This window comes from Motacilla alba, chromosome 21 (assembly GCF_015832195.1).
Source record: "Motacilla alba alba isolate MOTALB_02 chromosome 21, Motacilla_alba_V1.0_pri, whole genome shotgun sequence".
In the NCBI taxonomy this organism is placed as follows: Eukaryota; Metazoa; Chordata; class Aves; order Passeriformes; family Motacillidae; genus Motacilla; species Motacilla alba.
The window spans coordinates 845,532-913,866 of NC_052036.1; the positions used below are offsets into that span (position 1 = coordinate 845,532).

Below are 68,335 nucleotides of genomic sequence, written 5' to 3' on the forward strand. Positions count from 1 at the left end.
GGCAGGCCCTCACTCCTGAGCACATTTGAAGGCTCAATCACTTCCTCTCAGGTGCCCCCTCAGGTGTACCCCTTTCTCCTGCCTCCTGCTGAGAGCTGCTCACCTGTGCAGCACGAGGAGCCCTCAGCTGCTGCTGGCACTTTGGGGCTGGTTTTCTGCCCAGAGGATGGGAAGCCAATCTTTGCTATTACAAACGCTGCCATGGCGTTTCTCTTTTATTTTCATTCCCTCTCTGTCTTTGTGTTCTCCTGCACACCGGGATGAAACTCGCAGTGCTGCAGGTGCTCCAACTGGTGGTGTCTCCTCCTAGCAAAGACACTCCCAACTTACCCCAGGAACTTTACCCCAGAGAGCTCCCTTTGGGTGGGGATGCACAACCCCTGCTGCTCCAAATTCCCTGGGCAGGTTCATCTGTACATCCCCCGCTGACCCTGCAGCTCCTCAGGCTGTGAATGTCCCAGCAGTTCTGGGGCTGGCTGAGGAGCCCAAGGGGTGCCAGCCCGTGCTGCCATGCAGCCTGGTGTGTGGCTGTCCCCTGTGCCACCCCGCTGGCAGGAGCTCCTGGGAGGAGCGGGGTGCTTCACCTGGCCTCTGTCCAGCATTGCAGCCAGCTCTGCAGAAGGGCCCTTTGTGGTGCAAGAGCACCCAGCACAAAGCCTGAAGCCCAGAGGATGCTCAGCCTCCGTCTCTGCAGCCCCTGCAGCCCCTTTGCACAGGGAGCAGCCCAGTTTGGCTGCTGCTGCCACGGTCCTGCCCCAAGGTGGCCAAGCTGGTCCCAGGGAGAGAGGCTCTGCTGGTGAGATCAGAGTCTGAAGAGACAAATTCCAAAGTGCAAAGAGAAAAGGATGTTTTCCTTTCCGCTGGACAAAACACAACTTTTCTGGCAGGCCCAGGCAGGACAGTCTGTCCACTTTGGCAACCCCTGCACGCCTGGACGTACACAAGTGTGTTTGTACATGCAGCCTGCCTTGATTACTCAATCTCCCTCCAAGAGAATTTGGCAGGGAGGATATCTGAGAGAATTCAGGAACAGTCTGCAGCGTGCTGCCTCCCTCACACAACCTCCAGCACCTTTTGGAGCCACTGCCACTGGGAAAGAAGCCACAGGAGATGCCCTGGGTGCTGCCTGCCCTGGCTCAGCCCAGCCTGCACCCACAGACCTTCACTCAGAGTGCTCCACCACACCAAACCCTCCCCTTCCCAGTTGTGACTCTGGACCTTTGCCAGAGGCATCTGGTAAAGGATTCACAGGTCAAAGGCTTTTCCTGACCAACAATCCTTTTGTATCCTGGCTTCTTCCAGGGTTAGATCTCTTCCAGTGCCCATCCCCTCCTGGAAACACTGTCTGGCACCCATCTGGGGAGATAGTGTTCAGTGCTGGTGCTCAGCTCTTCTAAACTGCAAGCTAAACTTGCTGGGAAATGAATCACAGCTTGTCTTGGGATTCTCATGCTTGTTTAGGTTGCAAACACCCCACCCGTTTGACCACAATATTATTTTATTTGCCTTTGCTGTTTGCAGAGAAAGATACACCCCTTGTGCTCACCGAAGAGTTCTTGTGATTAGTGCCAGTGCCAGGCAACCTGAGAGAGGAAAACAAGTTTATCCTAGTGAAGGCCATGCTCAGCCTTGACTGTGAAGTTCCAAACACAGTTAGCAAACACAAGCTCAAGAGAGGACAGACCTGCAGCCTGTGTGCCACAAGAGCCTGCTGTAAACGTCAGGAATCCTCTGAGATCCCATCCCAGGTCCATGACCCCATTCCAGGAGTGTTGAGCTGCAGGATGCAGCTGCTCAGGGGGGGCTCCTGTCCTGTCCCTTGCCTTTTTCAACTCCATCTGCATTTCCCTGGTTGTTTAAAGGCAAATAAACCGGTCAGATTGAATATGAAGAATCCTTTTCTAACAAAAAGGAGTTATCACACAGCACTTCACTTTGGAGCAGGCAGCTGGCAGCTGTGAGACATTCACTGAAAACATTGGTATTTATCCACCTAGGATGCATCATGAGTGGCCCTTCTTCCAGGCTTCCCTCACAATTGGGTGCAAATTTCATTTCTGCATTCTGTAAATCTAACTGTGACTGGTGTGACTTCCTATTGTGCAGCAGAGCTTCAGCCAGTTTTCCTTTAGCACCATTTCACAAAGAGCTGATGTGAAACACCCCGCAGCTCACTGTCGGGAGGGTTTACCCTGTCATGGTGTTACCAAACACCACAGCCAAGAACTCTGAAACCCTGAAACCTCTGCACTCTCTGTACCAGGTCAGAATGAAAAATGGCCGAGTGTCAGCCTCAGTGATCAAATTTCCTCACTTGCCTGTTGAATCCCTGTGTTCCCCTGGGCTTCCATACAGCTCATTAAACAAAACAAGCCTGGAGAGAAAGAGAACCTTTGACATGATTAACTACCTTTGCTGCTAACGTGTGCAACCCACCCAGGTGTCTAGACAGTTTGAAAAATACAGATCATATGTGGGAGGAACAGCTGGTACTCCTCAAGTCTCTCTGCTGGACCCCAGATTAAGTAGAAACAGACCTTATCAATATTAGGTGGTTCTCTCCCAAGCAAAACATCCAGCCTGTGGCAGGAAATTAAGTTACTGCTTTGGTGGATGGCACTTTACCTGCAGCCTTCCAGAAAGTTCTGCACTCTCAAAGGTCCTGTTTTGAGAAAAGTGAGAGAACAAAAAGTTCAGACCTGTTTCCATTGTGGGAAACCTTCAGTATTTTATCATAAAAGGAAAAAAAAAACCCAAAAATCAACACCTGTGTCCTACCAGATTCCAGTTTAGGCAGGTGAGTTTTGCCTGCCCATGCACCTTTGAGAATCATACGTTGGAGATCCTGTTTGCTTGTGCAGGCTTGAGACTGAAATTTTGTTAGGTGTCCCTGAATAATGGCTTAATAAGAGATTCTGAGAGGGAACCAGGACAGGCTCTGCTGAGAGCAGGCATTGCAGGACTCCTCAGACAAACCAGGTGCTCTCCAGGGTGACCCAAAAGTGGCTGCTCTGTCCTGGCCCACGTGCCAGCCACCCCTGGCACAGCCAGCTCCCCTGGGCCACGTGAGCAAAGTGGAAAGCTGCAGGGTAACCCCGTTCAAGAGGCCTGGGGTGCCCCACAGGTACAGGGTGGGCTTTTCCAGGAGTGTCAGGGGGGCAGAAGCACAGAGAGCCAGGGAGGTGCCTCGAACAGGATGGCAAATGGGGCTGCTCCCAGCTAGCAGATTTCACACCAGCAGCGTCCCGAGGCCAGGCAGACACCAAGGAGATCCCAAGGCCTTCCCTGCTCAGCAGGTATCTCTCTTCTGCTGAGTCAAATTTGTCACAGTTCAGAAAACACCACAAAGCTCTTTGCCCCACTTGATTGTGTTTGAGAATTTATCATCCCTCTGATGGGGGGAGTAAGATTTATAACTGAGCAGAGTGCCAGCCCAAGAGGCTGCCCTGCACTGTGGGCTCAGCCCCGGCCCCGAGTGCTTTTATTCCAGGAGCCTGTGAATCACCTGAGCTGTAAATCCCCGCAGCTTTCCCCTGTGAGCCCAGTGCTGCCCTGTGGGTCCCAGATCACCCAGCACAGGGGACACCTGGCAGGGAAATGCCCAGATTTGTGCCAGGGTGGGACAGCAGCCCCGGGGTGCCGCAGGAACAGAACGCACAGGGCAGCACCCTCTGGGAAGAGCAAACTGTAAAATATGAGGCAGACAAAACATCTGGCAGCTGCTTCAAATAGTTTTGTGTCTGAAGGGCAGACAAGCCTGCAGTAGTTCAAATGGAAACATGTGCAAAGGCAGGATGGGTGCTTCGGTGTGTTGTGTGCAGGCACTGAATGGTTTTGTTCCTTTCAGCACTGTTTTGTAAGCCAAGAAAGGCTGTGCTTTGGGTTCGGTTTTTAATGTTAATAAACTCCACTAAATAAATCACTGCGTTTCCTTCTCCAGTCAAATGCAACTTTGGCATAAGATCAACAGCGTTAGGAAGCGTGTGGGAGAGAAGAGGGCAGTGTGCTAGGAACTGCTTCTCATAATTGTCTTACCTTCTGCAGGAGAAAAGGTGTGACTGCCAAAATAAGTTCTTAAAAGCGTGACGCACGTTCTTTGGAGTTCCCACATCTCAGGCCCAGGGAAAGGGAAAATTGCCTGGCTAGGGCAGAGGACTTGAAGGTACAGGCAGGTGGCTGGGCTCCAGCAGGGAAGGTGTTTGAGCTCAGAATAAACTCAGTCCTGCAGACAAAGGAGAGAATTGGCAGCTGCCTTCCCCCTCCAGGTGCTCCCGTGCTGGCGTTGTCACAGCTGTGAAGATCCACGGGCACAGCTTTGGGCAGGACAGGAGTGTCACCTGCACCAGGACAGGAGTGTCACCTGCACCAGGACAGGAGCGGGACCTGCACCAGGACAGGAGTGTCACCTGCAGCAGGACAGGAGTGTCACCTGCAGCAGGACAGGAGCAGGACCTGCACCAGGACAGGAGTGTCACCTGCAGCAGGACAGGAGGGTCACCTGCACCAGGACAGGAGCAGGACCTGCACCAGGACAGGAGCAGGACCTGCACCAGGACAGGAGCAGGACCTGCACCAGGACAGGAGCGTCACCTGCACCAGGACAGGCGTGTGACCTGCACCAGGACAGGAGTGTCACCTGCACCAGGACAGGCGTGTCACCTGCACCAGGACAGGCGCCCTCCCGAGAGGACCTGACAGGACTGCCAAAGAGGGACGGCACATTTCCTCACCAGCTCCTGCACCGAGCACCTCTCCCCTCGGGACACAAATCACTTTCACGAAGCCCCAGCTCCCAGGAAAAAGCTCCTGCGCTGCTTGTGCAGAGCACCAGGACGCCAAAGAACCCTGAGCGTGGCTCCAGCGCTGCTGCAGCACAGGCAGGCAGCTGCCAGGGCCAGGAGCCTCCCAAAAACGTCGGAGCAGCTCCATGTGCTGACCCTGCTGAGTCAGCACGGGAGGAGGAGGATGCTGGCAGGGCAGCAGGGGTGGCTTTCAGGGCAGTCCTGACACAAGCAGAACCTGCAGCTCTTCCTGCTCCTCACAAAGGCAGAGACGTGCTGCCACGCTGCCAGGGCTGGGACGGGGGCAAGGACAGCAGAGCTCCACTGATTTATTGGGAGCTGCTGATCCGTGATATCATTTGTTGATCCCAGCAGGTCCAATCCCAGCTCATGACTTCCTCCCCTGTTGCCATGGCACTGTACATAAACAGGGCAGGCTCCCAGCCCCGAGCAGGTCATTTGTTTCAAATATTCCATGCAGCTGGAACACGAGCCTGTTTGGGTGTCTGGAGCCCAGCATGAACTAATTCCTCATTTTGTGCACCCTGCAGCCACTCCCAGCCTGGGCTCGAGGGAGCTGGGCAGAGACAGGCACATGGCAGAGCCTCCTGCAGCACACCACAGCCGTGAGCACTGCATTGCTGCATGGTGAAGCTCAGGAGCTACAAGCCCTCGTCTCAATCGTGTGGTTTTCCACATGTAAGAGACACCCAAAATTAAAAAAAAAAAATAAATCTTGTCCTGCCTGGAGAGGAGAGGCAAGAAAGCACTTGCCTTCTTTCTACCACGCCGTTGGGCAGCGCTCAGGCTGTGCCTGAACCTCACACGTTGCACAGTGTGTGTGAACTGATTAAAAGATTTGGCTTCCTCACACCACTCGGTGGCTGCAGGGGGGACAGAGAAGAGCGTGGGCAGGAGGAGGACTGGGAGCCTTCATCACCACGGGCAAAGGCATCGCCACACCTGGAGAGGCTGAGCCTGGGTGCTGACACAATGTGGGAGCCCCTCTGCACTGCCAGGCTGGTGAGAAGGCACAGCCAGCTGTAAATCCAGCTGCAAACCACGTCCCAGCAGAAGCCAAGGCTGCCCCAGCACAGATCACACCCAGCTCCAGCTCTGGGGCACTGAGGGCAGCTGCACACTCAGCTTACACACCCCAGCCCTGCCCCGGCTGCACACACCTTTCAGATGCCAGCTGTAAATCCTAATTCTTCCAAGCAGAGACGAGGCAGGGGCAGCCCCTGCTCTGCCTGTTTGGGCAGGCTCCTTGGGAATAAGCTCACTGCTCGTGGAGAAACAAAGTACAAAGAAATCTGAAGTCAGTGCATGCAAATAAAACCCACCACCAAGCAATATTTAATAAAGTTTATTGGGTTACTGAGTGCTATCTACAGTCATAAAATAGAAAGGATTTTAAACTGTACACAGTCATGTCCTGGTGAAGTGAGGGAGCACAAAGAGCATCAGAAGTAGGAGAACACAGCTACTTCCCTGGAGTTCTGGAAGACACTGGTTCAAGTTGAAGGCAACCAAGCAGGGCTCCACACACACTGAATTTTGTGTCCCACCCTGCAACAGAAACTAGTACAAACCCCTACGTTGAAAAAAAACCTCATATAATATTAGAATAAAAAAGGGGCACATCACACCCCACCCAGTCTTGGCACCAACTCTGTGCTTTAAAAAATATACTATGCAAGTAGTTTATTTTCAAAAAGGTACCCTACAGCAGCTGTTTAAAACATGTTCTTATACACCCCACATGTATATATTAACATTTTCAACAACTAAACTCATTTGTACCTACACAAAACTGAAGGGATAACTCAAAAGCAAAAACAAACAAAACAATCACACAAACACGTTTCAAGAAAAAAAAACCACAAAGAAATGTGCAAAATAACCCCAGAAAGGCAGCATAGTAACCTTGGGAGAGGTCAAGAGAGCAGCTCCTGCTAATAAAGGAGTGTCATCCTCTTTACCTGGCTACTGAGGATCTATTTGGGATGTGCTGATTTTGCCTGAATTGCTTGTCCTGTTTATTGCAGCTGTCTCCTGCTCCCCAGCTCTGGAGGGGTTCAGTTTCCTCCTGCTGTGCCTGAGGATCCCCCCTGGCCTGCCTGAGGCCCTGGGACTGCTCCCCACCTGCTGAAGGCAGCGGTGCAGCCAGCTGTGCCCCCTCCTGTGGGACAGCCAGCAGGGCACACAGCCACCCCTGCTGCAGAGCTCACTGGGGACTGGGGGGTGTGGGACAGAACAGAGCCTGGCGTGGATGAATTCCAGCAGCTTATCAAGAGGAGAATTCCCTGGCAGTGCCAGCAGAGAACGAGAGTTTCTCTGAAGCCTCAGCACGGGGCAGAGCTCAGGGGACAGGACCTGCAGCTGTGTGACAGCTCACACACACGGCCCCACCCCAGTGCTCAGGTCTGTCCCTCCCTGTCCCACACCAGCCAGGGATCCCAGAGCAAAAGCTGCAGTTTTCATGGGGAAGGAGGCGTGTGGAGACACAGCCTGACTGCAAAATCAGCTGTCAAACCCACGGGGAGGAGGCAGAGCAGAGCACGGAGCAGCACGAGCGCTGGTGGTAAACAAGAGAGCAGGAGTCACAACCTGTGAAACAGCAACACAGCAAGGTGAGAAGTCCCAGCACAGATACAGACATCAGCAACATCACCACCTTCTTCAAGTTACGAGGTGCTCTGGTGGAGGAAGGGCTCTTGGTTTTGGTGTTTCAGGGCTTGCGGTTGTACTTTTTATTTTTTGACTTTTAAAAACTCACCAATTAATTCTTTATGGTATTCCAGACTCTTTCCAGCTCTGCTGGCCATCCTGAGCCTTTCCATTCTCAGGACATGGCCTTAACATTTCTATTCCTAATGCCTCCTCTTCCCTCAAATTATGTTTCAATTCTTACTTTTGTTATTATTCTTTTATCACCATCCTTGCCTTTAGCTGGTACAGAAGAACCATTCCCCCGAGGCCCTTGAGCCAGAGAGGCAGCAGAGCCTTTTCTCAGGAGGAGAGGGGAGCACAGAGCCTCTGTAAGTGTTCCTTTTGTCAGTGTGCTGGGGAAGTGACCCCCAAGGAACAAAGCACTCAGCTGTGGAGCCAGGGCTGCCCCAGAGCTGGCCAGGGAGGCACACGGGGGCTGCAGCAGTGGCAGGAATCCTCTGGCCAGGCAGCTCCAGCAGCAGGGAGAGCCCAGGGCAGGAATCCTCTGGCCAGGCAGCTCCAGCAGCAGGGAGAGCCCAGGGCAGGAATCCTCTGGCCAGGCAGCTCCAGCAGCAGGGAGAGCCCAGGGCAGGAATCCTCTGGCCAGGCAGCTCCAGCAGCAGGGAGAGCCCAGGGCAGGAATCCTCTGGCCAGGCAGCTCCAGCAGCAGGGAGAGCCCAGGGCTCCGGGGCAGCTCCATCCATGCCTCGGTTCCACCTCTGTCCTGGAGCACGGGGGTCATTGGTAGAGCAGGTAACTCTTGAGGGAGGCTGGCAGGGGCAGGGTGGGGATCTCAGCCAGTCTGTCCTTGCCCAGGGCAAGCCTCACGGCTCGCCGGCACAAGTCCATCAGAGGCAGTGGTTCAGCTGGGAAGAGAGAGAGCCAAGATGTTACAGCCCAGCCCACCAGGTGCACACTCACCCCCTCACCCTGCTGCTTCTGAGCCCCAGGAACTCTCAGCAAGAGCCCTGAACCCCTGGCAGGCGTGCAGCACCTCAGCCACTCACAGCTTCAGCTGACCAGGCACTGCAGCAGGGCACGAGGTGCCTGCAGGCTGCTCAGCCACACTGTGTGAATGGAACAACCCTACAAGACAGCTGGAAGTTCCTCCTCTGCAATTCCAGTCAGAACACAACTCCTAGCTCACGCCTCTGACTGCAGCACCCAGAAACTTCTCTAAGAGTCACTGAAGGAAAAGGCTTCAGCAGCCAGAGCCTCACGGGGTGTGGGTACCCTAAAGCAGCATGATTTATCTCACCCAGGAGGGGAACAGCTGTCAGCCCCTCATTTACACTGCAGAGCTCCCAAGAAAACAAAGCCATCTGTCAAAGCTTCATGTTGCTGCTTGCACCGTGACACTTCCCAGCAGAGCAGTCCCTCCTGTGCCACAGGCCCGGGAAGGATACAAGCCTTTGGCTATCTTTTTCTGCATCCTGTACTTAAAACCCTGAACAAGATAATACAAGTTTTTCAGGAATGGCACACGGGGCCCTTGGCTGCTGAGGAGTCACTCACAGCACAGAGGGGACTGGGGTCAAAGCCAGAGCTAAAACATCCCAGCTGCACAGGAGGAAAATTCACATTAGCTCCTCACTGCTGAGCCTGTCAGAGCTCACCTTGACCCTGCTCAGGCCCGAGGGGCTTGTCCTGCCCCCAGCGAGGGCTGACACATCCCAGAGCAGATAACTGGCCATCCTTCTACGGCCTGAGGGCTCTGCTGCCCCACCAGAGAGCCTCCTCTGCTCGCTGACACCTGAAAGCACCCCCAGGTGAGCCCGGCCGAGAAGCTGCAGGTTCCAGGAGCTTTGGCAGGTGCCTCCAGCTGCACACTGCCTGAACCCGGCTGGCCGAGCCCAGCACTGCCCACTCCTGCTCTGCCACAGGGACAGGCTCCTGCAGCACGCTGCTCCTCCCTGCCCTGCCCTGGCTGCTCCCCGGAGCCCCAGGACTGGCAGCCCTCCTCTGGCACTGCCCAGGCAGCTGACTCTGAAAGCAGCGGGGCACAGGCTCGCTGCATTCACAGCCTGCCCCAGTTCTGCCTGCCCTGCACAGGGACGGAGGCACTGCCCAGCCAGCACCCCCAGGACAAGGGGCCTGACCCCCCGAGCCTTTAGATACCCACAGAACAATCATATCTCAGTGTCCTCAAAAGGAGAGGCTCCTCCACAGGGATTCAGGTTTGCGCTCACCTAGTCTGCACTGACACCCCAGTGGGACAGCAGAGCAGAAGAGAAAGCACACACAGACCTGACCTCCTTCCATTCACAAGCACCACAATCACTGGACAGTGCTGCTTTGAACGCTCACAAGTGCTCAGAGCCAGACACCTTCTTTCTCTCAGTGCCAGAACAGCCTCCGTCCCTGCTGGCCTGCTGCCCACGATTCACTCCTCAGCTCGGAGCTCTCTACCACCAGCTCCAGCCCCTGCTGGCCTGCTGCCCACGATTCACTCCTCAGCTCGGAGCTCTCCACCACCAGCTCCAGCCCTGGAGGTGGCCGTGCCTTGCTGAGAGCAGCTCTGTGCCAGCAGCTCCACAGACCCGCTGGCTGGGAGTGCAGCTGCAGGTTTTGGCTTGGACCCTCCAGCAAAACCTGGTTGCTGGAGCTGCTGGCATCCTGTAAGCTGTTGTGGCAGAAAGAGCTGGGCTTTCTTTGGGTGAGAAAATGCTCTGCCAAGAGCTCTCTGTTTGGTGGTGCAGAGTTGAAGTGTATTTCTCAAAGCACTCGCAGATTTTGCTCCTGCCCCCTTTGCAAGGCTCTCCTGGTCACTCTGGCAGCTCAGTTTCCTGGTGGCACTCAGGGTTCACCAGTGCTGGACACCTCCAGCACAAACAGAAGAGCCCTCGAGCAGACACTGTTCTGGAATGCAGGGGAAACTACTCTTCATACCAATACTGCCAAATTTATTTCACTAGTGACATAAATCCAGATTTTAATCCACTTCCTTCACCTCTCTCCTCCACCCTACCCAGAAGACTGAGTCACAGTCTGGCCCCATGGGAACTTCTGACTATGAGAGATAACAGACTTTAGCACATTTGGACAGCCAAATTTATTACTGAGCTTAGCTAGAGAGGGATGTGCCTGTTAGTAAAAGGCCTGGCATGCAAGCTGGGCTGACGACAGCATCCAGCCCCTGCTAGAAACGAGCACACCCTGCTCTCAGAGAGGCAGGGGAGTGAGCTGCTCTTCTGAGAGATAGAAAACATTCCCATTCTCTTAGATGGGAAGATCTGTCCCTGCTCTTGCCTGCAAGGGATTTTAAACATGCCCTTTAAGGAAGGGGATTGTCTCAGAGACTCTTTTCTGTAAAGAGACACCAGGGTTCCAGCAATGCAACTGTCAGGAGAATGTTCCTGCTGCTCTTCTGGTAGCAATGCAAGGTTTCCCATCTCTAGCTGGACAACTGGCATCACCCCCTCCCACCAAACCAGCTCCCCAGGCCCTGCCTGCTCCCTGCAGAGTGCCTTGGTGACAGCCAGCCAGACTCTGCATGTGCCACGCAGCCCTCAGAGCTGCCCCCAGCAATCCTGCTGCTGCTGCCACGGATCCTCACCCCTCCAGAGAGAGGAGAAGCCTGCCCAGCGTGGCCCGGCCCGGGGCTGAGCCGCCAGGGCCAGCAGGGACTCATACTCACGGTCGAGCCCGTTCAAGTAGCACATGCGGATCTCACAGTGGCCCCACACGGCGCTCACCACCGGGTAGAGCTTCTTCCCCTTGAGCCCTCGGAAGGCAACCCCCATGTACTGCCCGTCCACGATGAAGCTCAGCGTGCCGTCGTCCATGTCCAGCACCACCAGGAAGGAGTCGGGCACGATGAAGGTCTCGTCGGGCTCCAGGAAGGCGGGGTAGGTTTTGCTGGGCTGGTTCTTGCCGTCGTGGTAGAGTCTGTTGCGGCCCAGGTCCCAGCCCCAGGACTCGTGGTTGTTGCCCACCAGGGTGGTGTAGCCCACGGAGTGCAGCGGCGCCTCGGCGGTGGCCACCCCCACCACGGCGTGGGTGCCCCGCTGGCGCATGGCCCAGGTGATCTGCCACACGTGCAGCCCCCGCGTGTAGCCCACCTTGCCCCTGATGGCGTCGGTGCTCTGCGCCACCGGGTGCCGGTGGAACATCAGCTTGTCGTCCTCCTTGACGAACACGTTCAGCGAGCGGTCGTCGTTGTTCCACGAGTGCAGCAGCTGCACCTCGTAGGACACCGGGGGCATGTCCAGCAGCAGGTCCAGCCGGGTGGGCTTGCTGTAGTCCAGTCCTTGGAGCTCCTGCTTCAGCGGCCGGTACACAGGGTCCCTCATGTCCACGGTCTTTATCCCACCCGTGACCTTCTGACCCATGGTGCCGCCCGGCCTGGCCTCCTCACAGGCTCATGGATTCACCTGGCAGCTCCTGCTGTCATCCAGCCCCGCGGCCAAGGCTGCCAGGAGGCTCTGCCCAGATGTGCACCACTCAGGACTGCCTAATGGATGGAAAGAAAAACGAGAGACAAGTTAAACATTAGCACGCTCGGCCCCGTGTGCCACGCTGACAGAGCGCAGCATCCACCCGTTGATCCCAGCAACGTGTGCTTCACTTCCACCCCCGAGGAAGGGTGCACGCATCGTTCTGCAGGGCTGAGGAGACAATTCTCTGCAACTACAGCTGTGCTGAGTACCTCGGGGGCCTGGCTGCAAGTCCAGAGCAGCAGACAATCTGCTGGGGGACACTCATCCCGGCAGCTCCTGGCCCCTCTGAACCCCCCCAGCCAAGGGCAGATAAACCTTTGCCTGGCTCGTCTCAAGTGAGCAGCTTCTCTTCTCCAAGAGGGGGGAAAAAAAAAATCCCCAGTTTCAGCTGCAGAGCACAGGGGGAGGAGCAAGATCCTTCCCACAGTTGAGCAGTTTTCCTTCCAGATTGCAGAGAAACCTCCGAGAGGTCTAAGCCAGCTTGGCCAGAGATCCTTGCTCTCTCTGTGCACCTCTCCTCCAGCACTGCATCCACTCGAGTGTCTCTGCTCTCACTCAGCAACACAAACAGCCCTCTGTCACACAGCTGCCAAACTGGGGGCAGCTATTAGGAGAATTAGAGGTGGGAGGGGTGCAAACGAGCTTTCTAAGAAAAAAAAGTGTTATTTTAACATTTCCTGAAGTGAGGCAATCATGCAGCGCTCCTGCCAGCTACAGTCACAACACTTACTCACAACCAAGGACCTCATCTGGCATAGAAAACAGAGCATGAATCAGATCTGGTTTAAAAATAAGATTACTGGACATCAGCAAGGCTTCAGCTAGAAGGTGAACAGGGAAGGCTCATTGTGTTCTGGTTAGGGCTGAATTCAGCAGCTTCCCCACAGGTTTTTCCTACCAAGGTATGCCACTGGAACAGTGAGCTAAATCCCAATTCTTAAGTAACAAGAGACAAGACTATTTTTTCTTTCCTTACACACTTTTTTAAAAAATCATGAATGGAGAGGAAAATGCCTGAGGCTCTTTGAAAGTACACCCCAAGCACAGGCTGCAGTACAGCTATTTCAAACTATTCAGGGACCTCAGATGCTGGGCACTGAGACAGAAGATGCCATTTAAATAGGCCCAACCACGTTATCAGCTGCTGAGATGACCACCACATCCTGGAAGTTAAATAAATACCATCCACAACATCCAAACAAATCCCGGAGCGTGTAAGCCAGCTGGTCAGCAGCTGAAAACAAGCACTAACAGCACAGGCAGCTGGGGAGGGCAGCCAGGGGAGGCCAGGGCATCACCCTCCCACAGCTCGGGGCTGAGCTGCTGAGCCCCACGAGCCTCCACGGCTCCCAGCCCCTCGGGTGACAAGGAACAGCAGCACCTCCAACCAGGGGATGCCAAGAGCGAGCCAAGGCAGACGCCAGCTGAGCTGCCCTGGGAGAGGCACGTTAATGCTGACCCAAAGCAGAGATTTCTGAAAAGCTCGGCTCAGGCTGGGATGAAGCCCAGACAGAAGCACCAGGTGAACTCCCTGGCATTCCAAGACCCGAGGCACATGGACAAAAGCTGTCAACAAGGCACCGGCAAGGCGCACGTGGAAGTCCATAGGCAAATTCAGCTGCTGGAATTTTGATTAGGATAAGGGAACAAAACATTGGCAGAGGGAGGAGAGGCAGAGATTTCCTGTGCAGTACATGTGAGAACACAGCATAGGAAACAAGAACCAAAACAAAGCAGCCTGCAGGAGTACTGCTGCAGACCTCTTTGAAGCACAAAACACTCAGCAGAAGTAAGGGAATACAACTGTGCTCTTCATTAGCAAAACAATGCCGTGTTCATTGTGGCTTTTTGCCTTTTGCCAGCATAAGCTTCATCATGTTTCTCTGAGGCTGCTGCAGCAGGAAGGGAATCACCCCAGTGAGAGACACCGGGGGCAGGAGAGCCCTGAGTGCCTGCTCTGCCCTGGAGCAGATTTCAAACACAGGCACCACTCACCACCTACGCTGGGCAGGACTCTTTCCCAGGCACTGCTCACAGGCGAAACACAATGGCCAGAATCAAGAGAAAGGGGTGAAGAAAGGTAAGATATTGAAACAGAGGGGTGGGTCAGAGTGAGAGCAGGGCAGGTACAGTCAGCCCACGCCAGGGTTGAATAGGCAAGGCAGTAATTCCTGCTCCCAGCTGGCTCCTGGCACCAGCCTGGTGTAGAGCTGCAGAGTGGCACCTTGCCCTGCAGTCAGGAACACAATTATGCCCTCATCTCTTAAAAGGAAAAGCCTCTTCAAGCACAAGACAATGCAGGCACTTTCCTGCAGCAGAAAGGCTTATCCTGTGAAATGGATGGATTAATGCCCTGGGCAGCTCCACAGGAGACACAGCCAGCCATCAATGAGAAGACATGCTGGGCAATGAGCTGCTCCAAAACCTTTCAGCTGCTACAGGTTTAAGTACAAATGTAAACACTGAAAGTGCTTTTATCTATCTTATCAACAGCTCAGGCTTGCTGCAACTCTGCTCTGCTTTACCAACAGCAGCTCATCCCCATGATGCACTCCTGCTCCCATGCTATTCTCAGTTCTGCTGTTAACCTTCTGGGCTTAAAACCCAGGGAGTGAAATCCTGAGGGTGCCTCAGAGAAAAGGATTCACTGCTATTTTCAGTGAGAATCAGACCTCCCTTCCATTTAGCTGCTCAGAGCAAGCTGTCAGTTTGCCATGCTAGAAGGAAATGCCAGGCTCCAAAACAACTGCTTGCTGCAAATAGACCAGGGCAGGAGACAGCAGAGACTTTGAGAGGGAAGGCAAAGTCCTGCAGTTAAACAGGGAGAACACAGCTCTGCAAGCAAGGCTCTGCCTGGGGCAGAGCAGAGCTGGTGTCCAGCTTCTCTCTGCTGCTCAGAAGCTCTGGTCCCTCACAGAGTTTGTCCCTCCCTTGCTCTGCACCTACAGGACACAGCAACATCAACAACAGCAACACATGAAGGATCCTCAGCTCCTTGATTCCCGATCCAGTTTTACTTTATTTCTTCAGTTTACTGTGGCTTTATCTCCTTGCCATAAAGTTCATTAGGTGTACTTGCAGAGATAAGAGGCCAAACCTTTAAACACCTCGCAGGCTCTGGGTGCTCTGCAGACAATGAATCAGAGCCCTGCCCTAGAGATTTCCAGCCTGGAACACACCTCAGCAGAAGAAGAGGAAATATATACCACACACGGTCACTGGCTTGCTAAGAGCTTTAGAAGCTGAACCAAAGGATCCCAGACAGCACCAGTGAATGAGACTGAGAAACCCACTCCAGTTTTGCTCAGGCTTCCACGATTTCACCAGAAGAGCATAAGGAAAAGTTGGTTAATTCTTTTGGGCTGAATGTCCACCCTGCAAGCCAATAGCCAAAGGAGGCACACAGCTCCCATGCTGCTGGCTGACCTGCTAGCAGGTAGGAATGTGCACAGGCAACAGTCAGAAACCCAAAAATACCCCTCACAATGCCTTGAAGAACTGCTTCCACACCAGGGATTTCCCCTCCTCCCCTGGTGGGGCTGAGACCAGACCCCTTGCTCAGAGATATTCAAGCCAAGGTGGATCAGCTACAGCACACCTCAGGTGGGGTGGAGAGGGAAGCAGCCTCTAACAGCACCCAACCCTCAGCCCCAAAGAGGCAGGAGACTCCATTCTCCCTGCTGCTAGTTCTGAGCACCTGAAACACAGCAGGTGACCTGCAGCTGTGTTTGTGCCTGCTGCAGAACCTGGCCTGGGTGGGCTCACACCTGGCCTGGGTGGGCTCACACCTGGCCCATGGGGAGAGGCTCTCTCACCTGGCCTATGGGGAGGGGGTCACACCTGGCCCATGGGGAGGGGCTCTCACACCTGGCCCACGGGGAGGGGCTCTCACACCTGGCCTGGGTGGGCTCTCACCCCTGGCCCACGGGGAGGGGCTCTCTCTCACCTGGCCCACGGGGAGGGGCTCTCTCTCACCTGGCCCAGCACTGATGCAGTCACTTCAGCAGATTCTGGCCTCAGCACCTTCCCACCCACCGACCAAACCCTGGGCCGAGGCAGCTCACGTGTGCTGCTGGAGCTCCCCAGAGCAGTGCAGCAGGGACCAGGCAGCTCCAGCAGAGGTGACAGGAACAAGCACACCACCAGCACGGCCAGGGCGAGTTTCAGAGTGTCGCAACCGGGGTCGGGACTGGGCAGGCAGCCCTCGATGCACAGCAGTGGTTTTGGCAGCCTCTCGCGTGGAGAAGGTTGCCACAGGGGCTACCTGCTCAGCCCCACCTCCTGAGGAGCACAGCAGCTTGGCTCAGCAGGTTTAGCTCTGCAGAAAGTGAAACTGCAGCCACAGAGCTTGGGCAAGGGAGAGCCAGGAAAGCAGAACGTGTCCCAGCAAAGAGCCGAGAGCCCCAGCAGAGCGAGAGCCCCTGACCAGGCTCTGTGCTGGAGAGGGGTCAGGCACAACACGTCCCTGGGGGTCTGCAGCTCGGTGCAGGCTGTCGGCTCAGGCTGGGATGAAGCTCAGACAGAAGCACCAGGTGAACTCCCTGGCATTCCAAGGCCTGAGGCACATGGACAAAAGCTGTCAACAAGGCACTGGCAAGGCACACGTGGAAGTCCATAGGCAAATTCAGCAGCGAGCCCACCCCGAGCCCTGCAGGGAAGGCAGGAGCAGGGCACTGCACACCCTGCCAGCCCCTGGAGCAGCCTGTCTGTGTGAGCACAGCTCCTCCCTTGCTCACCCTGGCACCAGCCAGGCAGCTCTGCTGCTGAGGGTTTCTGGCTGTTTTGGCAATGCCCTCTCACCCCATCCCTCCAGAACAGAGCACCGAGGTTCCTCAGAGCAGCACATCTGAGTAAACGAAAACCTGAAGCAATAACCACCACCCATCCTCAACCAAGCCACTTGCTAGACACTTAAATTTCCACTGCCCACCCACCCAGCCAGTTCCTGTGAACTACGATGCTGCAAAATCTGGCAGAAAATAATTCTAAGCAACAGGAGAGAGTTTACTTTGCGAAATATTTGTAATGATGGAAGCGACTCAGAAGGAGTTCCAGAAGTTTGTGCCAGAGATCTTCTCTCCCATTGAAGGCAGATCACAAACAGCAATTTTGGTTGCAGAGAAAAGGCATTTCTTTAAATAAAACAAGCGTGCTCAAGCTGGTTTTCCAGAAGAGGAAGTTTAGTGGATGTTTCAAAGGTCATTAGGCTCCTTCCAGCTCCGCATAAGGTAACTCATGAATGTCAACTGCATGCTAAAGCCCAGGCACAAATCAGGACTCTTTAAAACAGCTTCTCACAGGCAGATTGCAGTCATTTGTCTGCAACAATGATGTTCTGTCCCCTTTGCTGCTCTCCAGCTTCCTGCTGCTCCAAATACCTGCCTGCAGTGAAGCGAGCAGCTCTGAGCTGGACAAGGCTCTACAGGCAGCTGTCACCCACACGGGTGACCTGAGGGGCTGGGGCTCCAGGAGCACTGCAGCACCTCAGTCATGCCCAGCAGAGGCTGCCACCTGCTCAGGTGCCTGCCAGGCCACCCTGCAGAGCTGGCATCCCCTGGGGCTGCCAGGGTAACCGTGCCCACCGAATCGCAGCCGCCCCCGCTGGCAGGGCAGGAGCAGGGACAGCTCCTGCTGGGGGACACTGGCGATGCTGAGCAGGGGTGTTGAGCCCAGCTTTGTGCCACACACCTGCTCTGGAGGAAAGACAGGAAGCTCAGTCTGAGCAGAGGCAGCACCTGAACGTGGTGGGAGAGGCACAGACTCTTCACGCTCCCAATTTCCTTGGGGGCACCCAAGAGATGAGTCTATGGCTGCTTGCAGACTAAGAGCCACCACAAAAAAAGTCACATCAGCAGCAGGAGGAAAGGCCACAGGCAGAGGTTCACACCTGTAGGTTCACCCTCCTACACCTCTGTACCTGTCCAGCCACCTTCAGCTGATTTTCCCTGTGTTATGGAGACTTTGCACACAAGCCCTGCTTCCAGAAGAAGCCTCACAACCCCTAAGGCTGAAATCCGTGCCTGGCACGTTGCAAACACAACCCCCCAGTTTTATAACCCAGCAGCTTGAAAGGCCTGGTCAAACTGCCCTGCTTGCTGAATGGCTTTCCCTCCAGCACTGGAGCCATTTGACAGGCTGCATTTAGAGAGGCATTTCCTCCACCATTAAGCCACCACGAATTTTAAACAGTAAATGTTTATGTTCAGAACTGTTTGCATTAAAGAAGCCCACATAACCCAGAATAAGCCACCCTCTTGCACAACAACTCCCTGCTTTTTGGTATTTCCCCGCTTGATTTGCAGCCTACACTGCCCACTGTCCATCCCTCATCTCTGTTTTACTCTCTGGATTCATTAGTTTTGCCTGATAATGAGGGGAGCAGTGGGTGGAAAGAATGAAGTTTGATGTTTCTACCTCTGCCCAGAGCTTCCACTCCTGTATCAAAAGCACTTTTTTGGCTGTGGCTGTGAGATTGGCCAGCGCCACCACCAACTATCAGGACAGAACTCTGGATAACAAGGCACTGCTCTCCCCTAAAAACAGTTCAAGAATTAATTTTTTAACAGAAAGCCATGCTCTCAGCAGCCACCTAGCAGAACTCCCTGTGTCCCTTCCCAGGTGACAGCAGGGCAGAGCATTTCTCAAAAAGATGGATTGAAAACATCCACAGTGGAGTGTGAGGATTCAACCCCTGCTCCTGAAGGCAACACAACACCCCGAGTCAGGAGAGGCAGAGCCAGCAGGACTCCTCCTCTCAGGTAAAGCAGCTGTGGCTGGAGCTATTCCAGTATTAAGCTGTTCAGTTACTGTCTCTTCCTTTTTTCATTTCAGGATGTCACAAGCACTGCTAACAGTAAAGCAAAAATCCCCAGAAGAGAGCAGCTGCCAAGCACCAGATTACTCAGCCTGTTACTCCCAAATACGTTTATTGTGTCTGAAGCTGCAGCACATGTATTTACATCAAATACATCCCTGCCAGAGGGGAAGTTGTGCAAGTGTCTGGTACTGCTCATCACTACAGAAACAGCCCCGCTGAAATCTGGGCCAGGCACTGGAAACAAATGAATCCTGGCCCATTGCAAGAGTCTCTGCTCCCTCCAAGCAGACTCTCACAGCACCAGGAACTGGATGCTGCTCTGATTCAGAGGCCAGAGCAGCACATTCAGCAAAACCAGGGCCTCGTGGTGCAGAACTGAAGTTATGCTCCATCCCTGCTTCCCTGGCACTCCAACCTTATTCTCTCTCACCAGTTTACTCCTGTAAACCTTCAAAACCAGAGCCTGTCCAACCTCTGGGCAACCTGTTCCAAAGCCTGGCAAGCTGTGTGGTGGTAAAACTTCTCACACTTGGGGTAAAGTACCTTCCTCCCTGTCCAAGTCATTCCAGTTCCTTACCAGCCAGTTTCAGGCTGAATTTTGTGTTCATCCTCAGGTCAAATAAATCCTAAACAAGTGAATTCAGCCCCTTGTCCCAGCTGTTAGTGCCTTCATACCACACAGCAAATCACCCCAAGCAACACAAACACGGATCAGTTCAATGCCTTACCTTCTCACATGGAAAAGCTCAGCATTCCTCCGTAATATTTACCCAGATCTCTCCATCCTGGGCTTCCTAAGTGCTGAAGAAAAGGACTGAGGTTGCACCCGTGCGTGTGAAGACCCCAGTGGATGTTTCACCCTCTGAACTGCAGATTCAGGTTCTTCCTGTCCTGAGGTCTGTGGAGTCTGAGGGTGTCACCACTGGAGACAAAAGCCTCACAAGAGGAGACAGCTGAGTCACTGAGGAAGTGACTTTTTTCATACTGTTTAGGAAACCATTCCGTTCACTTAGCAAAAGGATGTTTTCAGAAGTCACCACCCTGCGATGCACCCAAAGCAGGGGCTCCTCACAGGTTCTTCAAAGCAAGAGCCCCAGAGCCTGTCAGAGTCTCCAGTGCCACCAGCAGCTGCCCCGTGGAGTCCCTCAGTGAGTTCCAGCAGGTATTCCCCTGCCCCTGCTCTGAACTGAGATCCTGGACCCTGCCCTGCCCTGCCGACGTGCCCCTGCTGCGTCAGACAGCTCCTGTAACGTGCTGAGCGATGCCAACAGCATCTTCTCCTCCCTGCCCTGGCCACTGGCCAAGCCACGGCCCAGGTTGAGGAGTTCTGCATTCCTGGGACAAGGAGCAAGGCTGTGGCTCAGCCCTATCCATCAGCTGTCCTCCCTCTGAGGACAGGCAGGCTCCAACCCCTGGAAGCAGCCCTCACATCACCTCTAGGAAGCACTGCAGGAACAGGGCTCCTCTTTCCATGTGGAAAAGATGAAAGCCAGCAGCTGGATGCTCACATGGGCCTCATGCTCAGGACGAGTCTCTGAAGGCAGGAAGGCTGGGGAGGAGCAATCCTGCCTGGACACAGAGGGCTGCAGTGCCACAGCCCTGTCTGAAGGGCTGTGCTCCCCAGCCCCTGCACAGCTCGGGCTGTGGCTGGCACCTCTGACAGCTGTGAGGAGAACAGCCTGCACACACGCACTGTGTGACACCAGTGTCTGGCACCTCCTCTCCCACTGCAGCCTGCCCTGGAGCTGCTCAGCTCCACCTGCAGCCTGCCCTGGAGCTGCTCAGCTCCACCTGCAGCTCCTCTCCCACTGCAGCCTGTCCTTGAGGTGCTCAGCTCCACCTGCAGCCTGTCCTTGAGGTGCTCAGCTCCACCTGCAGCCTGCCCTGGAGCTGCTCAGCTCCACCTGCACCTCCTCTCCCACTGCAGCCTGTCCTTGAGCTGCTCAGCTCCACCTGCACCTCCCAGCCCAGCAGGAGCCACTGGTGCTCCCAGGTAAGGAGGGATGAGCACGTTCACCCACAGCAAGCAGGGGTCAGGAGCTTCCAACTCTCAGATTTGTTTCCAAGGAACACGGAATTACCTCTGAGATAAAACCAGCAGTTTTATTATCAAAGTTAACTAGGTACTTTGCTTTGAAATACAGTTTCTTCCCCTGCATCAAAGGGCTGTTAATTTTAGTCTTGTAGCAAAAAAAATAAAGTAGAAGAAATGAAAGCAGCATCTGCTTGGAAGAGATGAATGCAAGATAAAAGGTGTCTGTGACAGAAAGCTGGCAGCAGCCTTATGTTTTCTATTCAAGTTTAATCTGGGAACAACAACCACCCTTAAACATAACAAAAGCTGTGGAAAAACCCTTTCCAAATCCAACAACATAGCCAGAAGATGCAATTTCTCTTCTCCAATCATTGCAGCAGCCGGTTGAGGTGAGGAGCCCAGACAAATCCAAGCTTGCAACACCAGGGTCACCCAGACCTCGGCTTGCTCCAGTCCACAACATCCCTGCTCCAGCTTCCAGTTCCTTCTCCCTCCCCCGGGTCTCCAGAGTTCCTAGAGCTCTCACACAGCAGAAGGAAGCTCCCACACCACGGCAGAGCAGCTCCAGGATGTCTGGGCACCAAGGCAGAGCACAGCAAACAGCAGTGACATTTCTGCTCTGCCCAGGACAGCCTGTTCCTGCCCAGGCTCCATCAGCATCATCCCTGCTGCAGTGGAAGAAGTGAAGCACGGATCCCCAGCCTGCCTGAGTAGCAGGGAGCGTGGAAAGCTGCTCCATGTGACCTTTACAGCCTTTGGAACTGCCAGGCGGGGAGAATCCCTGTGCCCAGTGCACTCTGCCTGACCCAGCCTGTGCCAGCCCCCAGCACCATGTGCTGCTCACCTCCCACTCCTGAGGCAGCTGCCAGGAGCTGTGCAGCTCAAACATTGGCTACGGGAGCAAAAACCCACGGAAAGAGCTGGATAAACACGGAGCAGAGCAGTGCCCAGACGTTTGTCAACATTCAGCAAAGCTCTCCAGCAGCAGGCTGGGTAAGGGGAGCCCTCCCCGTCCAGGAGCACACTCCAGCAAGCAGGGATGGCCCAGCAGCTCCCCAGGGCTGAACTAAGAGGATATTCCTGGCAGACAGATTGCACAAGAGACAGCTCGCACTGCCAGCTTTACTGGAACACACTCAGCAGCTCCCCAAAGCAGAGCATGCCGGGATGATGCTGGATTTCTGACTTGTCATTAGCCAAAAAAGTTTAATGACATGGCTGGACTCTGTGTTTAGCTATAATTGACCTGGGACATCCCATAATTAGGAAGAGACACTGCACATCTCACTGGAGCTGGCAGTGGGCGCAGACTCAGCGTGATGCAATGCTCTGCTTTCCCCATCACCTGAGAGGGTCCCTGGAAATGGCAGGGTGACCCAAAAGCTTTGGCTGGCTTCCTAAATCATCCACCAAAAGGCTGCACAAAGCAGCAATTTTGAGAAGCCTTTCTAGCTTGCCTGCTTGAAGTTTTATCCCTGTAAAAGCTCAACCAGACAAATCATATTTGCAAGTGCAGAGTGCACCAAAATGAGGAGGATAAAAGCACATTATACAAACTGTGGCTGCAGGAATGCACGTGCTGCTTTCACAGGACATCTGCACTGTAAGGTGGCCAGATATCCCAGAGCAGCTTTTTCCTGGAAATAGCAGTTATGGTAATACAGAACAAATGTTTTTGCCCAAAAAAGTGACCAAGACGTGCACTGCAGCAGTGTCACTGCTTCGAGTGGCAAGGGGTGAAAATTGCCCCTTAGTCTCACTGGGACACCCTCAGAAATTCACTCCTAAGCAACAGCTTCACAAGCCTGAACTCTGTAAATCAAGTGATACTTGAAGTGGCTTCCTCAGCACCTCCAGTGTGCACAATGTCCTGCAGGGAGGAAGGAGCCAGCCACTGCTCAGCACCTGAGCTCCCTGTGGTGGTGACAGGGAATGCTAAGGTGGTTTTTATCCCTTCTGTTTCCACCCTCCAAACGCTCTGACACCACAGAAGCCTGAGTTAGCAGGGCCTGAAGAACACACGTGTCCCTCCTTCCCTCCCCAGGGCTCCTCAGCAGACTAAACTGTGGCTTTCCCCTCTCAAACAACAAAATTCCATACCTGTAATTATGCCAACAGCTTTCTGCTGTGACTATCCAGACTTGGCCATCCTTTCCACGAAGGTGACCCACTGAGAGACCTCTGCAGTGCAGGAGACAAGAACCAGTGCAGGAGTCAGTGATGAAACACACTCCTGAGCCCTTATCTGGGCACGGAACAGCTGCCAGCACTTCCAGGCTTCAAAGGCAAGACAAAAGCTGTACAGCCAACCTATCCTCCCTACATACCACAGCCACCACAGGTCCTCATAAGTCAACATGCCTTCCAAATAAGTGTTTAACATAAACATTTGTAGAGTCACTTAATTCCTGGTGAACCCAGCTATTTGATGTGGGCCACGGAAAGCTCCCATGACATCAATGGAAAGTTTCCAGCTAGAAAACCAGGGTTGAGACAGATTAATAGAAGAAATAGAGATGAAGAAGCCTTGTGGAAACAGCCAAGAGATCTGTTCTTAAGCAAGATGCACTCGACATACCCAGGAACAAGCAGGAAAGAGAAGCTGCCTTGCTTTTTCAAAGTTTGGAGATCAAGAACAGCAGAGATAAGGCAGTTATGTTGTCTCCAGTGTGTAGGCTTCTGTCTTTTCTGGGCTGCTCAGTCTCAAAGTATGTTCAGCTGTTTCTTGGCTGCTGCTGAAGTTCTGATTCCTCCTTTGGAGCAGGCTGGATGGCTTGGCCAAGATTTGCTGTGTGCAAACACCAGTTTGAAAGCAATGAGAAAGCCACTGCCACCCACCAGCCAGTGCAGCACAACCTCCCAAACACGGGACAGATGTGAACTGTCTGGAATATCCAATGTCTGGAACATCAAACAAAGCCACCACATCCAACAGCCTTTTCCTCCATTAAAGCCTCACACCAGACTAAACTCACCTGGAGGTTTTATTCCTGCAGTCAGCTCATCACACTGACACTGCTGACATTCACTGGAAGCATCAACTGAACCTCCCCAGGTAGCACCAACCCCTCGGAGATATCAGCCAGGACTGGACAGAGCTGCCTGTGCAGCTATTCACCCTGGAGAAACCCATCTAAGCACAGGTAATTGGACTGCCAACTCTTCTGTCAGACTCTGCCAGGCAAAACAGGGTTCCGCTGAGGAACCTGCAAAGCCACCTTGTCCCTGCTGCCACCCTGCCACCTGCTGGGCCATCAGCCCTGTCCACCTGGACCCCAGGACTTGCACCTGGCCCCACAAGCCTGGGTCAGACCCCATTTCTGCACAGACTCCTTCTGTGGTCCTCTCAGTGTGCCAAAACAGGATTTGAGAGCACACAGAATGCTCTCCTGTTGAGAAGGGTTATATGCCAATACAATCCCTGTTGTGCTGCTCTGCACCTTGAAAGGGAGGCTCCCACGAGGCCAAGGATTCTTTCAGAGCCAGTCTAGGCTGAGGACTGGGTGGCGTTTTTGCCAAGTTTGAGGACAGCCTAATCCAAATAACATAAGAGCACATGCCTCTGAACAAGTGCTGGTTGTAGCAGCTCCCTCTCCACCTGAGTGACCGTAAGCTTCAACCCCATTTTCCTGCCTTAAATACACAGGGGGGTTTGTCCTCAGCCCTAATACACAGCACACTGCTCTCCAGTGCCCTAAAGCTCCAGGAGCCACTCAGTTCTGATTTCTTACCAAAACTTGCAATTCTTCTCAATTTGAACAGAGAGGCACTGCTATACTGATCCCAGAAAACAGCAGAGGATAAGATATACACCTCATCCTGCTCTTGCCTGTTCCTGGGTGCACCCCAAAAGCCTTACCACACCTCTGGCCTAAAGCCTAACCTGCCCAGCTCAGTCAGGGGCTGCTGCCACGTCCCAGTGGGCAGCCAGTGGAAATTCTGTTTAACCCACGGATTCTGAGCTGCCAGGGGCTGTGCCACAGCAGGAGGCTGAGCTGCTCTGCCTGGAAGGGAACACCAGCATGCCCCAGGAACCACATTCCTCACCAAGAGACACAGATGGAAGGCACCTCCTGAGTCACAGCTGAATTCCCTTCTGCAGAAAATACAGCAGGAGGTGCTTACAGGATACATACACCAAGTGAGGCACCCAGCAGCACAGGCTCCCTGCCGAAGTGCAGAGTCCAGCAGCAGACTCTCTGGCAAACAGCTGCAGGTCTCTGCCATCCTGGAGGGACACAGCAGCTCCCCGGGCAGCAGCGCCCTGCTCTGCAGAGAGCACCTGCACAATCCCCCTGCAGATGTGGGCACTGCTCCTCGCAGGCAATGTCACCAGGCATCCCCTCCCACTGGAAGTGCTGACACCCAGAGCTGTGCCTCCTGCAGATCCAGTTCCTGTCACACCAGGCTCTGTCAGATTCCCCAGATAAAGGCTCGGATAACGTCACTGTTACTCATGCCACAAGTGCAGATCTGGACCTGTGGGCACACAGGACCTGCCCCTTCACCAGTCTCTCCAGAGGCAGCATCTGCAGCCACCCGACACCCTGCTAGCCAGAGGGGCAGGAGCACCAAGTGCCAGTGAAACAGCTGAGTGATCCCTCCAGGAAAGCTCTCCATTCCCTCCAAAGCTGCTCCTTGACACACTTTAAAAAATCCAACTCTTTAGCAGCTTGTTGGTCCTTGAGTGGATCACCTGAAGATCAGTTAACCAAGGCAGCTATCAAGAAGTGACAGTATCCGAGTCCCAGGATGGAGCTCAGTCACTGATGCATTAAAAACCACGAAATACACACCTTGCCCTCCTCCTCATCTCAACCTCCAGCAAGTCAAACGCTCAGCCTGGAAGCCCAGAAGCACAGTCTGGCGTTGGTCTGTCTCCACTCCCCAAACCTTCCCCACCACCCAAGCTCACAACAGCAGATGAGCTGCCCCTTTTTAACTCCTGCCCAGCAGCTGTGCCCTGGCAGGCCAGCGTGCCCCACTGCTGCAATGTCCTGCTGCAGTCAGGGCCACGTGTGCAGCCCCCCTGCCCTGCAGACTGAGCCGTGCTGGAGGGGCTGGGAGATGCATGTGCCTGCATCAGCCCCAGAGCCAGGTCTGGGGCTGGAACCACTCCCAGCTGAGCCCTGCCAGAGGGGAGCACAGCACCCCAGGAGCGCTGCGAGGTCAGGAACAGAGGAATAACAGAGGGAAGCAGCACACCAGATTAACATTCAATGGTTTGATTCGCTCCCAGCCCCAGCCTGTTGCAGCTGGAGGCGCACGGTGTGCCCCATGCACAGCCCCAGAACACGAGCGGTGGCACCGTGGGGACACCAGGCAGGGCAGCCAGCGCTCAGAACCCCGACGGAGGGGACAGCACAGCCTGCAGCAGCTCACGCCTGTCACACAAGCCCGGAACAGAAAGTCCAAGCATCTCCATTTCCTGCCCACAGGCATCAAGCCAGGTACTTTCTGGATGCACACAGGCCCGCAGACAGCCCTTCTCAGCACAAGGGTCAGCAGGTTTACTCTGCAGCTGCTGGAGTTTACAGGAACTGGGACACAGACACGAGTCCTCCCCGTTCAGCTTCCCCCTCACCAGCTGGGCACGCAGCTCTGAGCATTTCTTTACATGGGCACCTCCTGAACCTTCGAGCCCCAGATGCATGACTGCCCTGGGATTAGCGTGGCACAAAGCAACCCCTCCCTCACTGTCCACACGTCAACATGACTGGTTCAGCCCTAAAATAGCACTGACTAGCAAGGGAGGCTCAAGGGGTGACTGTCAAGGGAGATTCTCCGTGTGGAGCTGCTGCCAGCACAGCACAACCCCGTCCACTCCTCACACCCAGCATCCCCAGCCTCAGCAGGAAGGACCACAGGCATTGGAAGCATTTCCAGAGTCATTCTTGTTCTCTCTCGCTGAGCAGCAGTGCTGCTCTCCCTGCAGCACAGAGCCAGGGCCTGACGTGCCACCAGGAATGAATTAGGGCATCAGGGCAAGAAGCACACTTTGGCAAACTGCAGGGCCTGCTGCTAGCCTCCAATCACTATAGCTAGGATGCAGGCATTCTCACATCTCTGCATTAAGCAGATTTTCATCTACAAGAGGCCATTCAAACCAGAATTTATCCACGGAGGAGCCTGCACCAAGAATTTCTAAACATCTGAGACCAATGTAGCCTTCTCATGTAGAGAACAGCTCGGCCTTACCCCTTGCTTGCTTTTCTTGGCAGTTCACCATCTGTGGCTCACGTTCTTCAGAACGAAGTTGTTGCTGCAGTTTTGTGCAACTGAGTGCCTTTGTACATTTATGGTGTCAAGGCCCCATCTGGGATCTCCTCAGGACAGATTCCTGACTTGATAACATACCAGCTCTCCAAAGAAAGCAGTTTGAAGCTAACATCGACACAGCTGCTCTGACTTAGAAGCTTCATCAAATTCCCCTTCCAGGCTAGAAGAAAAAGCCCATGTTTGGTAACTCCATTCAGACATCAGCACCTTCTGCCCCAAAGCTCTCCATTGCTCTCACTGGGGTATCTGGCAGATGGTGCTGGCTGTTGGGGTCTTTTTGTTTGTTTGTTTAAGAAAAAAGCTTTCTCCTTAAAGAGAAAGCTTTGTAAGAGAACAAAGAAACGTGTCACTTTCTCCTCCCAGGGGAGGTTTTAATGTTACACAGCAGCAGCGCTGCTTCAGCTTGAATTCTGTCTTCCCATCTTCTAGAACAGAAAAAACTCACAAAGCCACGAGACGAGGAAGTATCAGCGGACAAGACCCTCGAGTGTTAAGGGGAAAAGCTAAGGCAGAGACATGTGGCTGTTTCTGTATTAAATTATTTATTTAATACAGAATTCCTTTTCTGAGGAAAACATGCTAAGCCGAAAGACCCTGCCTCTGACCTGCAATGCTCTGAAGTACAACCCACAAAACCAGAAGGGAGGGTGACAAGGCATCATCCACGTGAACGGACCACGGGCAAGGCCATGCCCAGCCCAGCCCCTCACCGTGGCACAGGTAAGATATTTCCCACCTTTCCCACCCCACTGCCACAAGGAGCCACATGGCAGAGCCCACTAAACAGAGCCTGGCATTGGCATCCACCCAGCCCCAGGCAGCAGACTGGCAAAGCCCTGCCTGGACCCTCTGGCAATGCTCAGGGAGCGCTGGCAGCGGGGCACACACGGAGGAGATGAGGAGGAAGGAGCAGCCCACAGCCTGCATCCCTCATCCTTCCACACCACACTCCCCGGGGCACACACACACACACTGCCAGCTTGCCACCAGCTGCCCAGCACAGCCCAGGACACTCAGAGCAGTGCCAGGCAGGACAAATGTGACAAAGAGCTGCCATGAGCCCTGCAGCAGCACTCGCACTGCTCCTCCTGTGCTCCAGGACATCCTCCTTCCCTCTCCTCTTTCCTAAAGCTTTCCTAAAGCCCTAAAGGGCTCTGCCAGGGCAGCCTGCAGCCCCAGGGCTGGCACAGCTGACTCAGTTTCACTGGGGGCAGACATTGCTCATGCTGCACTGAGGGTTCTGGCAGGGCAGCACCTCCACGCAGCACCCAGCCCACACCAAACCAATCCCACCAGGGAAATTTCTTTTGTATCTCCTTCCCTTAAACACTCCAGAGGTCAGGCAGCTCATGCCACCCCAGAGGCACAGATAAAAGCAGCCTCTGTACCAAATTAACGCCCAGAAGGAGGATTTTTCTTTTTGCTGTAAAAACCACTTAGTCTGCAAGAGAATTTTCTGACCAATGCCACAGACCAATTTACTCCATCCCAGGAGTTTCCAAAGCATTACCATGAAGGGCAGAGCAGTGCGGAGTTAAAAGGGAATGGATGTTTTAGTGGTCCCTGGGAAAACACAGTTAACAGTGGCACATTTTCCCCACCATGTGCTTGGAAACTATTATTTTTTAGCTGTATTTTCTCACACTCAGCAGAGAGTATTTGGCCATTACCTGTAGCCCACATCCCATCTTTGTTAAGGACATCTGCACTCTTCCCCCAGCAATTATTCATGGAAACAGAAGCAGCTACAGCAGTTACTCATATGGAGTAACTCAGGGGAAGATTTCTTTGTTTTCCAGAGCAGTGCAGTAACTGAAAGTGAGTCAACACCTTGACATGAGCTCATTCTGCAAAGGCCACCAGCAAAGGAACCCAGTGACTGCAGTGTGGTACCAGACACTTACTCACTTGTACTCTGCAGGCATCACAGAGCTTTGTCTGCGAGCAACTGGTGTCTGACTCGTGACTTGGCAAGGCAAGCTGTGGCTGTGAGCTCCATCACACACCTGGAAACACAGAGGAGCGGGGCAGCAGCTCCACAGCCAGCCACAGACTCCGGGTTTGGGAAGCTCAGGGCTCAGGCAGCTCTGCCAGCTGTTCCTCGCTGCTGTCATGCCGAGCTACTCTGCCAGTGAGTGCATGTCCAAGGCTCCTGCCACAGGACATGAAGATAAGCTCAGCCCAGCTGAAATCTTGTCACTGGTACTGCCTGCCAGCCCCAGTTAATCCTCAGCCCTTGTCAACAGCAGCCCTGGGTGACTCCAGGCTCAGTACAAGTGTACTAAAGCCCAAAATTACAGCCACCACTTGCGCTGGCCTCTCAGAGCCCATCAGATGCCAACTCCAGCGTGTGCAGAGGCATCAGCCACAAAATCTGACCAAGACACAAACCTCAGAGAGCCACAGAACATACTCCAATCCACATCCTATATCCTTCAAAAGCCACATTGTGACTTGGAATATTATCTGTCAGCACTGTCTGCACTCAGTCCCAAACCCTGGCACAGTGTCCTCGCTGGCTCATTAGCTACAGATTTTAAATTTCAGGAACTTAATGAATTCTTAATTAGCCCTCACAAGACAAGCAGACCTTGCAGACTGCTTTCACTTTTTCTGAGGAAAGGAAATAGGGTCCAGAGGAAAAACCAACCCAGAGACAGGAGAACAACAAGCAGAGGCCATTCCCCACTCCCGCAGCAGCCAGTGACTGCACACAAACACAGCACGCAGCAGCTGGCCAGTTCCTGGAACACCAGCCCACGTCTCAGCAGCATCCAGCAGCAGTTTACAAACAAGCCCCAAAGCACACCACAGTGCACTTCAGCAACCTCCAGAGCAGAGGAGAGAGGCTGCAAAGGCTGCTGCACTGCAACAACCCAACAGCCCCTGAGGAATACGCTGCTGCAGCTCATCCCCTGCCTTTACGGGGGTGAAGAGCAAATTGCTGCTTTATGCATCCATCAGCAGCACTGCTGAGAGCCTCGGCAGGGCCAGCATGGTGACACGGTGACAGGGCAGGGAGGGACAGGGCAGGGCAGGGAAGATGCTCCTCCACCTCTGTAAACAGCAGCACGGCTCTGTGGCATTCCTGGCCGTTCCCTTATCAACTCACCACGGAAACATCCTTGCTGGGAGAGCCACTCTGACCATCCCATGGCCAGACCACTCTCACTGTAAGGCCCTGGAGGCTCGGCACAGTTTGGTCCTGGTGATGCAGCAGCCAACTTACACCAGCAAGACTGAGCTGTCTGTGCTACTGAGCTTTGCAACGCTGCATCTGGTGCAGAAATCAGATGTTAGAGGGGTGGGAAAGACACAGATTACTCCTGGGACAAAAGGTTCATTGAGCCATCCTGCATCACTATCATGGGGGGAAAAAAAATAAAAAAGGAAGAGGTGATCTGTCTCCAAGGAGCAACTCCCATTTTTGCAATCATTTTGTAAACTTCCTTATCTCGGGCCACGGCTCAGACGATTGACAGTTTTTGAATCAGGCATGGCCACCAGGCACCCTGGCTGCCCACTTTAGCCAGGGAACAAGGGCAAACCACGGCACAGTCCAGCAGGAGGCTACAGCAAGACTGACCTTACAACAGTCTAGGTGCTTCAGATAGAGGATTATGTAAGCCCCCGTTGTATTCCCAGAGGTTTATGCAGTAAGAAAAAAGACACAGTAACCAGACCTTGTAAGGTGCGCTCGGGAGCCGCCGCGGTAACCACAGACCCCGAACGAGCAACCCCGCTGCCCCACCGAGCGATCCGCACCGGTTACCGCTGCCTGCTCTCCACCCGCACACGGCTCCGGGCTCCGGCAGCCGCCCTCCCGCGGCATCCCCGGCGCGGCTGCGGAGCCCCGGGGCCACCACCCCATCGGTGCCCATCGCCCCACCACCGGTGCCCCCGGGGCCACCACCCATCGGTGCCCATCGCCCCACCACCGGTGCCCCCGGGGCCACCACCCATCGCTGCCCATCGCCCCACCACCGGTGCCCCCGGGGCCCCCAGCCCACCACCGGGGCCCCCGCGCCGCTCCCCGGCAGGGCTGCGGCTCCGCTCGGCCCCGCTCCGCAGCTGGCACCGCCCGCGGGCCCTGCCCGGCCCCGCTCGGCGGGCACCGAGCGCGGAGAGGCCGCGGAGCCGCCCCGCACCGCCCGCCCGCCGGCTCCTACCGTGCCCGGGCTGCCCGCCGGACCATGGCCCCGCTCCGAGCCGCTCCGTGCCCCGGGCAGGCCGAGCCCCGCGCCCGCTGCTCCCGGCGCGCCCAGCGGGGCCGGGCCGGCATCACATGGCCCAAATAGCGCCCGGCGCGGCCCCGCTCCGCCCCCGGCCCGGCCCGGGGCGCGGCCGCTCCGCCCGGGCAGCGCCGGCGGCGGGCGGGGCCGGGAACCGAGCGGGGCCGGGGAGCAGCGGGGCTGGGAACCGAGCGGGGCCGGGAACCGAGCGGGGCCGGGCCGGGGAGCAGCGGGGCCGGGAACCGAGCGGGGCCGGGCCGGGGAGCAGCGGGGCTGGGAACGGAGCGGGGCCGGGCCGGGAACCGAGCGGGGCCGGGCAGGGAGCGGGGCAGGGAACGGAGTCGGAGCGGGAACGGAGCGGGGCCGGCGGGGGAAGCGGCGGAGCGGGGCCGGGCACGGAGCGGGGCCGGGCAGAGAGCGGCTCCGGATCGCGGGGCGCAGCGGCGGCCCCGGTGCCCATCCCGTTTCTGAGTGAAATCTGGCCCGTTCGGTGCCGTTGTGCCGCCCCGGCTCCGGGAGCGGCTGGGAATAGCGGCCAGCCCCGGGCGTGGCGCTCGGTGGCCGCTCCATCCTCCCTCGGTGCCCGCGCACCCACACTGGGCTCCGCGTTTCTCCCCTTCCAGGGGGATCGGGCACGGGAAGGGGCTGCCCGGGGAGGCGGCGGAGTCTCCGTGCCCGGCGGTGTTGAGGGGATGCGCTTTGTGCCAGGCTCCGGTTGACGTGGTGGTGATGTGTCACTGGATGGACTCGGAGGTCTCTGAGGTCTTTTCCAACCTGACCGATTCTGTGATTCTGTGATTTGTTTCAGCCACTCCTGGGAATGTCCGTTTGCTTTTTAAAGACTCATTTGTTTGCCGAAATAAACCTGAAAGTACAATTCTGTTCATTTCAGCCCTCATTCCAAAAACAACCCTCTGGACAAACCTGACCCGGTAGTGCCCCTTCGAGATGATTAATTTTCAGTGTTTCCAGACAAAAAGACTGGTTTGTAGCAATACTGCTCAAGCTGTGAAGCCGTGGACTGTCATAAATTCAGCAAGCCATATTGCATGGGATACCTCCAAGGACCACCTAGGAGCTGCAGGAAGTGGTGTGAGTGATTCAGGAGGTGGCAGCCTGCCATCTGAGTCACTGTGGAATGAATGCCCCTGCATGCTGCTGCAGTTATTGTATTTTGGGACTGGACATGAGCATGGCTCTTGACGTTTCTCGTCACTGATGGTCTCGGGGCACATGTGAGAAAAGAGCACAGTTAATTCACTAATTTGTTGAGCATATTTTGGTATCTGTGGGGAATAGTTGCTCTATGCCAGCCACTGTGGTCCTTCAAAAAAAAACCACATTCACATCAGAATAAATGCATTGCTCTAGCTGACCAGAAACACCGGGGAGATTCTGGACACAGCACAAATATGTTATTTCACACCCTGCAAAATAAAAATAGGAGGGTTTATGTCAAACAGATACATATTGGGTAGCTTTTTCAAAACTACTTTGCTTTGACCTGGTCCTGCTCACATTTGAGTTCCTTTCCCCCACTAATTTCAGGCAGAAGTGGGGTGGAGCAGTGAGAGGAGCAGCAGGGAAGCTGGAGGAAACCAGACGTGACAAGTGCTGAGGCAGAACTTCTCAGCTTTGTGGTGGCTCCTCGCCAGATGAGATCACAGCTCCTATGGAATCCTGTCTGCTTTTATTTCCTTAATATTTGACTTTCTTGCTTCCTCAAGAAGCGGGAATTGCTAATCTTCAGTCACTTGCTTTGAGCACTGTCTACAGCTCAAACAACAGCACAAACAGAGGCAGAGGGGGTGACTGGCAGGGGCCAGTGCTTGTGGCCTGCAGTGGGATCCCTCGAGCTGACTGGGGATGGAGCCTGGATTAGCAGAGACTTTGCCCGCTCCCATCCTTGTGAATTTATGCTCAGCCTATTTAAAGGAAGGTGGGAGGAGGAATGGCTTGGCATGCCTGCTTTCCTGTGGTCAGCATCCAGCACTGTAGACTAGCCCTGGGGTCTGGACGGGGACGAGCATCCACATTCTGACGACTGCGTCCCTTTGGCATGTCTGAAGTTAAATATTTAAACCCTTTGGACTCCCAGCATGGACTGAGAGGCTGGCACAGACTCTGCATGCGCTGCAGCCACTCTGCCCCCAAACATGTCCCTGCTGCCTGGGGCTCTGAGGGACACAGTGCAGCAGAGAGGAACAATGAGCGCCTCTCAGTGCGGACACAAAGCCAAAGCAGCCCAGTGTGCTGCAGGACAGAGGGGCTGTGGAAACAGCAGCCTCACCACGGAGAAACCCTGCCAAGCCTGCCCAGGGCACACCAACAAACCCTCCCCAGCTGGAGGATGGGGTGGAAAGGGGAGTCAAAGACAGTGGGATGGAGGAGAAAAAAGAGGCGTTCCCCCGGGGCACTGCAGGAAAAAGAAGTGGTTATCTTCATTTTAGTCCCTTCTTGAGAACTGAGATGTCAGCACAGCCAGCACAGCACTTCACACACTGCAACACAAGTAAATGCAGCTGCTGAATGAAATGAAACCCTTCATAAAAAAATGAAAATAAAAAAGTAGAACCCAGGTATTTTGCTTTACATTCACCTGGAGAGCAGAGTCGAGCTGTGATGTCTCCTCTCATGACTCCTTTGCCCTTCTGTGTCAGCACAGGGTGCTGGATGTGAAGATGCCTTAAAGGATGCGGTATGTGTACCGGGAGCACTTGGATGCAGAATTTACTCCTTGTCCTATTCAGAGCAGCCCTTACAACCCCAGCAGAGCGCCGAGTTCCCCCTGCGGTACCTGTGGGTGACTGTCTCCTCGTGAGGGGAGCACCCCTGAAATCCCAGCGCTTTACTGGCCGACACGAGCGCTGCCGATGCGGAAAGGGACCGCTGCCGACATCCCTGCGCTGCTGTCACACACAGCCCGGCTGCTCCGGGCCGCTGGAAAGGCTCCCAGCAGGACAGGGCTGGGGAAAGGCTCCTGCGGCGGGACAGGGCTGGGGAAAGGCTCCTGTGGCGGGACAGGGCTGGGGAAAGGCTCCTCCGGCAGGACAGGGCTGGGGAAAGGCTCCTGCGGCAGGACAGGGCTCGGAATCCCAGCAGCACGGGCAAGCAGCACCCTCTGCTGCTGGCAGAGCTGGCTCCAGAGCGGCTCTGGGCTTGCAGAGAGGGGCTGAGGAAAGGCACTCGCAGCGATTCCTCTGCAAACGAGGATGCAAACGAGGGCTGCTGTGTGTGCCGGACACTGAGCAGGGGCTGCTGTGTGTGCTGGACACTCGGACACTCAGCAGGGTCAGCTCTGTGTGCTGGACACTCAGCTCCTGTGGAAAATCCTGTGCACAGAGAAATTCTGTGTGAGACAGAGAGGGGCCAGCTCATCACTGCAGCACCCTGTGCCAGCCCTGCATTGCTGCCTCACCTGTGCCAGCCCTGCATCACTGCAGCACCCTGTGCCAGCCCTGCATCACTGCAGCACCCTGTGCTACCCCTGCAGCACTGCAGCACCCAGTGCCAGCCCTGCATCACTGCAGCACCCTGTGCTACCCCTGCATCGCTGCAGCACCCTGCATTGCTGCAGCACCCTGTGCTACCCCTGCATCGCTGCAGCACCCTGCATTGCTGCAGCACCCTGTGCTAGCCCTGCATCGCTGCAGCACCCTGTGCTACCCCTGCAGCACTGCAGCACCCAGTGCCAGCCCTGCATCACTGCAGCACCCTGTGCCAGCCCTGCATTGCTGCAGCACCCAGTGCTAGCCCTGCATCACTGCAGCACCCTGCATTGCTGCAGCACCCTGTGCTAGCCCTGCATCGCTGCAGCACCCTGCATTGCTGCAGCACCCTGTGCTAGCCCTGCATTGCTGCAGCACCCTGTGCTACCCCTGCACTGCTGCCTCACCTGTGCCAGCCCTGCATCACTGCAGCACTGCCATCCAGGCCTGTGAGGGGCAGAGCCCTTCCAGCTGCATCCAGGGAAACCAGCCCGTGTGCATCAGCAGGAGTGCAGCAAGAAAAGGTCTGACTTGCATCCTGCCATGCTCCCCTGCCAGAACGAAGCGCTCCCCTGCGATGGAGCTGCTGCTCCTCCTCCCCTCCCCAGCTCACCTCTCCGTGCATGGAGGGGCAGGTGGGATTGATTTGCCTTTGGCAACCAGCTGGGGGTCAGGACACAGCTCTGGGACCCTCCACAGGGCCCTGCCAGCCCCGAGGCACAGCTCAGCTCAGCTGGAATTTCAGCTGCACCCCTGAGCTCCCAGATGATACTGAGTGAAAAACGCAGCTCAGTGAGCTCTGAGCTGGGCAGCAGCTCTGTGAGCTCTGAGCTGGGCAGAATCTCTGTGAGCTCTGAGCTGGGCAGAATCTCTGTGAGCTCTGATTTAGGCAGCAGCTCTGTGAGCTCTGAGCTGGGCAGAATCTCTGTGAGCTCTGAGCTGGGCAGCAGCTCTGTGAGCTCTGAGCTGGGCAGCAGCTCTGTGAGCTCTGAGCTAGGCAGCAGCTCTGTGAGCTCTGAGCTGGGCAGCAGCTCTGTGAGCTCTGAGCTGAGCAGAATCTCTGTGAGCTCTGATTTAGGCAGCAGCTCTGTGAGCTCTGAGCTGGGCAGCAGCTCTGTGAGCTCTGAGCTGGGCAGCAGCTCTGTGCTGTGCTGACAGTGTCCATGGAAATGCAACTCGGAGCAAACGAGGAGCAGGAGAGGCTTTCCTGAGGCCTGGCCTCTCCGGGACCCTGCACAGCACGGCTGGGTCCATCTTCTCACCTTAAAAGGGCTTTGGCTGCTCCTTGTTTTGGAAAGTCCTGGCCTTGTCTGGATGAGACACCAAAAAAAAAACCCCAAGAGTCAGAATGAACATTTAACACTGCAGTGACATTGTCCACTTTGCACAACTAAAACCCTAAAACTTCACTCGCAGGAGGACAGGGAAAGACCACACATCTCTGAAAGAAATTAAAAGACACTTCTTGTTAAAAATGACTTATTTTTTATAAATATAATTCTTTATTCATTAAACAACCTGAAAGGAATCACAAAACTTTACCCATGGGAAAAAAAAAAAAGATTTTACAATTTGATTTATAAAAGATGTACATGAAAAATGAGTTATTTCCAGTGTTAGTTTTCTGTAAAAAATGTAATCATACCATTGGATTGTAGGAATGCATTTGACATTAAAAAATTAATAAAAATGAGTATCAATATTCCCTTGTGGGAGAAACAGACTGTAAGAAGTTACTCCATGGAGCTGCCTTTGCAAAGAAAGGTTAATACATGCTCTCAAGAAGGTGCACACCTTCTATTAATAACTTTCACAAAATAAAAATAGCCCTGCTTCCTTGGCCTACGGCCCGGTGGATTGCTACCATTCCTCCTCATCAGATTTGTTGCTTATTTAACCCTTCTTCCCATCCAGTCTCTCTCTTCCCAGTCATAAATTTTGTATATTCAAAAATATTTGGTTTTCATTTAGAAAATGCTAAGTATTGAAGAGTTTAACAGAAATTGTCTGTGTGGAAAAAAAAAACCTACACTTCTGAAAAATTCCCCAAAACAACCCAGATAGCTCCGTTCACCAAGGAAAACATGTGGAAACTTTTAATGGATTTTAATAAAATCTCGGATAAATTTTGGGGTGACCCATTAGATAGAGACTTTACAAATAAACCCTATTTTCACCTGCAAAGAACAGTAGCTCCCTGGGGAAAAAAACCCATGTGCTTATTTCAAAGTGCAAATGAACCTTCCAGTGTTCATTTCAAGAGGTGCCAGCCACGTATTAACAAGCAAGTGTGCAAAAATAAGAAAGCTCTAATGCCACAGTCACCTGCAAGACAGGAATACACTCTGTTATTCATAACAATATAGCGACTCTCTCATAGGCCACTTTTTCATTAAAACTTGTTCCCTCGCACCAAATACAAAAGAACTGGAATGAAGTTAACACGGGCATTTTTGTTTAAAAAGAGAAGATTTCTCTGCTAGCTAAACCCAACAATTCCCCTGAGCACAAAGCCTTCCCCCAGCAGTGACTGCACTGCTGGCAAACAGCAGCTCTGAGAGCTGCCCTGCTCCTCAGGTTTGCATTCACCTGGAGGGCAGAGCTGTGCCACACTCCTCAGCCTGCCCCCATTATTTCCAGAGCCCCAAAACATACAGGGTGACACACCCACGTGCACACCACCATCACTGCCCTGAGACACCGACCCTGGCCCAGCCAGGCTGAGCAGGGCACGGATGAATGTGGCACTGTTGCCTTTTAGCCTGAGAATTACACAGAATTAGAAAGAACTTGGCAGGCAGGTGGTTTAACAAGTCCCCAGAAGTGCCTGTGAGGTAGTTACATGCCAGTAAGCACTGACAGGAAAACTGAGGCACTTCAAGGTGAAGTCATCTGTCCAGAGTCTCAGCGAGAGCCCAGAGCAGAGCCAGAAAGGCTGCCCTGGGCTCTTGGCTCCTCCTGGGCTGTGGCCACCGAGCCCAGCTCCCTGCAGTGCCGGAGCCGCCGCAGCCCACGCGTCTGCCCCGGGGCGCCAGGGCTGAAGCTGCCGCTGGCCACGGAGGAACAAGGACAATCCGGGCTGTAGAGGCCACGCGGACGAGGGAGGAGGGACACCCTGCGGGCATCACCCCAGCAGAGCTTCATAGTCCACGTACCAGACCAGCTGGCCGGAGCTGGGGCTGACGCCCGAGATCGGCCACTTGCTGGGCTCGCGGCCCACCCTGCTGAGCAGCGTGGTGATGCCGTGCTTGCCCTTGCCCAGCACCAGCACGAACACCTGCCTGGCCCTGTTGATGAGGGGCAGGCTGAGGCTCATCCTCTGGTGCGGCTTGACGGGGCTCTCGGTCAGCACCACGGTGGCCGCCCCTCGCAGGCCGCTCTCGGAGCGGGGGAAGAGCGAGGCCGTGTGCCCGTCCGTGCCCACGCCCAGCAGCACCAGGTCGAAGCTGGCGTTGGCCACCAGGGCCGCGATGTCCTTGGCGTAGAGCCGGGCGCCGCCGTCCTCCTCCACGCAGAGGCGGCGGTTGAGGTGCACGGGCATGGGGTGGATGTTGAAGTAGGGCACCCTGACGTGCTGCAGCAGGTGCCGGTGCAGGCCCAGGAAGTTGGACTGGCTGTCGGTCAGGGGCACGCAGCGCTCGTCCACCAGCCACACGTGGCTCTGCTGCCAGGGGAAGCTGTAGTGGTGCCTGGCCAGCCGCTGGAACAGCCCCACGGGGCTGGAGCCGCCCGACAGGGCCAGGTGGAACTGCCCCGAGCGGGCCACGCTCCTCACGGCCGCCTCCTCCATGTCGGAGGCCAGCTGGGCAATCAGCTCCTCGGCCCAGGCCGACACCAGCGGGCTCTGCCGGAATTTGGACTGGATGGCCCTGAAGTCACTTGGCATCTGCCCGCCGGGGTTCAGCAGCTCCGCCGGCTCTGCCAGGGTGAACGCCACTCCCCCAGCCACCATCTCAAAGTCCAGCAGCTGCTGGTTCTCCACGCCGCCGGGGTAGAGGCGCGGGGGCTGGCGGGAGGTGCTGTCCAGCAGAGGGGTCCAGAAGGCCCAGGAGGCCAGCAGGTTCTCCGTGGTGATGAAGAAATCCCTCCTGCCGTGGTAGATGTGGGAGATGAGGACAGAATAGGCATCCCTCTCCTTCACGGGGCTGTACATGTAGAAATCAGACAGCGGCTGTCCGAAGATGTGCAGGTCTGAGCCAGCCCCTGCTTCTTTCCAGCTGTCTTTGGGCATGACGGGCTGGAAGAGGTTCCTGCTCACCAGCACCGCAGGGGTGTTGAGAGCACCGTGCCCGAAGTAGAAGATGATCTGCTTGGGTTTACACTGGCTGCGCCCGGCATCCCTCAGAGTGCCACTCTGGGGGCAGTAGGCCCTGTTCCTGAAGAGGACGCGGGCGTAGCCCACCCGCTCATCCAGAGCCTTCCCCGAGGTGAGGAGGAACGGGACCCCTTCCCAGCGCGGGCTGTGGCTGTGGATCAACACTCCTGCAACGACAGACACCCCACCACACCTAACAGCAGGCACTCCTGGGGCTTTTCCACCACCTGCCCCCACTGGCCCTCCTCAGCTCCTTCGGTAGCCCCTGTGTCTCTAGCTCCCCGTTCAGCCCTCCCATGACTTCACTGCCTACCCAGAACTCAATGACCTTTATGGTCCCTTCCCACCCCGGCCATCCATGATTCTCACTCCCTCCAGCTCCCCGCTGTGCTCCCTCCCAGCCATGCCACTTGTTCAGCCTCCTTTCATCTTGCAGGAAGCCAGTTTCTGGGCATGGCCATCACTTAGACAATGCTCTTCATGTTCACAGCATGGCTGGAGGTGGCCTCGTGGTTCACTCGACACAGACAACAAAGCCTTACCCCTCAACTCAAGTTCATGGGGAGGCAAAGGAGTTTACAGGCCACTTCTAAAAACAGTGCAGAGATTTTATAATAATGGGCCTTAGCCCTTACACTCCCCATTCCCTGGATCACTGGTTAACTGACACAACAACAGCATTATCTCGTCCAGCTCCCAGTTCCCACACCAGTGGATGCCTGGGCACATCCCTGAGTCAGCAGCGAGCCCCAGAGCCATGGGGCTGGTACTGCAGGGCTCACAGCTCCTGCTCTCCTCTCTCACCGCTCCCCTGGCCAGGGCCCAGCCCAAACCCTCACCTGCAAAGGTTGGCGTGGTGCTGACGTGGCCCCGTGCCCCCGGCAGCTCCTCCTGCACCTGGCTGTCGTAGGCCTGGTACTGCCCCAGCACAGCACTGCTCCTCTGCAGCCCCCAGAGGGACTGGAAGGCCTGCAGCTTGTGCTGCACCACGTCCTGGGCGCTGCTGACGTTGGCAGGGAGCTCCATGATGAGGAACATGAGGGCCTCGGTGAGGTGGTTCTGCAGCACGTCCCGGATCACCCCGTACTGCTCGTAGAAGCTGGTGCGGCCTGGGCACGGCGAGGAGGCAAAATGCTGCTCGGGTGACCTGGCTCCCTGTCTGCATCTCAGCGTGGGGCCAGGGAGAGCAAAGCCCCCAGCTCCTCCCCTCCCCACCCAGCAATTAAGCTGAAGCAATCAAGCTCAGGGAGGCTGTGGGTGTCCTGTCACTGGATGTGTTCAGGGTCTGGTTAAACAGAGCTTTTTGGGCAACCTGTCCTGGTGGAAGCGGTCCCTGCTTGTAGCAGGACGAGATGGTTTTCTGTCCTCAGAAGGCTCTGGCTGAGCCATACCCTTGGGAAACAAAATTTCGTGCACAGAGCCACGCTTCCCTTTCCCTGCCTGGCTTCTCGTGCAGGTGGGAACAGAGGGAGAAGGACAGAGCACTGCTGCAGTGACTCAAGGCTGTGTGTCACCAGCAGCAGGCTGCAGCACGACCACAGGCTTCCCCCTGACTGATCATTCATCCCCCCCCAGAGCAAAGGCACACTCAGTGACGGGATCAGTGCTGCAGACTTGCTGGGAGCCAGGCTGCCAGCTGAAGCTGCACAGGGGAAAACGGACATCAAATGACAAATGACATCAAATGACAAAGTTGTTCAGAGAGGGGAGGGCACAGGGAGCAGCTGGGGCTGTGCATACACAATGCTGCTCTCCCTAAATCTCTCTGCAGTGCACTCCTCTCCTACAAACGGGCTCAGGTGAGCTCTGGGCTGCCAGACCAAAGATTACCAGCCCCAGTTTGACAAAACTGCCTTGACTGAGGCTGTGGTGGCTGAGGGAGGGAGGCAGAGGTAAGGGAAGCAGTCCTGCTGGTGCAGCAGCCAGGGCACCTGCCGTGGCCAGGAGTGCTGCAGGCAGCAGCCCAGCCCAGGAGCTTTGTGCTGAGCACTGCAGAGGGGATGCTGCAGCATTGCAGGCAGGCAGTGCAGCCGTGTCCTTCAGCAGGGCTGCTCTCTGGGCTGGGACTGTCCCCTGCAGTGCTCTTCCTGCCACTGAGAGGAGGGGACAGAAACAGGCAGAAAACCCAGAGTGGCCCAGGGACAGAAACATCCAGGCAGGAGATGCACGATCATCTCCCAGAGAACAGCACAAAGGCACACTTAGGGTGAGGTGTCCTGCAGGACAGCAGGACAGCTGAAGTGGCCTTAGACTGCATCAATTCCAAATCCAGCACTGTTTACCAAGAATTGGGATGGAAAGGTCAGCAATGCCCCCAGAGCTCTGCAGCAGAAAAAGATGGGGGGTTCTGCCCCTGCTCCCAGATTAATTAAAAATTGATTTTTTTCTTAGAGGCAGCGACTCTACCTGGAAGTGAGTCAGTGTCCAGCACAGGAAGCGTGGGACAGTCCCTCTCTGTTTCCAGGGAGCAATTCACCTGTTCCTTTTGCATTCTGTACCAGCACCACCTCAAGGACCCCCTCCCCACTACTGAGGAACCTGCCAGTTGCCACTCACTCACCCTGCACACTGCCTCACCAACCTTTAGCATCCACAGTCTCCTTCAAGACAACCTCCACTCGTTCCACGTGGTGTCGGTTCCAAATTGGGTCCAGAAACTGCCGGTTCTGATCCCGAAAAGGCAGGATATGGGCCACAGCCTGTGAGGGCAAAATTAAAAAACCCAGTAAGAGCTCAGCAGACTCCCACAGTGCCTCTGCCTCCCTGCCCCACGCAGCGGACAGGCAGCAGAGCAGAGTGGGGCAGAGAGGAGAAAAGCAGCAGGAGAGCCTGCAGGGATGCACAGCAGGGTCACCAGGGGCTGTCCAGAGCAGACATTAAAGGTCTTTCTGAGGATTTTGAGGTTTGATGTCAAAAGGCTGAACTACAAACTGCAGGGCACTCAGTTTATGTCTGTCAGAGGACAAAGGGCTGAGTCAGACCATCCTGGGACTAATGTAAGGTTCCAAAGTGCTGAAATGCATCACTTCAGATGCTTGCACCACTAAAGCCATCTGCTCTTTTAATAAAATGAAGTAAAAAATTTAAAATAAAATAAAATAAACCCCCAAAATACAACAGAAGAAATCCCCCCTCTCAGTGGAGATGCTCTCCACAGCTGGACATGCAACTTCTGAGTAAAGCCTGGCCACATTGCCATGGCTGGAACAGGCTGCTTTAGTGTGGCATCACATTCCTGAGGAACAAGGATGGCATGTCCTTGAACACCCTCCCTCTGGGACAGTGCAGCTCCACATCCTGAGCCGTACCTGCAGCAGACAGTCCTTCAGGGCAGGAAGAAACCTTCCCTAAGCATCCCCAGAACTGACATCCCATCAGCTCCTTATCATATCAAATGGAGGAGTGCTTCCAGAAGCCATGGCTAAGCAGAGAGGCCTGTGTGGAATGAGATGTGGAGCTGGGAGAGGACAGGTGCTGCTTACTCAGTGAAACCAAAGCTCTGACCTTGGGGAGGAGGCCAGAGGAGTTCTGCATCTCTGCTCCAGGCACGGAGCCCAGCCCTGCTCTGCAGAAGGGATCCTCACCACCCCAACAGGAGGAAGCCCTGCCTTGGTCTGCACACTTCCTCTGCTCTGCCAGGACAGAGAAACAGGACAGGATTCCAGGAGCAAAGGGAGGCTCTGGATCACAAAGAGAGGCTCAGCATGGATTTGGGAGGGGAACAAGGCTCTCCCCAGACGCAGAACCACCCGCCAGGCGTCTCCCAGGCCCCGAGCCCCTCAGGCTGCTCACCTGCTTGCCCAGGTAATGGTCCACGCGGTACATCTCCTCCTCCCTGAAGAAGCCTGCCAGCTCTGCAGCCAGCTGCTGGGCCGACTGCAGGTCGTGGCCAAAGGGCTTCTCCAGCACCACGCGCAGCCAGGCTCCGGCGCGCGGCCGGCAGCTGCCGTTGATGTGCCGCGCGATCTCCGCGTAGGCGAACGGGGGCACGGAGAAGTAGAAGATCCTGCCGGCCTCCTTCAGCCCCTCCTGGCCAAGCAGGGTCTCGATCTCTCTGTTCAGAGCTGTGTAGTTCTCGGCGGTCTTCAGCTGGTGGTACTGGCTCAGCTTCAGGAACTGGTCCTTGAGCACGGCGCAGCGGTCGGGAGCCTCGTCCGGGGGGCAGGACAGCGTCTTCAGCACGTCAAACATCAGCCTCTGCCCCGGCTCCAGAGCTGCCAGGGCAGCCCCGTGGAATGTGAAGCTGTGCCCACTGCTCACTTGGTCCATGTAGAGCTGGAATAGACCCTGCCACAAATACTTCCTGGCCAAATCCCCCGTGGCTCCCAGCAAGACCACGGAGATGTGGCCCTGGGACGCTCCAGCTGGGGATGGGAGGGCTCCCACGAACAACACCGTGCACAGGACCCTTCCCAGCATCTTGGGGAGAAGAGGTAGAGCCAGGAACACTAGAGGTCAGGAATAAAACCACAAATCAATCCATGTTGTAGCGCTGCAAAACACAACACAAGGTACCTGCTTTCCCCAGAAGAGCCAGTGGCTTCTGCCTGGATCCTCCACCCAAAAGCCTCTCCTCCCCTCCATGATCTGAATCAAGGCAGTAATTTGGGTTCCTGACAAACCTGCAGCCTCCTTCTGCACAGCAGAAGTGGAAGGCAGTGTGTGCTGCAGGTCCTTGGGCAGCATGTGCACTGTCCCCTGCCTCTGCACAGGGACACAATCCCATTTTCATCCAAATCCCAGAGCTGGCCACAAAGGAGACACGTGCCTGCACCCCGAGCCCACGTGCCTGCACCCTGAATCCTGCTTCCAACGTCCTGCTGGGACCTGTGCTCAAACACTGCTGGGCTGCCTTGGCATGGCTTCATGTCAATATTGTCACAGCAGCCCAGGGACAAACCCTGACCCAGGCTCTTCCTCTTGCACTTGCTGGCTCCTGTGTCCCACCTCTGAACTGGGTTCTAAGGGCTGCTGGGAGACTGCTGTGATAAGGCAGCTCTGGGGAAGAAGTTCAGTGCTCAGAGTGATGTGAGCCAGTCTAGAACTGCCTCATGGTGGCTGTGTCTGTGGCCGGGTGACAACCTGGGCTTTGTGTTCTGCCTCCTGCAACCTCCACCACTGAGGAGCACGTTCTGTTCTGGCCTTCTCCACTCAGTGCCCATTCAAACCACTGCAGCCAGGCCAAAAAGTCCCTTTGCTCACGCTTATTTATTCAAAATAAAGTTGTTTTCAAGAGAAAAGACACATTTAGCACTTACACTGAGAAACACAGCAATGACTTTGCATCTCAAGAGATGTAATGTCACTGAAGAGAGGTTTAGTCAGCCATGCAGGAGTGACTGAACCACCGTGCTGCTCTCATTACACAGGTATTATTTCAGCAGCTCTCACACTGGCTATCTCCTTCCCTTAATGCCATTTTATAAGCTGTGCTTAGCTGGACCAGAGCCTTCACAGCACACAATGTTATTTACTTCTTTAAAAACTCCGAGCTCTGGTCAATAAATGATGATAACTAAATAACTGCAAGGAACATCTGGATATCTCTCCCTGTCTGCAGCTTGAACTGCTCTGCAGAAACCTTGTGTTTCTGTCCAGCAGACTCACCTGTAGCACAGGAGCTTCAGAGGCCACACAAGCAGCTGGAGGTTCTTCCCCTGGCCAGCCTCTCCCAGCGCAGATCCTGCTCCTCCTGTGACTGGGTGTCTGTGATCAGTGGTCAGGTGTGCAGCACAGATAAGGCAGCTTGTTCCCTTCCTGGAAAACGGGAGGAAAGGCCCAATTACAACAGAGGGAAAAACCACAAGTGCCTGAGCCAGCAATGTCCCAGCAACGTCCCAGCACACCCCTGCTCGCCGTCCTGCCCCGCTGGCTGTGCTGGAGCCTTTGGCTGCTGTTTGTGAGCAGGTAAAACACAGGCACGGGTGGCAATTCCTGCTCCCAGACAGCCACACCGAGCTGAAATGCAGCCTGTAAGTTTAACTCCTCCCTGCCCAGCCCTCTGCCGCGGCTGTGTCCCCTCCCTCCCTCCCCTCCTGGCTGTCTGAGCTCCCTGGACCCACTGAAGGAAGGCAGCCAGCAGCACTGGCAGCTGCCAAGGGGCACTGCTGAGGCTCTGCCTGCAGAATAAACTATTCTCTGGCTCCCCTTCCCCTGCTGTGGGGTTATCATGCAGATGACAAAGTTCCTCAGTGCACTAAAGGGGCATTTACACTTCCTGAGCAACCTTTGTTCCAGGAACCAGAGGCACTGACAGCCTGGCAGCCCTGCTGGGCTGGCTGGGGCAGGCACAGTGAGGAATGGGATGGGTCTGGGTGGGCCATGCTGCCCCAGACCCACTGAAAAAAGGGAACTAGGCAGGGAACTGCCCAGCAGATTCAGCCAGTCACGTGTGTTCCCAAACCAATGGAAAGGCACTTTCACAACCCTCCCAATTGCAAAATATTGAGTACACTGCACAGAATGAGTTCAGTAAACCCAGCAGTGTTTGTTTACAGCTTTCATACCAGCTAAGCACCACTGCTCCCATTAAAAAATAATACTCCAAAAATCCCCCAGCCAGGCAGAACAAAGTTACTCAGTCAGGCTTCAGGAAAAGACTCCTGGGCCTGATCCACATAAAGCACATGGGAGCTTGGCCCAGCAGCCAGCCTGTGCACTCCCTTGCACAGCCACGGCAGCTCCCGTTCACAGGAGCTCATTCCAGGTCTCCGTGGAAAAAAATGCAAAAGGTATTTTTGTTACTGTTGCATCCCCACCGAAGAATAATCACCGGGTGCACAGCCACAAGAGCTGGACTTTGACGGTCCTTGGAGGTCCCTTCCAGCTGAGGATACTTTATGATTCTATGGAAAATGCAGCATGGCCTGGAGTTCCCACAGGGCTCTGGGATTCTCTGAGGACTGGGGAAACCCTCCTGCTGTTCTGCACCTGCAAACACCAGGGCAGCAATGACCTCACCATCAGCTTCTGGAGAAGCGCGGGGCTTACTGAGGAGACTCACATTAACAGCAAGATGAGAGGTGCACGAATTCGTGTTTGGCCCTTCTGGCTCTGACCCAGCCTCACGCTGCGTGCTCTGGCCCCAGCATCGTGACAGCAGCTGCTTCCAAAACCCTGGGAAAGCAGGACAGGGACTGTGAGGAGCACAGCCCAGCGCGTGGGCAGCGCACGGAACGCGGGGATGAGCCCATGGGTGACAGGGATGAGCTCACGGGTGACAGGGATGAGCTCACGGGTGGCAGGGATGAGCCCACCTGTGACAGGGCTGAGCCCACCTGTGACAGGGATGAGCTCACGGGTGGCAGGGATGAACCCATGGGTGGCAGGGATGAACCCATGGGTGGCAGGGCTGAGCCCACCTGTAACAGGGATGAGCCCATGGGTGGCAGGGATGCTCACGGGTGGCAGGGATGAACCCATGGGTGGCAGGGCTGAGCCCACCTGTGACAGGGATGAGCCCACCTATGGCAGCCGTGAGCCCACCTGTGACAGGGATGAGCCCACCTGTGACAGGGATGAGCCCACCTGTGACAGGGATGAGCCCATGGGTGGCAGGGCTGAGCCCCGTGCGACACCGCTGTCACAGCTCCCGGGCCCCGAGCGGGACCCGCCCGCCGCCCCCGCAGCCGGCGCTGGCGCTGCCCAGGCCCCGGGCGGGCCGGGCCGGTCCCCGGGCAGGCCGGGCCGGGCTGCGGACCCGCGGGGCAGCGGGGCCCGGAGCGGGCGGTGCCCGCAGGAGCGGCCGGCCCGGGGAGCACCGCGCTCCCGCCGCCCCGAGCTCCGCTCCCTCTGCCCGTGCCTGCCCTCCCTGGGGGCCGGGAGCGCCCCCCGTCCATCCGCATCCCTCCCTCCGTCCCGCATCCCTCCGTCCGTCCCGTATCCCTCCATCCCGTATCCCTCCATCCCGTATCCCTCCATCCCGCATCCCTCCGTCCGTCCCGCATCCCTCCGTCCGTCCCGCATCCCGGCCGCCCAGGCGGTGCCGGAGCGGAGAGGCCGGTGCGCGGTGCCGCACGGCATGACCGGCTGATCACCGGGCCCCCTCCCCGGCCCGAGCTGACCCCTTGCGCCCCGGGCTGACCCGGTCCGGTCCGGTTCGGCCCAGGCTGACCCCCCCCGGCCCGGCCCGGCCCGGCCCGGCCCCGCTCACCGCCCCGCGCCCGCGGGCCCGACACAGCGCCCCGCCCGCCGCGCCCGCCCCGCGCAGACTCCCTGGTTGGCGGCGGCTCGCGCCCGGCGCCGCCGCTCGGGCGGGAGGAAAAAAAAACCCGCGGGGGGTGGCTCTGGGGACACGGGGACACAGAACCCCCGGGGGACACAGAACCCCCTGAAGGGACACAGAACCCCCCCGGGGGACACAGAACCCCCTGAAGGGACACGGAACCCCTGGGGGACACAGAACCCCTGGGGGGATACAGAACCCCCCAAAGGGACACGGGGACGCAGAACCCCCGGGGAACACAGAACCCTCCCAAAGGGACACAGAACCCCCTGAAGGGATACAGAACCCCCCCGGGAGGACACAGAACCCCCTGAAGGGACACAGAACCCCCCAAAGGGACACAGAACCCTCGGGGGGACACAGAGACCCCCCCAAAGGGACACAGAACCCGGGGGGACACAGAACCCCCCCAAAGGGACACGGACCCCGGCCAGCCCCGGGAAGGCTCCCCTAGCCTGTTCAGAGCAGCGCAAAGCCCAGCCCAGCCCAGAGCCACCTCCAGCCCTGGCTCTGGAGTGCAGCCGCAGCACCGAGGGCAGCAGGGCCCCGCTGCAGCAAAGTCACTTTTGTAGATCGTTTCCCCGCTCCTGAACAAAGCAGCCCTTGCTGTGGAACGGATTGCCACTGCAGTGCCAAAACTCAGCCTCTGGCCCGGGTTTGGAGGGGCTCTGGATTGATAAGCTGTCCTCTCCAGCTCAACGCTTCCTCCTCTGAAACACCATCTTTAAACACCACCCAGAACAGCTCTTTTTCCTATAGAGCTTTTTATTTGCTTGTAGAACATCTGTCTCCTTAATGTCCCTTTCCTTGCTGGCTGCCTTTTATTCCTTTATGGCCATCACATGTCTCATCTGTCACACTGGACCTTTTTCCCTTAAAGGCACACGCAGCTGAGGAAGTCTGAAAGGGCTTTGACAAAAGCACATTCTGATCCAAACCATCATGCTCACAAAATCTTACTTGCCCCAAATTATGAGATGTTGCAGCTCCTTAATGAAACAGCTGAGATATTTTTAACGTGGTCAAAAAACCTATTTTATAATCTGACCTTCAGCTCAGAAATAGCTGCACTATTTCTTAGTTAAAAAAAAAAATTACTGCATAAAGCAAACCACCCCTACAGTTTCAGCCTCAATATTTAAAGTTTGGCATCATATAACTAGCTGAAAACATGGTCTCTCAGCAGAAGATATTCAATGACTGCTACTACTCCCAACTTCCAGCTCTGTCCATCATAATAACAAACTCAAGTGGCCAGAGGCTGAGTTTTGGCACTGCGGGGGAAATCCGTTCCACAGCAAGGGCTTCTTTGTTTAGGAGTGGGGGAATAATCTACAAAAGTGGCTCTGCTGCAGCGGGGCCCTGCTGCCCTTGGTGCTGCAGGTGGCACTGAGCTGGGGTGGGCACAATGAGCTTCAGTGGGGCAAGGCTTTGGTGAGGTGACCTTAGAGGAAGCCTGCCTGTTGCCTGCCAAGCTGAGCAGCCTCTGCAGAGGGGTTTAGTGCCAGTGAACCGGAGATGTGGCTGCAAATGACAGAGTCGTCCCTGGGATGCTTTAACTCCTGGGTTCTCTGGTGTTGTGGGAGCTGGGAGCCCTGCGTGCTGCTGCTGCAGAGCTGCTGGAGCTGGGCAGGGCTGTGCTGGGGGATGAGCTTCCAGGAAAGCCCTGGGTTCTGGGCTATCGAGTTCGCATGGCTCGGAGTGAGGCTGCTAACTTCTGCTGTGAAGCAATAAAAGAGCAGCTGGACAGCAGCTGGGCTTCTTAGGAAATAAAATTACTGTCTTGGGGCTTCTCGAGAAGCAGCCTGCAGAAATGGTGCCAGCAGCTCCCGAGCTGGTGTGGGGCAGAATAAGAAGGAGGGGCTTTGTTGTGGCTGCTGGGGCAGGTGGAGCACTCACCTGCTGGGCAGGCTCTGGTTTGTGGCCAGGTGTGCTCAGCCTGACAGACAGAAACCTCCAGTCCAGTTTAGGAAGTTTAGATTTCAATACTTTGGCCCGCTTGGTGTTAAGCAGTGCCACTTCTGTGCATCCAGACTGGTTTGGAGGCTGGAAAGCTGATCCAGCTTCCCCAGACCCTGCTCTGGGCTTCTGCCTGGCCAGCTCAGCCCCTAAAGAGCTTAGCATCCAAGTGCAGCTGAGCCACTCCGAGGTGAGAGAGCATTAGAGTAATGCTGCCTCTTAACAGCTTTTGTTTCTATTGTTTCTTGGCTTTCCTCTCCAGACTGTGGCTTTTAAGCGACAAAAACCTCACCCGGGGAATGCCACTCGGGAGTGCAGCTGGGCTGGGCAGCGAGCACCCTGCCTTGCTGCGAGGATGGCAGCCTGGCTCCTGCCAGCCCCTCTCTGCTGCTTGCCCAGCCACTCTGGGCACTAAAGCACGGCTTGGTGGCCGGGCAAAGCCCTGGCACCGGGACAGGTGACAGCCCTCTGCCACTCTGCAGCGCCCAGGTGCAGCTGGAAACTCCACAAAGCAGGGCAGGGGGAAAGGAGCTGGGAGCGGGGAGGAGGAGAGCTCATCCTCAGCCCGTGCTCTGCTTGAATCAAGCAGAAGTGATCAGTGGAGTAGGCCGTGCCTGCGTTCTGCCTTTTGTTCTGAGGAAGTGATGCTCTCATCGGCTTGATCAGCAGATTAAAGATTGAGTGCTGGCATCTTCCCCAGGTGTTCCTGCACTGGGACAAGCTGCCTCCTGCCCCTTCCTCAGTCTTGGACTAAAGGAGGGAGGGAATGGAGGGTATGGGCTAAACATGCTGTTTCTTCCATGGACAGTGGGGAAACGTGAGGTGCTCTTGTGCATGGGGGCAGAGCAGGCCAGGCAGCTTTGCTGAGCCAAAGGCATTCCTGTGCCTCCTGAGGGCTCCTGCTGCATGGACCAAAAGAGTGGCTTGCACCTGTCCTAGCTGAGAAAAAACAGCCATGAAGCAATGGCTGCTTCCCACTGCTGTAGACAGAAATGTGCAGAGATGGGCTGAAATCTGTCTGCCCAAGGAGCAGAGGCAGCTCTCAGGTCAGGGGCTGCCTCCTCTCTGCTGTGCTGTTAACAAACACCATCCTTGTTGGTGCTCTGGCATGAGCTGCCCTCAGTGTGGTCCAGATGACTCAGAGCTCCAGCAGCTTTGGGTCTGTACCATGACCTGGCCATTCACTCCAGAAAGCAGCCCAGGGTGGGTACCTGCTGTTGCTGCCTGGCTGGCACTGACAGCTTTGGGCAGAAATTACTCTTCTTGGTTTGTGACACGAGGTAGACACAGGAGAAGCATGTAGAAGGCGCTGTCATTGTTAACTCAAGTCTCCCCAAATGTACTGGATTGGGGTTTGATAGTTACTGTGTCCTAGATAAATATTGAAGGATGGCACAGTGAGCCTGGGGCTCCCAATGGACAGTGCTGTGCTGGTTGTCAGTATTATCAGTTTTACCAGTTCTATCAGTTTTATCAGTTTAATCAGTTTTATCAGTTCTATCAGTTTTATCAGTTTTACCAGTTTTATCAGTTCTATCAGTTTTACCAGTTTTATCAGTTTTATCAGTTCTATCAGTTTTACCAGTTTTATCAGTTTTATCAGTTTTACCAGTTTTACCAGTTCTATCAGTTTTATCAGTTTTACCAGTTTTATCAGTTTTATCAGTTTTATCAGTTCTATCAGTTTCCTGACCAATGCTGCAGCACAGCAGCGTTGATCAGCCCAGGCTGCTGCACTCAGAGCACAAATGCAGCTGTGGACAGTCAGGTTTTCTCTGAGCATCTGACAGCTGAACGGGAAGGCAAAGTTGAGAAGATGTCCCCCTGCTCTTATCTCTGTGTCCTGTTAAGATGAGACTCACTGATAAAGCCTAAACCCCAACTCCTTCCCCGTATTCTCCTACAGCAAAGAGAAATGCACCAAAATGCATGAGCATGTTACTATAAATGGACTGTGGTGCAGCAGGGAATTGGTGCAGAGTTTGGATGGAGCGTGGTGTGCGCTGCGTTCCTGGCACCCTGCACGCAGCCCGGCACTGGGGCTGCCGGGCTCTGCTCTGGTGCCCTCCTCACCCTGCCTGCTGCCCTCCTCACCCTGCCTGCTGCACGTTAGCTCTGCCTTTCTGCGGGCTCCGTGGCCTTGAAACGCTTCATTAAATCAGCCTTTGCTCAGCCTTGGCAAAGCTGGGCGAAATTGCAGGGAAATGTTTTTGCCATTCAGGGGAGTCTCTCCCTGCTGCTGGTTTCAGCACACACCCAGCTGCCCCCCAGGTGGGGTGGGCTGGGAATTTCTGCTGGGAATGCTCCCTCTGCCATGCAGGAGCTGCAGCAGTGCAGCGCTGGCAGCAGGGCACAGGGGGCCACGAACACAGCCCTGAGTGCCCAGGTTTGTCTCTCTCTGGGGTGGTGTAAAACCAGGATTATGCTGAGTGCCCAGGTTTGTCTCTCTCTGGAGTGGTGTAAAACCAGGATTATGCTGAGTGCCCAGGTTTGTCTCTTGCTGGGGTGGTGTAAAACCAGGATTATGCTGAGTGCCCAGGTTTGTCTCTGGCTGGGGTGGTGTAAAACCAGGATTATTAAGCAGGTTACCTTAAGCAACAGGTATAGAGAAGTAAAACCTGATCTGCAGAGGGGGATGAGTGCAGTGCTGGGTGCAGGCCTGAATCTCCATCCCTCCCAAGAGAAATGGAGGTTTCTCCATTTCCTCTCCAAAGAGGCAAAGAACAGGCATCCTGTGCATTGGGTAGTGCAGCTGAGGGGTGCAAGTGGCCCACTCAGAAAACTAATCTCCAAATGGAAAAGCAATGACAGTGAAAGGGGAGCAAAAGGCTCCAGGCAGCACCAGGACTCTGTCAGATGCGGATAATCAGCAGATCTGAAAACTGGATCTGAAAGCTTTCAAGGGGGGGTAGCAGAAGGCAGTAATAAATTGAGATTGACCCTGAGGTACACTCGGTGTTTTGCTGTGATGCATTGGAGGGTGTAGGTGAAAAACGACCATGTTTCAAAATTATCCCTTTGCAGCTGTTGGTTCCAGAGCCAGCACGTTGCAGAGCTCTTGCCCAAATATTTAAAATGCTCTGTGCCCCTGGAAATGTCCTTCAATAACCTTGAGCTTCAAGTGGTTTCCCCTGCCTCAGTCTCACTGAAGGCCAGAACAAGAGAGCCAGGAATCCCCGTGCTTGGTAATTCCAGGATGTAAAGTCAAGTGTCTTTGGACACTTGTTCCTCTCTTCCATGGATCAGAGGATGGGCTGGTGCCTGCTGTCTGTGCTCTGCCCTGGAAATGGGCTGAATCCCCCACGGAATGCAGGGTCTGCACAGCATCACTGGCTGCAGCCTTCCAGGGCCGGAATCAATGGAATAGCTGGGATTGAACTGTGCGTTTTGTCAAACCAATAAGGGGCAGGAATCAAATTACACAGGGCAGAAAGTTTTTCTAGGCCTGAGCTGGTTTGAAACAAGGTAGTTTAGCTGAAGTTAGTGACAGGTCTTTGGATGAGGTGTTGCACTGTTCTGTGTAGCAGGAAAAGAATTGTCAGGTGCTTGGGGGATGCATGAGCTTTTTGTTCGGGGTGTTTGTTTTATTTTTTTTCAAATTTATTATTTATACTTGCAGCTTCTGTCTGAATTCTTGATGTGGCTGAGGCCTCTTAGCAATGCCGTGGAGGACGAGATTTGCCCTGTTCATTCTGTCACCCCCTGTCCTCCCTGGCACGGTTAAAGAACGCGTTCCCTGCGTCTCCACAGAACACGCCGCTGACTCCTGGAGGAGCTCCAGCCTGCTCCCCAAACTGAGACCAGCCCGGGGGGGAGCAGGGTGCACTTCAGAGGCTTCTGCAGATGTCTAGTTTGCTGTTCGTTTTTTTGCTCTTGGAATGGCAGCACGGCCAGGTGAGAAAACCTGGCAGTGATGAGAGCTCTGAGCCCCCACCTCGCTGGGAAACCCGGCTGCCCAGGAGCCGGCGTTCCAGACCCGCTCCTATAGGATCAGGGTTCTTGCAGTGTCAGGGATTTAAGACTTTTTAACTCCCCCTCCCCCGTTTTTTTCCCTCGCCTGTGTGAGCAGCTCCGGGCTCTCCCGGCATCACTCCAGTGCGAGCGCCCGTCTGCCGGCGCTGCTGCCAGCTCCTGCCTCCCTCCCGCAGCAGCGGCTGCAACTTTTGCTGCTCCACACACACAACGCTGCATCCCCGGCAAAGCAGAGCTCCTCCGCGTGGATTTGGGGTAAGAAGAGACAACTTGGGAGGGAGAGAAGGTTTCCGAGCCCGGTTTCATGGAAGCTCTTTCCTCTGCATGCTCTTTTAGGAAGGGAGGAATTTTAAAGAGGCTGCAGTCCTTCCTCCTGCAGGGCTGTCTTTTATGATTGATAAAAGCTTAAAAAGTGCAACTTGTGCTGTGTGCTTGCTAATTAAACTTCATTCGGTTCGTTTCCTTTCTGCCTTTTACATTCTCCTTGGGACCGGTATGAGGGAAGCTGAATCATTGGAGCCTTTTTTTATTTTTTTTTCATTCTGCTTTTTTTTAACACAAGCCGACAAAACCAAATTTAAAAAAAATAATAATTAAAAAAACAAACAAAAAAAAAAAGCGCCTGTCGGGAGCGAAGCCGGCAGCAGGAGCCGCGAGGAGCTGTGCTGGTGCAGGCAGTGGGATTCTCCTGGTGCAGTTGTGCTGCAGTCCGAGCCCCGCTGCCTGCGGAGCTTTGCGGGAGCGCAGCAGGACGCGCTGCCGCCGCTGCAGCGCTCGGGCTCGGCGAGCTCCCGCAGCTGCCCGGCCGGGCCGGCTCTGCCCGCCCGTGTCCCCGCTGTCCCCGCTGTCCCCGCGGTCCCCGGGCGCGGGGGGAATGCGGCGCTGCCGCTTTAAGGGTGCGGAGGTCCCCTACGGCATCTCCGGGGCATCCGCAGAGCAGCATCCTCGGCCGGGATTCCCCTGCCGAGCCGAGCCGAGCCTCCTGCCGCCCTCGGGGCTTTGCAGCCCCGAATGGCTCCCTTCTACCCCGCGTTTCCGAGCCACGGCTCAGAAATGTGCCTGGAAATGTCCAGGCTGGGAGCGGAGCCCCAGCAGCCTCCTCCCAAAATCGCGCGTCCTTGCCCCGGCTGGCAAGCGTGCTGGGCGAGCCCCCGAACGGCGGCCTCACGACCTCCAGGCGCTGCTGCCTTCCTACGGTCCTCCGAAGTTGAATTTGCATGGGGATGTGTCAGCACAGCCTCTTACTGCAGAAGTTTAACTTGCATTTTCTGGAAGCGTGTGCAGGCTGATTTATTAATGGCGCAAGGACTGGTTGGTTAATTTTAACTATAAAGTAAAAAAAAAAAAAAAAATCACTTTGGCGTAAATATCTGCTAGCAACTTGCATTTTCCTAGTGTAAAAATATCTATTAATTGAAATGTCGCTTCTTAGCAATTCCGGAGTCTTGGGAACTGTATGGGGCAAGGGGGAAAAAATGCAGTTTGAGCAATTATCAATTCTGTTGCAATAGCAGTGAAGTCAGCTGTGCTGAAATCCCTGCAGATCCGGGTTTGATATTCCGTGTCTGGGGGAGGCTGCTCAGCAGTCAGTGCTTCAGCACATCCCGAGTCAGAGCCTCGCTGCAGCCCGCAGCTGATGCTGGATGGCATCAGCAGCATCTGAAATGACTAAATATTTGACTTCCCTGTTCCAGTGATGTCTCCTGACACCGGGAAGGGTATTCTGGTCCCCGCTGAGGCTGAGGCAATTACTGGTGCCTGCCACTCTGTTTGAGAGTAGTAGTGCATGTTTACACTGATTAGATCTGTAATTGGGGTGGGCTTCTATCGTGTGCTTGCACAAGGACTCAGAAGAGTCACTGGGATCCGTAGGAAAGGTGAGTGTCATCCCCAGCACAGAGGAGCTGGCACTGGAGTGTGATCTCTCAAGGTCACAGTGCCAGCTGATGGCAGAGACAAGCCTGGGCACCCTCAGCTGCTCCTTCACATTCACCAGAACTTTCACATCTTCCTCCAGAGATGTCTCTGGCCCCGAGTCATGGAGGCACAAGGGGAGTCAGCTGCGAGGCCAAACCCCAGAATTTTGTGTGATTTAATGCAGACTTTCTGCAGCACACTCACAGCCTGTCACCTCTGATCCTTGCATCATCGTCTCAATGAGCCAGGAGACTCAAACTCATCTGTACACAGGAATTTGTGGCATTCATGAGAACTCTCTGATTGTTAGAACAGGAGCAAAGCAAAAGTGACTGAGCTAAGAGCAGGCTTGGTGTAAATCACTGAGGGACAATGAATGCACCAGGGTGCTCCTACACCTGGGTAGGAGCATTTATCTCATTTATTTCTCAGGTAAATAAATATCATCTCTGCCTTAGGGGAAAGACACACAGCTGCTGTGGAACTGAACAGAACAGACTCCCCAGAGGTGGCACAACTGGGCAAGCTGCTGCATTCCCTGGGGCTCTGCTCTCCAGAAGTGGGCAGACAGCCTCTCTTGTCTCCCCACAAACCTGACTGTCCAGCAGAGGGAAAATAAGAATGATTGCAGAGGGTGAGAAAGAGACAAATCAGAGAACTGAGGGCTCCAGCTGGAAGCCCCTGTAGGGAAGTGTCTCTGGCCTGGTGATAGGCTGATGTGGAGCTGGAGCCCTGCTGCTGGAGGGAAGTTCATGGCACAGACCCTCCAGTGCTGAGTCCCAAAAGACAAAACAGCACCAGAGTGCAAAGGGAGGGAGGATGCACTTCCTGCTGCTTCTCCTCTTACAGCCTCTGCTGCTCCAGCAGTTCTTCCTTGCACACCTGGGAAGGAGCTCTCAGCACTAAAATGAAATCTCAACAGGAATCCACAGCCCCTCCAGTGCCACCTGAAACTCCTGAGCTGTGCCTACAGCTGCCCAGACAGATCCCCAGGCAGGGTGAGCACAACGTGAGCCAGGCTCTGAGTGCAGAGGTTCAGTGCCTCTGACTCCTGCCCTGTGCTGTGCCTGATGAAAGCCATACCTCAGCTGATCTCTTCCTCCAATGCCAGCCTCTGATCTGGAAAGCAGTGATCCCTTCCTGGCTGCCATAGTGAATTTTAGAGTGACTTTTAGCATTTTGGGCTGCCTGGGGTATTTTCTCCTGCTGGAGTCTTTTCTTTTAATGAGAGCAAAGTGTCCTGAGAAAGAAGTAGCTTTATAAAATGTGAGGAGTGTATTCCTGGTGCTGATGAGCTTGCACAGACAGATGCCATCTGAAACCCTCTGGTTACAGCAGCACTGCTGCCAGAGCCTCAGACAACTCTGCTTCACCACATGCTTAAGGAGTGGGACTTAAACTGTGCTTTGCTTGTTGCTACCTGACTTTTGAGCTCTGTTCCCAGGGGCTGGTATAGGGTGTTTCTGAAGGGCTGGGTCAAGTGGCAGCATGTATTTTTGGAGAAGGTCACGGGTCCTGTGCCTGGTGCCCCACTGCAAAGGGCAGAGAGCCGTGAAATATCTGGGTGTGTTTGTCTGAACTCTGCGGTGCTGCTCAGGCAGGGCAGTGCAGCAGGCTCTGCGCTGGGCTGCAGGGATGGAGCTCCTTTCCAGGCTAATTTGTGCTCCTTATTCCCTCCTTTAATTTATGGCAGACTCTGTGGGTATTGAGCAGCACTGCAGCAAACCCACGTGCTCTAAGTTTCTTTCTTCCAAGAGCTCTGGTGCTATCATGAGTGAAGAAACACAGGGGTGCTGGGAGGAAGGGTCTGCTCTACGAAGTGGGGTTTAAAATTTGCTCCTGGACCCCGGTGCAGGGTCACTGGCAATGCCTGCTCCTGTGAGGGATTGGGAAGATGCACTTTTCCTTCCTTTTTAACGGGAAGCTCACTTTCCTGCAGACCCAGAACTCTCAGGTTGGGGCGAGGAGAGAGGCTGCTTCTTGCAAAACCTCTGCAGGTTCTTCCAGTTGGCTTTCCCCTGCAGAACTGGAGTGATCAGGAGTGCAGGGGCTGGGCAGCTCCCTGGCTCAGTGCTGGGCTGTGATGCACCAGGGTATTAAAACCCCTCACCAGCTGCTGGGAATTGCTTTCTGCCCATCCCCGTCTGACACGTGAACACAAGAATTTCCATGCGCTGGGAATCTTAATGTTCCCTTCTCCTACCTCTGTGCCTGGGTATAAATGTCCTTAAGATGTAATTTTTTTCCAGCTCAGCCTTCAGAATTTCTAATTGTGCCCAGAGAGCTGAGCTGCAGTGGGGCTGCCATCCGGCTGCCCTTGTGCCTTTCCCTGCTTCCCAGACAACTGAGCTTTTGAGAAGGGACAGTCCCTGCTGCTGAGGGAGGGACAACTAAAATCTGGCAAATCTCAAAGAGTTTTCATTTGCGTCAATATTCTGCAGCAAATAGCTTTGCACATTTGTAAACAGAGGGCAAACTTTCCACAGTTTAAGAGCTTTCTTGGGGTGAATTGGAAGTGCTCTGCTCTTGCCTGACAGAACAAAACTCAGTGAGGGATGTGCTCATCGAAGATGCCTCTCACTTGGTTTAGCAGCAGAAATTGTGTTGAATCCTGTGGAAACAAAATAAGGGCCCTGCCCTAGAAAACTCACAGACCAGAGCTCATTCAAGAAAAAAGTGGAAATGGCCTTGGACTGTCTGTTGACCTTGAGCTGTTGGCGAGAGTTTTGGTTTTAAAATCTTGGTGGATTGTGACAGAGCATCGCTCACGAGCCCTTGGCCAGTCCTGTCCTCCAGGCAGCGGCCGGTTGGTACCATTTGATTAAAGAGGGAAGTGATGAGGAGAGCCACTGCCCACTCTGAAGGTCACTGTCAGACCGGGCAGGGCAGGGAGGAGGCTGGTGGCCGAGGTCACCCCTCAGGAGCTGTGTTTGGCCCCCCTGGAGCTCCCGGGCCCTGGGATGTTTCCCCAGAGCCCCGTCTCCCAGGGGACACCGGCGTGTGCCTTCACTCAGCAGCGAGCACGCTTCCCTTGGCAGCACCCACTGTGCCACTGCAGTGCCAGGGCAGAGCAGGTGACTTCCCCCGTGTCCCCTGCGGGGTTTGCAGGGTGTTTGACACGCAGGGAGCACCCCTGAGCCGCCCGAGGTGAGCAGGGGCCTCACGGAAAGTGCTTGAGGTGAAGGGCAGGACACAGCAGGCTGGGGAGCAGCCTGGAGTGCAGGGGTGTGAGCTGGAGCAGTGCCTGCAGGCTGGGGAGCACACCCGGGGCTGGCACCAGGAGATGCTCGGGAGCCCGGGGAGCGCACAGGGGCTGTGCCACAGCGGCACAGGGAGGGTGGCACAGGCAGCAGGAGCCCGGGCTGCTCCTGGTAACCAGAGCTGCTCCTCCTGGGAGGCTCGGTCCTGCCCAGCACGGCCTCGGGGACTCGGTGTCCGGTTACCGAGCACCAGCTCCGTGTCCGGGGACAGGGGAGAGCAGGGAACACTCTGTGGTTGGCTGGCAAGTCACCCGCTCTTTGATGCACTGCAGCAAAAGCCCTGTCTGAAAACTCCTCAGCAAGAAGGACATTGCAGGGGAAGGGGAGGGGGGACCATGGACGCCCAGGACGCCAAGATGCTGCTGCAAGGGCTGTGACAGCCAAGCCTGGCCTGCGCCGCCGCCCCTGCAGCCATTTAGTGATTGAGTTGGCCAAGCCCGTTGCTCGTGCCCGTGGGTGGATGCAGCGTCCTTCCCCTGGATGTCCTTCAGGTGCAGGAGGGACAGGGCCGGTGCTGCGGCGTCCCCGGGGGCTCAGGGCAGCGCTCGGGGAGCTGCCGGGCCCGGGGAGCAGCTGCAGGAGGTGCAGGGAACTCGGGTGAGCAGCCACCACTGCAGCAGCCGCTCTGCAGTCGCCTCGGGCAGGCTGCTCCCGCCTTGGGGACACGAGTGACAGATGCAGCGCCTCGTGGAGCAGCAGGGCTGGCGGGAAGGCGGCTGAGGAGCACGGAGAAGCCTGCTGCTGATGCAGTGCAGGTGATCCCTGCAGCGTCTGCAGGGCACCCTGCCTGTCCTGCGGGGCCGGGGTGGGATACGGGGCGGTTCTTGCGTTTCTCTCCCGGGGGTCGAAGCTCTTCCCTTGGAATGGCCCTTTCTGGCCCCCAGCTGATTCCCTGCTGCTGCAGATGAGGACCCCAACCTGCAGGCCATCCTGTCAGGGCACCTGTTCTGCCCCTCTCGGGGGAATTGCACCCAAAGTGACTCCCCGGGGATGGGAGAAGATCCCCCTGGTCTCCGGTGCCACATCTGGGCGAGGGCAGGGCTGCCAAGGACCACAGGGGGCTCAGGAGGGTGGGCGTCCCAGCTGGACCTCTTGGCAGCACAGCAGCACAGAGAGGCCACCTTGCTCAGGGAGGAGTTGTAAGGGAGTGTGGTCGGGCTTTTTAACTTGGTGTTTCAAAGTGAACCTGTTCTCCTAACTCCCTGTACTACAGAAAACGTGGTGAGCGAGAGAAGGGGGATGCTTGCTATGCTACCTGTGGTGCCAGTGACTGATACTCTGGCATTGGAGAAGCAAGGTTTGAGGAGCCCCTGGATGCAGAAAAGCCTCACAGTTCTGCCCCTGATGCTTGCAGTGTGCAGAGCCCCCTCAATGGCCTCAAAGCTGCTTCTCCCCAGGCAGGAGCGGGGAGTTTGGAGAAGGGTGGATTAGGAAAAGCATTTCTTTCCATGGCTGTCAATTCAAGGAGAATCGAGGGCTTGCAGAGGCAGGAGAGGCAGGGTGCACAGGTGAGCAGTGGCAGTTTTCTGCTGGCCTGGCACCACCCCTGGGTGCAGTGCTGCTGCTCAGGCTTCCCTCCCTCCCTAAGCACCTCTGCGTGTGAGGCACTGAACCTGACCCCTTTTCTTGGTGGAAGCTCTGTTGGTTCTGCAGATGTGAGCATGGAACAAAATAAAAATACCTGCAGTCTGCTGGGCATGGGGGAGGGAAAGGAGCTGACAGCAAAAAGGCCAGTTCTCTTAAACCGATCCACCAGAGACCCTTTGCTTCCAGCTCTCAGCCAGAGCTTCCCCGGGTGTCACTGAAGGAGACTGTCCCATCCGTACCCCCTGTCACCCTGGGTGCCTGGGGGATGTCTCTCCAGCAGCCTGGAGGAGGCCAGGAGATGCCACTCCCAGGACAAGGTGTCCCCTCTGCCCGGCTCCCAGCAGAGGGAAGCAGCAGCTCACCAAGCTGCAGCCTGAGCTGCCCTGTGCTCCTCCAGCCCTGGGTCACTGAAACAACCAAACAACCCCCACAGCACCTGCCCAGGTGAAGACTGGCTTCTCTTGCTGCTGGACAGTAAAACTTTTGAGCAGCAGGGCATTGCTACCTGTAATTGCAGCAGCTAATCCTGCCTGCCAGCTCGGTCCTTCGCCCAGGCGCCGTTCTCAGTTCAGTCCCTGCTGGATTCCTGACAGAGCAAGCACTGGGGCTTGCTCTGTGCCTTTGGACTGAGTGGTGGGATGAGTGGATTGGGGAGGATCTTCCCTTTATCCCCATTGTGCAGGAGGATAATGGAGACCCTGCTTTTCTGAGGGAAATGAGTCCAGTGCTGATGGAAATGCTCAGAAGGTGGTGGGAGTGCAGAAGGATGAACGTGGTGAACTGCAGCTGGCCCTAACTCAGCCCGAGGGAGCAAACGGAATGACTTCAGCTCCTTGTGACTCTTTGCTCTCGTGACCTTAGCCCAAAAGTCTCTCTTTTCTCTTTTTGCCTCTTTTTGATCTGAAACTGGCTCTCCAGCTTGCTGCTCTCCATTTTTTCCATCAGCTAATTGGCAGAATCCCCGTGCCGTGCAGGCCCTGCTCCTGTGGGTGAGTGTGACAGTGTGACCCTGGAGAGGAGGGACGCAGCCCAGGAGATCAGTTTAAGGGACTTGCTACAGCACTAATGTGGCTGCCATGCCCTCAGCAGCATTTCCCCCTGAGACTACAGGAACAGGTTTTTCCAATGCAGAAAAAAAAAGCAGAAAATATGTTTAAGTCCCTCTACTTTGGGCTTTTGCAGCCGAGTGGAATTCCGTGTCTCAGTGCTCCAAGTCCTTTCTAACAGGGCAGCAGCAAGGCATGTAAAGTGTTGAGCTGTACCTGCACCTGCCAGCTGAGCCTTCCTGAGGGACAAAACCCCTCCTCTTGCAGGTGGCACATGTCTGAGCAGGACCAGAGCACCAGGGGGAGGAAGGCACTCGAGTGTGAGCAGCCTGATGTCTCACTGGGAGCACACTCAGCTGCCTGGAACATCATCCCTGTGCTTGAGCTGGTTCAGGTCCTTGTGCTGACCCTTCTGTTTCCTGTTTCTGCAGAAGGGGAAATGTTCACAGGCTGTTCTACCTGCAGTGTTTTGGGAAAGCTTTTGCAGTGACCCTGGGGCTCCCTGATCCTGGTCACTCCTGTGTTCACACCTGTGCAGCTGCAGAGACTTTGTGCCCATCTGTAATCTGTGCTTTGCCTCTACAAAGCGTGCGTGCACTCGTGCATGGCCGCAGCAGAGGTGCCAGAGGCATCTGCAGGGCAGCTGAGCAGAGCTGGACCTGCTCCTGACTTTTCCAGCCAGCAGAGTCCTGACAGCTCGTGTTCCTGGAGCAGCCTGGGGGCTTGTCCTGTGCTGCTGCTCCAGTTCAGCTGTAAATGCCCTTAGTCCCCAGCCCCTGTCCCCTCACTGCTGCCAGTGGAGCAGCAGGAGCCAGCTGCAGGGAGAGCAGTGCCAGGCTCAGGCTCCAGTGGGGTGGATCACTCTGAGTGAGCCAGGTGCCTTCGCCTCCCTCCACAGCCTGCATTTCCAACAGCCGGTGCTGGGGGGACAGGGGGAGCTTTGTGGGACATGGGCGAGGAAATTCTGCAGAGCCTGTAGCCCCGGGTCCTGCACCCCGGCTGTTCTGCTGCGTGATGGATGGATGGATGGATGGATGGATGGATGGATGGATGGATGGATGGATGGATCCCAGCTCCCTTTCCCAGCTCCTGGAGCCTCTGAGCGGATTGCAAACTTGTGGGTGCCATCCCTTTGCCAGGAATCCTGCATTCCTCCTCCTCATGTGGTCTTCCTCAGTGAAACACTGCCTTGGCAGCGTGTGTGGCACTTCAGGGTGTCTGAGCTCCCCTGGCCCCGGAGCTGGGGCAGGAATCCTGTTCTGTGACAGGAATCCTGTTCTGGGGCAGGAACCAATCTGGAGCTGGGGCAGGAATCCCGTGCTATGGCCAGAGCCGCTCCGTGTCCGTGTCCCCGCTGTCCCCGCAGTCCGTGTCCCCGCAGTCCGTGTCCCCGCTGTCCCCGCAGTCCGTGTCCCCGCAGTCCGTGTCCGTGTCCGTGTCCGTGTCCCCGCAGTCCGTGTCCGTGTCCGTGTCCGTGTCTCCGCAGTCCGTGTCCCCGCTGTCCCGGCGGTGACCCCGCGGGGCTGGCGCTGCCTGCGGCCGGGCAGGCTCAGGAAGAGCCTTCCCCGGGGCTTGTCCGGGCTTGTCCGGGCCCGAGCCCGCCTCTGGCCGAGCGCTGCGGGCCCGCGGCTCCGGCTCCGTGCGTGCGGCAGCCGCGGAGCCCCGGAGAGCCGCGGCGGCGGAGCCGAGCCGGTACCGGGAGGAGCCGAGCCGGTACCTGCCCCGAGCCCAGGTAAGCCCTGCCCCGGTACCTGCCCCGAGCCCGGGCAAGCGCCGAGCCCCTGCCAGTCTGTCGTGTCGGGATAAAGAATGTTTCCTTCTCCTTTCTCTCCCCTTCCTCTTCTATCGCCCTTTTCCTTCAAGCCCCTCGTGCCGAAATGCGCGCTGGATTCAGGGATGCTGGTCCGGTTTTGGGGATGCTGGCCCGGTTTTGGGGATGCTGGCCCGGTTTTGGGGATGCTGGTCCTGTTTTCGGGATCCCAGGAAGCAGTTGCACGCTGGATTTGGGGATGCTGGTCTGGATTCGAGGATGCTGGTCTGGATTTGAAGATGCTGGTCTGGTTTTGGGGGTGCTGGTCCGGTTTTGGGGATGCTGGTCTGGTTTTGGGGGTGCTGGTCTGGATTTGAAGATGCTGGTCTGGTTTTGGGGGTGCTGGTCCGGTTTTGGGGGTCCCAGGAAGCAGCAGCCCCCAGAGAGCAGCGGTGTGCTCACACGGAGCCTGTGGAGCTGCGCAGGCAGCGCTGCAGCTGCAGAGCCTGGGAGCAGGGAGGGATCCTGAGGAGCTGGGTGAGAGCCGGCCCCCGGACTGGTGTGGAACTGGGCTCTCGGTGGGGCATTGTCCTGCCAGGTGTTTACACGGGGACATAAAGCTGGATGCTTCCTTCTTCGAGGAGCTGGCAGCCATCCCCTCCCCTGCCACACTTGGCACAAGCTGTCCTCTCCACCCTGTCTCCAGTGCTGCTACCTGGCTCTGCGTGTTGCCTCCAGTTCCCTTTGTGCTGGAAATGATAAATAACAGAGCTCAAGTGCTCACCTGGGGGAGGAAAGCTCTGTTTTGCCTTTATTCTGACGACAGGCCCACCCATGCTTTATATCAGATATAAAATGCATTCATTCGTAAGCATCTCATATCAGTTTGATATTTTGTTAGCTGTATATATGCCACGGTGTTTTGGAGTTTCCAAAAGCAGTCAGTTTTGTAGGCAAGTCTGTGTTTCCTTGTATTTTGAGGGTAAACCACCAGTAATCTTCTAGGAACTGGTACAGATCATTTCTTAATGCAAACGGAGAGAAGTTCACAACACATGAGCCATTGTTTTGTTTCCAAAGAGAGACTCAGCTGAAGGGGCTTATACAGGAGTGGGGATCTAACTCAGCTTTCAGGTTTATATATTTCCTTTTGTTTTCATTTGAAGACATCGTGGGAGAAGTGACCAGGCATTCAACCTATGCCCAGCCTGCCTGGAGCAGCCTTCCCCCCGAAAAAAGAATCCTGCACCCAGTGGACCAGAGGAGGCTTTGGTAAGAGAAATTGGAGTTAAAAAATTGTATTCTACTGAAAATGGAGTTGGAATCCTTTCTGTGGAGCCTTCCTGCAGATGTTGCCCCTGGTGATGTAAGGCTGCTGCTGTACCTGCACAGGGGAAGCAACTGAGGTGCAGGACTCTCCTGGCTGCAGTGCTGCACTCCTGGGAGCTGCTGAAGGCATCTCCAGGGCTGATGGTCCTTTCTGCTAGGGAGGTGTAGCCAGGGTCGGGCTGGGGGGAAGGTGTGGGAGCATCCGAGGGTGACAAAGGTAAAATTGGGTGGGTCTGGCCTCGGAAGAAAGGAGAGAGGCATGTGCAGGGGTCCTCCAGAGATCCCTCAAAGCCCTGATAAAGGAGGGGCTGAGTTAACAAGGTGACAAAGGTGCTGTGACAGTAAAATCTCTGCTGTGGATCGGCCTGGCAGCGTCCTCTGTCCCAGCAGACTGAGCTGGGGGCCAGGGCAGGAACATCTTGGCTTGGATAGACTTGTTTTTCCAGGCCCACCTCGGGTGTAAGCCCCAGATTCCTGTTTGGGCTGACAAGCTGGAGCAGGGATGGGATGCTGAGAGCCCAGCCTGGCTCCTGAGAGCCCAGCCTGGCTCCTGAGAGCCCAGCCTTGCTCCTGAGAGCCCAGCCTTGCTCCTGAGAGCCCAGCCTGGCCCCTGAGCCCTGCCTGGCCCCTGAGCCCAGCCTGGCTCCTGAGAGCCCAGCGTGCCTCCTGAGCCCAGCCTGGCTCCTAGGAGCCCAGCCTGGCTCCTGAGAGTCCAGCCTGGCCCCTGAGCTCCCAGCGTGCCTCCTGAGCCCAGCCTGGCCCCTGAGAGCCCAGCCTTGCTCCTGAGAGCCCAGCCTGGCTCCTGAGAGCCCAGCCTGGCCCCTGAGCCCAGCGTGCCTCCTGAGAGCCCAGCCTGGCCCCTGAGCCCAGCCTGGCCCCTGAGCCCAGCCTGGCTCCTGAAAGCCCAGCCTGCCTCCTGAGCCCAGCCTGGCCCCTGAGCCCAGCCTGGCTCCTGAGAGCCCAGCCTGGCCCCTGAGCCCTGCCTGGCCCCTGAGCCCAGCCTAACCTGCGCAGTGCTGGTTAATGAGTCAGGCTCTCCCTGGCTGCAGCAGGCTGGACTCGGCCCAGGCTGTTCCACTCCTGAATCAGCAGAATCCCTCAGCCTGCTGTCCTCAGGCTGTCCTGGCTCTGCAGAGCAGGGCTGGCAGGAGCAGGGGCAGCCTTGCTTGAGGAGCATCCCTGCAGCCAGGCTGGGCTGGGCTGGGCTGGGCTGGGCTGGGCTGGGCTGGCAGCAGGCTCTGCTCACAGCCCAGAGCTGCAGGCTGCTGGTGTCTGCACCACAATTAACAGCTCTGGCAATTAACAGCTCTGCTCTGCTGCTGGTGGAGCTAAGAGCTCCTCAAAGACCTTCTCCAGGGCACTGTGGGCAGAACTGGTGTCTGTGGCCCCTGACAAGGGACCCAGAGCAGCTTTGGCAGGAAGTTTTGGCTTCTGCTGGCACCTTTGGGCTCAGTCTGTGTGTTTTATCTGAGGTACAGCGAGGGAGTGGTGCAAAGGGAAGGCAGCGTGCACCAAGTCCATGCACTGAGGTGTGAAATACATTCTGGGTGGCACAAAGGTGCTCTCGTGGTCACTGAGACAGGGCTGCTTTAAAAGCCTTGCAGTCAGAGCTTAGGATGTTGCTGCTGGAGAGAAGAGGGTGGAAAAAAGCGAGGAAAGCTCTGTTACCCACTGCTACTGCAAGGGGAAGAACAGAATTTCCTAGAACGCGGAAAGCAAAGCGTGGAGGTTTTGTTCTCAGCTGCCTGGGCCTCAGGGCAAAGGTGTTGCCCCATTTCCAGCCTGGGAGTGGTGGCAGGGCTGGGAGGAGCCGCAGCCCCATCAGAGGGTGGAACTGCCCGGGAGCTCAGGTGCCTGCAGCTCCCGGAGCCTCTGCTCCTCTTACCTGCCCGGATCAGCCTGGAGCAGGAGCTGGGGTCACCTGGGCCTCCCCATGGACCTCTGCCCCATGGACCAGCTCCTGCCACTGCCCTGGAGGGACCTGGTAAATCTCTCTCCTCTCTGGGGAGGCTCTGCTCGTCTCTTAGGGGAAGTTTCTGCTGTGTGGTTGGTGAAAGAAAGGCCAACGGGAGCTGTTAAGCTGGTGTCTCGTGTGTGGGGAGTTAGGAAGCTGTGGGGAGCTCGGAGGAGAAGGAAGCAGTGGGGAAAATAAAAACACCTCAATGACAGGGCTCCGTGAGCATTGCCAGGAGCCAAAGCCCAGAAACGTTTTCTGGGTGGTCGGGTGGGATATTGCAGGAGAAAGGGGGATAATGGAGCACTAGCCTGAGAGTAAAGTCAGAGTAAACTCCACTTGCTGACAGCAGCAGGAAGGCACAATGCTGGGAATGAGCTGAAAGAAATGTGCTTGATTCCATGAAGCTTGTGGTGTCACATATTTCCGTGCTGCTGCAGATCTTACCTGACAGGACCTTTTACCTTTCTTGGAATGCAGAATTTCTGTAACAGGAGAGTTTTCCCACCTTCCACACCCCTCAGCTTGTTGTTTTATGGTGACAATTTCTTCATAGGCTAATTCACTGTTACACGATCCACCAAACAGCTTTTTGCTGCTGATTTGTCACCCCCACAGTGAGGTTGAGCACGAGCTGGCCTCCAGCCACCCTCCCCAGCAGACAGGGGGGAGTTGCTGTGATTCCTGCAGGCTGGGGTGCCTCTCTCCAGGTAAAGCACCCAACAGTCATTGAGAAGTGAAACAGGTCGAGTGTTCTCTTTTCCCTAAAGAGAAAACTGCCATTTTGGGGCAAATGGAGCCCTTAAATGGAAAATCCAACAAACTGTAAACTCTGAATGGCACCTCTTTAAATTGTGCTTGTGAATTTATTTTTCTCTTTTCCTAAAGCACTGGGGATTGTTATGGGTAGCGAGCAGCAGAGGGGAGCTAAAATTATTCGAAAAATTGAAAGCAGGGTCGTTATCTTGCTGCAAAGATGTTCCCCAAAACATCTCTCCCCGGCCCTGTCATGCTTGGATTTCAGTGGCTCAGAGGAAAGTTTCCCAGTTCCCAAAACAGCAGTTGTGCAGCCTCGCCCGTCCCCGAGGAGGATGAAGGACGAAGCAGGATCTTCCTCTTCTGTACCAGATTGTTTTGCTCTCCTATGGCTGTGCTTGTCCCTGACCTGTTAATTGCCTTTGAGATAGTCAGGTTTGCCCTGCTGCCGATGGGAGACGTTGGAGGGATGGTGAGGTCCTTGTTTAAACAAGACAGCTCCTTTGGAGCGTTTGCGGGACAGCCGGGGGGTGCTCTCGGTCCTGATGTTGGAGAATTGTTTGCTTTTCTCCTCAGGGTGAAAAGGCCACGGCCAAGGAGGGATTTTAAGGAATTGGTGCAGTCTCCTGGGACGGAGCCCCGGTTCTGCCCTCGCAGTGCCTGGTGGGTGCTGCTGCTCTCTGCTGTCCTGGGGGTCGGGTGGGCACTCACAGCACCTTGTGTCACCTTTGTCATGTCAGAGCCGTCCCCACCACCTGCTCTGCCACCCTGTGCCAGGGAAGCTGTGGAACTTTGCTGTGATTCCGGCAGGAGACCCCACAGCTCTGTCTTTAGTCACTGCAATCCCAGATCCTGCCCGTGCTGGGGACCTGGGGAGAGCAGGAGTGTGGCCTGGGGAGAGCAGGAGTGTGGCCTGGGGAGAGCAGGAGTGTGGCCTTTGTCCCCTGCCCTGCAGCCTGCAGTGCTCCCCCCTTGCTCTGCAGGACGGCAGCTTCGCTGCCTTGCTGCAGGAGGAAATGCAATTTCACTGTGAGCAAAGCAGGGCGAGGGCAAGGAAGAGCCCAGAGCCTCTCTCCTGCTCTCTGAACACAAAGCAGCTCCTGGAGCTTTTGGAATTTGAAACTTGGTGCATTGGGAGGGGGTGGAGGCCTGGGTGTCTGGGAATGCACAGGTGTGGGGTGCCAGGGGGGCCCTGCAGGAGCCGCGGGCTCTCCGGGCAGCACCTTTGCTCTCAGGTGTTGCACAAGAGGCCCTTGGGCAATCAATCCCCTGCTCCCGGGGCTGTGGGGAGGGGGGAAGCACTTCCATTGTCCTGCAGGCTGTCTTCTCACACGCTGGTGTGTTTCCAGGAGCTGAGGCTGCAGGAATGCTGCACACCCCAGCCCCTGTGCAGCCCAGGCTGCTGCAGCGTGTGGCAGCCAAGTCCACCGGGCAGGTGAGCAGTGGTGCCTCTCTCCTTGGTGCTCCCAGTGAATTCTCCTTC

General features: G+C 55.7%; 2 protein-coding genes and 1 long non-coding RNA gene across 13 annotated transcripts in view; 1 reads left to right on the plus strand and 2 right to left on the minus strand.

The window, feature by feature from the left end:
• Positions 1 to 8,048: 8,048 nt before the first annotated feature.
• On the minus strand, positions 8,049 to 31,384 carry SPSB1 (splA/ryanodine receptor domain and SOCS box containing 1). 3 transcript variants are annotated; one of them, XM_038159905.1, is made up of 3 exons: positions 31,233 to 31,384; positions 11,131 to 11,946; positions 8,049 to 8,359 (listed from the first exon to the last, which is right to left on the minus strand). In XM_038159905.1, exons 2-3 carry the CDS (start codon positions 11,822 to 11,824, stop codon positions 8,232 to 8,234), a joined length of 822 nt encoding a protein of 273 aa, XP_038015833.1. In that variant the 5' UTR covers positions 11,825 to 11,946; positions 31,233 to 31,384; the 3' UTR covers positions 8,049 to 8,231. The 3 variants fall into 3 exon arrangements, with proteins under 3 accessions (XP_038015833.1, XP_038015836.1, XP_038015834.1); XM_038159908.1 differs by lacking the exon at positions 31,233 to 31,384 and adding an exon at positions 19,478 to 20,523; XM_038159906.1 differs by lacking the exon at positions 31,233 to 31,384 and adding an exon at positions 12,142 to 15,628.
• A 4,887-nt stretch (positions 31,385 to 36,271) lies between these two features.
• Positions 36,272 to 47,291, minus strand: H6PD (hexose-6-phosphate dehydrogenase/glucose 1-dehydrogenase). 9 transcript variants are annotated; one of them, XM_038159944.1, is made up of 8 exons: positions 47,251 to 47,268; positions 46,102 to 46,214; positions 45,871 to 46,028; positions 44,706 to 44,855; positions 42,891 to 43,546; positions 41,680 to 41,797; positions 39,938 to 40,207; positions 36,272 to 39,265 (listed from the first exon to the last, which is right to left on the minus strand). In XM_038159944.1, the coding sequence occupies exons 5-8, from the start codon at positions 43,515 to 43,517 to the stop codon at positions 37,908 to 37,910; spliced, it is 2,373 nt and encodes a 790-aa protein (XP_038015872.1). In that variant the 5' UTR covers positions 43,518 to 43,546; positions 44,706 to 44,855; positions 45,871 to 46,028; positions 46,102 to 46,214; positions 47,251 to 47,268; the 3' UTR covers positions 36,272 to 37,907. The 9 variants fall into 9 exon arrangements, with proteins under 9 accessions (XP_038015872.1, XP_038015870.1, XP_038015869.1 ...); XM_038159942.1 differs by lacking the exon at positions 47,251 to 47,268 and adding an exon at positions 47,182 to 47,232; XM_038159941.1 differs by lacking the exon at positions 47,251 to 47,268 and adding an exon at positions 46,460 to 46,475.
• A 15,296-nt stretch (positions 47,292 to 62,587) lies between these two features.
• LOC119710484 overlaps positions 62,588 to 68,335 on the plus strand; it is a 6,145-nt gene continuing 397 nt past the window's right edge. Inside the window, exons 1-4 of the long non-coding RNA XR_005259560.1 lie at positions 62,588 to 62,795; positions 63,980 to 64,085; positions 67,429 to 67,515; positions 68,202 to 68,335. The exon at positions 68,202 to 68,335 is cut by the window's right edge and continues 56 nt beyond it. This is a non-coding gene — a long non-coding RNA (uncharacterized LOC119710484). The remainder of the gene's footprint in view (positions 62,796 to 63,979; positions 64,086 to 67,428; positions 67,516 to 68,201) is intronic.

What these genes read in the sequence shown, in the direction of transcription:
- SPSB1 (XM_038159905.1), bottom strand. Translation starts at nt 11,824, where the DNA reads ATGGGTCAGAAGGTCACGGGTGGGATAAAGACCGTGGACATGAGGGAC. An exon ending in CTACTTGAACGGGCTCGACC is followed by an intron (nt 8,360 to 11,130) that starts GTGAGTATGAGT and finishes CTCTCTTCCCAG; the next exon opens with CTGAACCACTGCCTCTGATG.
- H6PD (XM_038159939.1), bottom strand. Translation starts at nt 43,517, where the DNA reads ATGCTGGGAAGGGTCCTGTGCACGGTGTTGTTCGTGGGAGCCCTCCCA. An exon ending in ACCATTACCTGGGCAAGCAG is followed by an intron (nt 41,798 to 42,890) that starts GTGAGCAGCCTG and finishes TTGCCCTCACAG; the next exon opens with GCTGTGGCCCATATCCTGCC. An exon ending in CACCACGCCAACCTTTGCAG is followed by an intron (nt 39,266 to 39,937) that starts GTGAGGGTTTGG and finishes CTGTCGTTGCAG; the next exon opens with GAGTGTTGATCCACAGCCAC.